The following is a 72,089-nucleotide window of genomic DNA, read 5'->3' as shown; positions in this document are numbered from 1 at the left end:
TGAAAATACCGTACAGAGGGGTTACAATTACATGGGCAAGGTAATGAGTACATTTCTTATCAAGCGCTATTGATTCCTCCTTTGTTTCCCCTTGCCATCCCTTCCTATCACTCCCCCTGCCCCGTGCCAACGCTGTAAAGTTAGTTTTTTGACATAACATCTTGTACATCTCATTGTTGAAATGGGTCCACCTGTATCCCTATTTAAACAATTTTTTCCTTCCCCTCCACAAATTATACCTACATCAAATACAGTGCAAACCAGGGGTTATACCGGGGGGGAGGGACATACAAAGCAGCACAGAAATATCTTATAAATATGTTAGAAACAATAGCAAGAAAGATAAAAAAAAAAAAAAAGAGTTCTTATCTTGATGTACTTTTTGCCTAACCTCAACTTATCTGACCATTTCTGCTTGTCTCAGATATATACTAGTTATTAAAAATAAGGGAAACCATGGGACCTATGTTTCTTTGTGCCTAGGTTATTTCACTTAATATAATTTTTTCAAGTCTTTTCATTTCCTGACAAATGGTGCAACAGGCAGTTATACTTAAAGGCTTATGTTCATCTTATCCATTACTGAAGGAAGAACAACTGAAAGAGCAACCCCTACGAGGAAGAACAACTTCTACTTACTTATCTTCATTCCTATGTAAGGCCAGTGTTGTACCCTATATGTATCCTCATGTTGTACATTACAACTCTATACTTGGTTATCCTGTATATCTAATATCTTCTACATTGTGACCTAAATGCCCCAGCAATTCCACTTTGCTTTACTTTTTAAAAAATTGTCCCTAAATATTTGAGGTGTGTGTGTGTGTGTGTGTGTGTGTGTGTGTGTGTGTGTGTGTGTGTGTGTGTGCGCGTGTGTGTGTGTGTGTGTGTGTGTTGTTTTACAAAGATAAAGAAGACAATATTTTTCTTGATATGAATACATCTTTTATGTTATTGTAAGTTGTGGCTAATGGGAGAAGTCTCTTGCTATTTTAAGTATGAAACAGAAAAATGTATTTGTGCATGCACCACAGTTGCTTTACTAGTCTATACTTGAACACTTAACTTCGATTTTTATCTTGGCTGTTGTTGTGAATAATGTGAATAATAATGAACTACAGATATATTTATCAGTTACCCATAGAGAAATAATCACATGATCAGTGGATCAGATGATATTTCAAGTTTGCATTTCTTAGAAAACTACATACTACTTTCTATAAGGAGAATACTAACCTGTATTTTGACCAAGAGTGTAGAAAATTTCCTTTTTTTCTACACTCTCACCAACATTATTACCTTCTTAGTTTTTTGAAAGGGCATGTTTTTACTATGTGTAGTACCCTAGACTGGCCTTAGACTCAAATCCCCTTACTCCAACCTCTCAAATGCTTGGAATTACAAGCCTTTACCATCACACCAGGTTCTTCTGATTTTTTAATTAGTATAATAATTATGAAGTAGTATCATATTAATTTTGAATTGCATTTCTCTAAGGACTTCTGTTCAGAAAGCATTAAGCCAGCATAGAAGTGGTATTAAACATAACTTTATAAAGCCATTGGCGATTTTCAGGCTATTGGAAAACATGTCTATTCAGAACTTTTGTCCATTCCTGTACATGTAAAAGATTGTAAAAGATTTGCCTTTTCTTTACCACAAATAAATAAATCAACAAGTCCCTCATCAGCGCTTCCAATGGAAGGTGTTGCCCCAAGGAATGATGAATTCCCCAACTATATGTCAGATATATGTTAATAAGGCCTTAAAACCTGTTAGACAAATATGACCTCACATTTAAATTTCACGTTATATGGATGATAATTTATTTGCAGGACCAAATATGACAGAATTAGAATTGGTGTTACAGTGCTTACTCTCTCTATTTAAAGATTTTGGATTAATAATAGCACCTGAAAAAAATACAAAAAGATACGCTGGTAAAATATTTAGAATATGTTTTTTCTAGACAAACAGTGACACCTCAAAAAATGTCTTTACGATATGATCAATTACATACGTTAAATGATTTTCAAAATCTATTAGGAGATATTAATTGGAAGCGAATGGCCTTAGGAATTCCTACTTATAAATTACATAATTTGTTTTCATTGTTACAAGGGGAGCCTGATTTACATAGGAAAAGAACTTTAAGGAAGCTGAAAGAGAATTATAATTTGTAAAACAGAAAATAAAAGTAATGTTTTTACATCGAGTAATACTGAGTCAACCCATAAATTTATATATTTTGGATACATAAAAATACCCAACAGGAATTATAGGACAAAATGAGCTACCATTAGAATGGATTTATACAAGGCATGGATTTACAAAAAATATTATGCCTTATGAACAACAGTTGGCAATTATTATTCAACAGGCCAGGCATTGGGTATTTACCCTATCAGGGTATGATTTATTTGAAATTATTTTTCCTGTGCCAAAAGACCAAGTAGAATATTTGTTAAACATTTCTGAAATGCTATAAATAGCATTAGTAAATTTTACTGGGCAATTTTGCTACCATTTTCTCAAAGGTAGATTGTGGGATTGCTTGCATAATCAACAATTTGTCATTAATGATATAATTACCAAGACCCCTATTCCCACTGTTCTTACCATTTTTACATATGGCTCCAAAACAAAAAGTGCTTACTGGACAACAAATAAATATTGGTTACAGACAACTACTTTAGCATCAGTTCAACAAAATGAACTTTTTGCTGTTATTAAGGTGTTGCAAGATTTTGCAGGAGATATTAATATTGTTACTGATTCTGCCTGTGCTGTAGGAGTTGTGACTAATGTAGTCACTGCTGTTACATATTCATCTAAACCCCAGCTAAATCAATTATTTAAACAATTACAAGCATTACTGCAATAACTTAATGCCAAAATGTTTGTAAATCAGATTAGGGCTCATTCTTGGTTACCTGGGTACCTTGTATATGGCAATAATCAGGTTGATAAATTAGTTAGTTTTGTTTCTGCTGAACAGGATCATGCTCATTTACATACAAATGCTGTCCATTTACATATGCATCATAAAATACCTTATTCTCAAGCTAAACAAAGTATAAAAAGGTGTCCTATCTGCAGACCACTGCATTTGAGAGTTGTACCTGCTAGAGTAAATCTTCGAGGATTATAACATAATGAGCTCTGGCAAATGGATATAACCCATATACAAACCTTTGGCTGTTTTTCCTTTGTACATGTTACAATAGATACTTGTTCCAAATTTGTTTGGGCTTCTGCCCTTACGGGAGAAACTGTTAACCATGTAATAGAACACTTATTGGAAGCTTTTGCCATTATGGGATTGCCTACCAAAATAAAGACTGATAATGCACCAGCCTATAAAAGTATCAAATTTTAAAGATTTTGTGAACTTTATGATTTGGTGCATATTACGGAAATAGAATATAACCCCCAAGGACAAGTCATTATTGAACATGTTCATGGCACACTAAAACAACAAATTAAAAAATTAAAAAGGAGGAAAAGGTTGGATGAAGGTATGGATATGTTGTGGTTTTCCATGCAAAATACTAAAATAATTTTTTTTATTTTTTAAATTTTATTTTATTTTATTTGAGAACATACTGTACAGAGGGGCTACAATTACATGGGCAGGATAATGCATACATTTCTTACCAAGCATTGCAGCCTCCTCCTTTGTTTACCCTTCACCTCCCTTCCCTGCCTCCCCACTCCCCACACCCAATTATATCCCCCTCCCCCCACCCAATTATACCCCCCTCCCCCCCCCACAACGACATTGTAAAGCTGGTTTTGACATGACATTTTGTACTTCTCATTGTTGCAACAGGTCCACCTGAATCTTTAAACGACTTGTTTGTCCCCATCTCCTCCACATGTTATACTGTCATCAAATATAGTAAAAGCGGGGGTTACACTGTGGGGGAGGGACATACAAAGCAACAAAGAAATAATCTTATAAATGCGTTAGAAACACATGCATGAAAGAAACGAAAACATTAAAATACATATTTAAGGGTTCATTTTCCTAACATCACATTATCTGACCTTTTCCGCTTGACGCATACCTATACTTTATATTGCAAATAAGGGTAACCATGGGACCTATGCTTCTTTGGGCCTCAAGCTCTTTTTGTTCTTAACTTTTTAAACTTAGCACAAGGAGATATTTTTAACTACAGCTGAGCGCCATTTTGAAGAAATATTTGAAAAACCTTATTTAAATATTCCTGTATGGATTAAGATTACATTGGACACAGAATGGCAACAAGGAACATTATTACATTAGGGGCGATGATATGGTTTTGTGTCTACACAGGATGGCAAACAATACTGGCTTCCTGCCAGATGGATACAGATGCAGCCAGTTAGGACAGCCCTGTATCCTGCAAGGAATCGGCCTCCAGTTGAGGAAGAAGCAATCCCCACTGCCCACCTGGGGACAGGTAAAAAAAGTTGACTGGGGAAGGACAAAAGATGTTACAACACACTTGTAAACCTGTCATGGCCAAGAACTTGTTCCTGGCCATGTGTGCCCTGTTTACTGTAAACTCTGTCCATGCTAATGCTAATGTAAGTTATTGGGCCTTTGTTCCTAACCCTCCTTCATTGGAACCTGTTGTTTGGGGAGACATGGATATAACTGTCTATACTGTTCCTGCTGTTTTTTCTCCTCCTTGGAATAATTTGACATTTTACAGTAAGGATGATGGTAGCTTTTTAAATTTTGCTTACTATACTCATTCCATGCCTGTTTGTCTGGGGCCTCTTCCATGTTTAGTTATAAATTGGCAACATTTGGTTTTACCTGGGAAGCTCACTTCCAATTCTAGAACACAGCTGCAGTGATTAACTACTTGGTCCATTAATAGTAGCTGGGAAAGTGTCAACTTGATGGCGAGTTATCCTTACCTATGTGCCCTGATTTTACTTATATTGATTTAAAATATCAGCCTTGAGTGTAGAGGAACACTTGGAAAAACGTTCAATAATTTTATTAATTGGGGACCTTTTGGACAGTTTATTAACCCATGTTCAGAATGGAATATTACTACATGTTATTTACCTAATGTTACTAGGATGTCGGATACCATTAATGGATCGCTTACTGGCTTCGATTGATGGCCTGGGGAGAAGGAGGATTTGCAGATGCTCGATGGACTTTCATGGATGCACCCACTGCTGTTCAGATTCATCTTTGGAAGGTAGCAGCGGAGCGGAAACCCATGAAGCTATCAAATGGATTGTTTACGGGGACAGCGAATTCTGCGTCCACTTATAATTTTATTTTGCACAAATGTTATGATGTAACTGCTTGTGTACCTCTGCCTTATGTATTTTTAGTAGGAAATTTTACATTTTCTCCTACTATTTCTTGTTTTAATTGTCGCCTGTATTCTTGTGTTAATTCCTCTCTTAATTTTAATGACAGTGATAGTATTATGATTTTACAACAAAGAACTCATATTTGGCTACCTGTTAAATTAGGAAGAGAATGGTCCCAAAATCCTTTGGATAATGTTGTTATTGAACTTTTTACCAAACTACTAAAACGTACAAAGCATATGATTGGAGCCATTGTAGCGGTGATTTTAAGCTTAATTGCTATTACCATTGTTGCTGTGGTGTCTGGAATTGCCCTACACACTTCCTTACAAACTAAACACTTTGTGGAAGAATGGCACCGGGAGTTACATGAATTGTGGGTCTCACAGGTAGAAATTGATGCTCGATTACAAACACCGATTAATATTCTTAAACAGACAGTGGGATGGTTAGGAAAAAGTTATTGGTTGTGGAAAAACAGTTATTGTTAAAATGTGATTGAAATTCTACTTCCTTTTGCATTACTAATGTAAAATATAATGAATCTATTCAAGATTGGAATGTAATACCGCAGTATTTATCTGGAAATTCTACTGCTGCTCCATTGATTGCTTAGTTACAATTTAATATACATGATATTTTTGGTAAACAATTTGCAAATGATGACGCTTCTACTATCACTGATGCATTTATTAAACATTTGGAAGGGTTGGATCCGAAAGGAATACTACAAACTATTTCACATACTACTAGTGGTATGGGAATCATGATTGTTATTATTTTGTTACACTTGTACTGTTATATTTCATTTTTATGAATCCAATGCAAGCTTCTATGATAACCCTGTGAAAAGCTTTACTTTTAAAACAAAAGAAAAAAGGAAATTGTGAAGAATCAGGGTCTATGTTGAAGAGGCAGAATGATGCAGGCTCCAGCCTCAGGATTATCTGAGGACTGTGTTTGAGTATTAGGAAAGCTCTTGGCATGCCGGGCTAGAGAGGGAAAATGTTCTCTCTCCCTATCTCAAAACACATGTCACAGACTCCTGGGAGCTGAGGAAGCAGCTCTTCTGCTTGCTTAAACATAGATGAACAGCTGGTCAAACATTTTCCTGAGATTGGAAAAGTGGTTTGAGCTTGCTCTAAAATAGTGCAGATAATAATATACCAAGATATTGTCTCATAAGGTTAAGTAAAAATGTATCTGTTGAAATTTTTTGTGTGAATGTCTTGTGACTAAATCTTGGCAAAGATCCTGCTTGCTTGTCTTTAAATACCCACTAATAATAAAGCACAGCATGCGGTGGCAATTGCTGTTTGCACTCTGCATCCCCTGTGTTTTGGTGATTTCGTGACCCTTACCCAGGGACCCCAACGCACTAGACGTTGACTCCCCATGACTGACCAAAGAAGAGAAAAAAAAATATATACACACATATATGATGCGATGAATTACATTTAAATATAAATGAATATTTATGGTACACATTTAAATATAATTAATTTATATTTCCCTTATATAAATATATTTACATATATAAGATTATATTATATTTATATGTTTATAAATAGATTTGTAATTAATATCCAAAGAGTACATCTGAAGATTTTGGGGAAAATGTATAGTTTCTAAAGGCTTGCTACTGACGCATCATACTTTCAAGCAATTTTTCCACTTATTACAATGTCTGGAGTACTAAGATTGGATGATTATGAAACAGAGTAGCTGTTTTATTCCTTATGATTTTGGATTAGAAACATCTACTTACTTGATATGAAACCTACAAAAATGTGATCTTGAAATCACACTCCACATACTGGACATATACATCAATTTAGCAACTTACAGGTCTGAAACCTTTATTTGAATCCTATATCTCACATAAATTCAGTTTCCTTAGAGTCAGCTACATATAAAAACATGCATGCATTTTCATGCTCACATACATCCCCACACTCACATGACACGCTAAATGTATCACTGTAATAGATAATAATATAGATACTGAAAAAGAACACCTTTTCAAATGTAATTACATTTTATTTTTTAGATATAATACATTATTGAAATAGTTATAAAAAATCAGCTGAGATGATGTTTCAAATACTAGAGTGCCTGCCTAAAGAGCATGTTTCTCAGTCCAAACCTCATTATTTCCATTCTTCCTTCTCCCATATAAAAAACATAAATAACTACAGAATTAAGCTACATGTTCCTTAATCATTAATTGAATAAAGAAATTGTAATATATATGCATATATACACAAGGTATATTATTTAGCCAGACATAATAATGAAATTATAGCATCTTAAAGAAAATAGATAAAACTGGAAACTTTCATATTGAAGCAATAAACCATACTGTGAAAAACAAATACTAGATTTCTCATATGCAGACTCTAGACCTAGAAAATAAAATGAATGACTAAGGTATAAAAGATGGAAATGATTAAATTTAGAAAAAAGTAAGAGAGGAGATAAAGAGAAATATTGTGGAGTATATATTTTCAAATAGTTTATGTTAGTATGATGGCATAATAAAAGTATAAAAATAGGATTATGAAATTAATAAAATGAATAAAATTTAGCAAGCTACATTATATGGACCTATGTGTATAACATAATAAAATACTTTTTGAAATTAATATTTGCTAATAAAAAGACAAAAATTCATTCCAGTTGTTATCAATTTGTATGTTAATTTCCGATTTTTGTTCAGTTTTTTCCCTGATAAAGTGAAAGGAGGAATTGGTTTTGCTCCTTTAGAAAGACAAGCTTGTCGATTTACCATTAAAATATTCTAGTTAGTTGCTGTCAATGTGAAATTGTTCAATCCAATTAATTATTATATTAGAATATTTTCAATACACTCTTCAAAATATTATCCCTATAAGTATATACTTTTTGCTATTGAATAGGTTTTCATTACTTAATCGCTACATACCATTTTCTGAATGTAGTTTGGTATATGCAACTAGGATATGTTATACCTGACATGGAAATCAATTAATCAAACAGTTTTTATCCAAAAAACCTATAATGAAATAAAGAGGTAAATCCAAATTATTTATATTCGAAGACAATACTTGGTTAGTCTTCTTCTCATATTCCTATTTCCCTTCTTGAGAATAATACACATTGTAAGGAAATGATAAGAATGTTTTGGGGAAATAGGTTGACTTTAAACCAATGAGTTACTCTATGCTGCATTTTTCTTTATTTTATATTCAGAAAAGCTAAAGTCTTATCTTATCATTTTCCTTAGGCTTTATACTCAGGTTAAATCTCTGATGAGTGACAAAGATATAAACATTTTTTAACAGTGATTAAATTTAGGCTGAGGAACCTATGTACAACTATACTCATGCAGATCTGCCTCATCAGTCATGAGACCGTGATATCAAAATGTTAACCTATGCTTACTGAAATAAAGCTTATGAGATTCTCTGTATTATAAACAGTGGTTACTAACATTTGTTTTGTAATCAACATCATTTCATGGGTTAGGAACTGAAGTGAGACATTATACTCAGAACAAAATTTAAGGAAGCACCCAAAATTAGTTACCAAGTTATACACTATTTAACACAATGTTTTAAAAATGCAAGCTAAAGGAAATAATTTATGGAAAAATTATTTAAAATAAATACAGAATTAGTATGATTGATTTTTCTTATATGCCCTTTTGCAATACGGCTTGCATGATAATTTTTCTGATTATATGTTTAGTTAGGTCTTGAAATGTAGTTGGAGAAGTTATGTTCTTTCATATCTTCATTTGTCAGATCAAAGAGGAAATGAATTCCATGCACGAGTCAAATCTGTAATAATGTTACAGTTGTATCCTGCTACTTTGCCAAAGTTTCAAATCAGCTCGAGTAACTTGGGTCTTTTTTGGATATAACCAATTAGGTGTGCAATTTTGTCAGTGCTAGAAAGATTTTGACCACCACTTATTAAAATAATATTTTTTCCAGAAATTACTTCTATTCTCTGTTTGCATTAGATTTTTTTATTTCATTTATATCATGTGTTTATGGTTTCCTTTAGGTAACCCACATTCAGTCTTCTACACTGTAATTTAGAGTAGTTTTAAATTATGTACACTCATGTACGCTCCTCAGATTCTATCATTTGCACATTTTGTTCTTGTTAAATCAGTAGATAGTTCTCAATATGGATACTATTGGACTTATTCATTGCATTTCTGAAGTTTTCAAGTATGTCATGCTGTTTGTGATTTGATACTGTAGCATTTTTTCTTTTAAATATGTGCAGATCTTACTTCACATACAGTTACTCTTGTTTTAAACAATTTGATCCATTCAAGGGATTTCCTATATTACGTTCATCTAGATGAATTTAATTACAAATTAACACAACCTTATTTCTGAGAGACAGTTATCCTTATATTCTACTCAAATTAACATGTATTTGAGGTTTTTGTACTTTAAAAAACTGGGTATAACATGTTTTTGTTCCTGGGGGAATTCCAATCTCTTGGTTGTTTTTCCAGCTGTGGTGACTTTAACATATGTGTGCATTTTATTTCAATTGTTTTGTGTCTAAATTTTGTCTCATATAAAACAAAGTACAAAAATAATCAGTGACTTAGAACTTTTCCACATAGAATTCTAAGAGACACACTTGAAGTTTTGTGACAACTGGGACCAGGGAGGTCTTGTTACTGGAAGATGAGGGAGAATAACAGATAATGTTTGACGTGATTTGAATTTTGCCTCCTCTTGCCTCATTATTTCCAGTGGTAATAATTTTGTCTGTATGAACTCAGAATTTTTGGTTTATTTGGGACACACTACATATTCTTATTGGATTGTAACTCTAAAATCTTCTTTCCTTCATTTAAAACCACAGATGTGAATTTATAATGCTAAAATAGCATCTACTAATTTATATGAAATTGTTCAAACTATTTTCTATTTTCACTTCACACGATATGCAATATAGAATGTAATAATAATAATGTGAAATAGTATGAAATAATTGACTTTGGAGAAAATCAATTACACTGGATTTTTGTGAGATACTTAGTAATAGTAAAAATTATATTTGTTTCTATTAAAAAATTCCCAGTTACATCTAAAAATAACTCATAGTTATAAACTAATGTTGAAAAAATAGATTTTTTATTGGAAAAAAGCCAGAAGTTTCAATAAGATTGCTTGTTTAAAATTGACTTGGATCTGAGATTTGGTGGCTCATGCCTGTAATCCTAGATACTCAGGAATCTGACATCTGAGGATAGTGGTTCAAAGCCAGCCTAGGCAGAAAAGTCTCCAATATTATTATTATTGTCTCCAATAAACCACCTAAAAACCAGAAACAGCACTGTGGCTTAAGTGGTACAGTGGTAGCCTTGAGCTGAAGAGCTGAGGTCAGTGACCGGCCCAGAGTTCAAGCCCCACAACTGACAAAAAAAAATTGACATGGACTTGGACTTTATTATTTCATGATTTTTTATGAGTGGTTGTTCAGTGAAAATGTAATTAGTGTTTATATTTTGTGTTGTGATGAGCCTACTATTGTGTTAATTTATTCAAAAAAACTCTCTGATTATATGACAGCATAAATTTGGTGGATAGTGATTAAAACCAGGTTGCCTTTCTGGAAAAAAAATATTTATCTCACCCCCACAAAAAGAAGTACAAAAGAAAATAAATGCCAGGAAACTTATTCTGTAAATCATAATGGACTAATAAGATGTTGCCATTTGATTTTAGTATGCCCCAGAAAGACCTATGTGTGAAAGAAAAATGGCTTTCCATTCCCTCCCAGACTGTGGAGAATACCTGAATAGTTCTTCTGGAGATTGAGTTCTTCAGAGTGAAACCCATGAAAACATAGTCTCTCATCTACTTTCTTCTTTTCTATTTTAATCATTCTAGGTCATAAACATTTCTCTTTGACATACTCCCCAGCTTGACATAGTCTTGTCACAGGCCACCAAAGCAATAAAACCAACTGAACATACACTGAAATCTTCAAACTTGTAAATCTGAGTAAGCCTTTCTGCTTAATACATGGACAATATCACTTATTATGGTAGGTTATAAAGCTAACACAGAAGTCTAGTCTTTCTAACAATGTAGAGTACATAAAAATGTGCCTCATTATAGAATATCTAACTCCATGTTGTATTATGTGTTTTTGTTTTTTGTTTCTTTTGATCCTAGGGCTTAAACTCAGGGTCTGGATGGTGCTTTTGTGGTCAAGGCCAATGATCGACATACAATTTGAACTGGACCTCCATTTGCCCCTATGGTTAATTGGAGATAAGAGTCAAAAGAACTTTCCTACTCTTGCTGGCTTCAAATTGTAATCTTCAGATCTCAATCTCTTAACTAGCTAAGATTAAATCCTTGAACCACCAGTGCCTACCCATGTTGCATATTGTGTGTAATTCCAATTCTCAGCATTGTACAGATGTTCCTACCACAATGTAAAAAAACTTAAAACATACTAAGGGTTTTTGTAAAGTATATTATGAAGAAAGAATTTTCATCTTTTAAAAAAATCTATGCTAACTATTGATATTTTACTGCACCTTTCCTGAAACCAGTTTGATATAATTTAATAATTGTCAGGTCAAGTTTCTCTATATTCAAATGGAGATTTACTATTTCATGCATGCAAATAAATGTATATGTATACGTATCTATCTTTATATCTTCGAATGTGGATCATCAGATTTGATACTTATATTTGTTTTGCTTTTCAGCAGTTGAACCTGGTTGGCTCATTCTGTGACAATATCTGTGCTCATTCTCATCATTCCTTATTTACCACCCCATCAGCCTTCTAAAATCAGCCTCATTTCCTGGAGAGGGTAACCAATCAGTCCACCCCACAGGGTTATAATAAAGCAAGCTTTAAGAAAGGAAGTTAACATGAAGTGACAACTACAGAATTTCTACAGAGACTTAGTAGGTTATCAAAATTATATCTGACATCTTTCCATTTCTGCCTTTCTACTCTTCTCATACTTAAGAAAGCATTGACTAACACTATAAATATATTGCATTTATAACTTAAGGATCAATTTTTTTCCAACCTGCAGCCTTTTTTCCATGATTTTTGACATAAACTTTTGGGAGAGTTTTTTGGATTGTTATGGAATTCCATCCAAAACAAAGCCATGTATATCAAGTAAGCCAATGTTTTCAACTCAGAGTATTAAACAAAAGAGGGAGAAATTTAAGGTTAGTCATGTATGTTAATCACAAATATAGGCAATATCAAGATATTTTCAAATAATATACTTTTACTGGATAAAGTGGCTCAAATCTGTAATCTTATCTACTTGGGAAACAGATTAGAGATTCCAGTTCCAGGCAAGCCTAGCACAAAAAGAAGTTTCAGAATCTCTAACCATTTGCTGGGTTCAATCTTTTTTACTTGTGTTAAGATTACCACAGTCCAGTCAGGCCCAGGCATAGTGATACTACCTCAAAATAAGCAATCCAATTACAATCTGCAGGTATGGCAGAAGTAGAAATGCTGTTTCACAAGTACAGTGTTTTGGGTTCAATCCCCCAGTACCGCTAGGAATTTAAGTGTGTGCCAGGGTAAGGATTTGGCATGACTAAGGTCAAGATTTCATACTGGTTTTACAAGCTCTAATAAAACCTTTACCTCTCTTGCTAATTGTTTTAAAAGTACAACCATAACTTCTGTGTCCAAACCAAATAATTTCTTATTAGAGATTTTCTTCTATCCATTAAGTAATTTGTTATGTGTTGAATACTGTCCCACTGACATCATACTAAAGATCGAAAACCCATTGCCTCAGAAAGTGACTGCATTTGGAAAGAGAATCTCAAAGGTAGCATTTAAGTCAAAGTGTCCTCCAAGAGAAGCAGAAGGCCTTGAATATGACAAGGAAAGAGGAATCAGAAGAAGCCAACTCTGACCTTGGAGTTCTAGTTCCACAAACTCAGAGGCAATGTATTTACAGTGTTAACGCTACCCAATCTATGGTAGTTTATTATTACAATTATTAGCAAACATGTGGAATCTATAAGACATGAAAAGTCATTGTTTCTTGGGGTCCATGACTCCTCTCTATAATCCTAGTGATTAAGAAGGATGAGACTTGGAGGATCATGGTTTTCAGGCTGGTAGTAAAGTTCATAAGGTTCTATTGCCAATTAACTACAAAAATTTCTGGGCTGGAGACATGGTTCAAATGGTAGAATGACTACTGTTAGCAAACAAACAGAGCATGAGGTATGTTGAAGCCTAAATGGGAAGAAAGAAAAAGTCCTTAGAAGAATAGTATGAGAAACAGAGTTATGAATAGGAAAGCAGAACCAAAAGAAATAAACTTATTGATACAGACAAAGCTTCCCAATGAAATATGGCACGAACTGTAATATTTAGGGTTTTCCTTCCTATACAGTTGAAATAAAGGTATTTTGACAATGAAACCAAAGTGTAATACTGTATGCAATAAATAATCACATTACTTTTATGTTTCCATAATTTAACTGCTTTTCCTACAAATTTATAGAATACTGTAGCTATGGAAAAAATCAATAAATATTGCATTTCCATATAAGATTACATATTCTTGCAAGTGTTGTCTAAAATTGATGTACACTGAAAAGATTGCCATTGATATCTTTCTGATGATTCCAAATGTTTATAATTTCAGCTGACCTTTCACAGAACTCATACCTCAAACATAACTTTTTAGTTTTTTCATGCAATCATATGAACACAAACATATGTCGCAAAATGTTAATTACTTTTATCTGCTGTTATTAATGTAGTATAACTATAGAATTAAATATATACCCTGAGCATAATAAGATTCTTCCTTCTAAACACAGACTTGCAGGCACACACACAGACACACACACACACACAGACACACACACACACACACACACAAACACACAAACACACATATATTTATCACTCTGATTAGGTTCCTTACATTGGATATCAGACAATGTTCTAATAATCAAACTTTCCTGCCCAGCCATAAAATACATTAATAATTCCACACATACAAAATCACCAGATCATTCAAAATAATGAGAATATTTAACAAACCACCCAGCTCCTGAGCCATCTACTTCCTGATTTCCTTCATTCATGATGATGCATTTTTCATATCATATTTAAAAAACTTTTTGAGTCTCTCTGATTAGCAGATAAAAATATGCTATCATATAATAGGAAATGTAGGTAAAATTACTTGTCCCTAGATAATCTTTAATATCTTATCAAAGACTTCTGTGTATTTCTTGCAGATTCTTTTTCTGGCATTTTGCTCTAATGTCTAATATTAAATTACAAAGTACATGCCATATTCCTTAATTCATTTTTCCTAAAGGTTATGCTATAGAGTTGAAACTGATTTGTTTGCTGATTGTAAATTAAATTTTCTCAAAAACTGGAATTATTGTTTATGTTACTCTTAAGCCATTTGAAATATCTAAAAGAACTGCAAATTCACTTTGGCAATGATTTGTGATTGGCAGTAATGGTTGTGGGGAGATGAAGGACATGAATTATCTAGAGTGCCTTAAAAATGGCACTGTTATTTAAAGGGCTGATCGTTTAGTAAGCTTTTAAAGTGTGGTCTTCATATTTCGTCTCCGAAGATAAAAGTATGCTTTTCATCACATTCTTGCCTACAAAGTAGTAGAATTATTTACTTTGCACATTTTATGCCCTGCTGCTACTGTAGTGAAACCAACAAACAACTGCACAGCTGTGTTAGCTGCAATATATTTTGAAATTTTCTTCCAGTAGCCCTAGTGATTTTAGCCCAGATTCATGGGATAGTCACATAATCGACAATTACAAAGCACCACAATATACAAAGACCATTTCAAAATGAGGTTCAATTTTTATGCTTGTTGTTTCCTTTCTTATTGATTGTCTTTTAAAGAGCTAGGGGCTGATTATTTCTCATTATTATTGATGTGACTTAAATAAATTTACCATATTTTTGAAATAAAATAAAGAGATATAAAAAACATTTAGTCACAAAATAAAAGCAAATATTTGAGTGATTCTTTCCATTCTAGACTTGTTCTCAGTTATCTTCAAATAACGTTGAGATGAGCAAAGCATATGTGTAAATTGACACGTACTAAGCACACAGGACACTGGAATCTTTGGGCTTCAATTTCTTTATCCACTTCACCTAGAAAAGAAAATTATCACTTGTTTCATGTGTTAAGTAATCTCGTTAAAACAAGTTGTATTAATTTTATCAATAGTTCTCATAACCTATGGAATTGATGCATTGCAATTGTATTTGATTTATTACTTCCACTAAATTAATATTACATTTATTTTACTTTTTTATACATGAAGTTATTTAATTCTTGAGGATAAAACTTTCCTGTTTTTAATTTTGGTTGCCAAAATGGAACTATTAGACATTTTGAAAATTTAACTTTAAATCTAAACCTTCAAATTTCACTAGGACTTGAATTGTGTTACACAATTAATGTTAAAATAAAAAGCATTACCTAAATAGAAAGCAAACTTATAAGTTATCACACTGCAATCCTAGAATTGACTTTATGATAATCAATAATTATATTTATATAACATGATTTACATAACTGAAACAAACTATGAGATTTGGAAACAGAAGACTCCTTTTTTGTTTTTTGTCTGTTGTTGTTGTTTATAGTTTGTGATGATTCTGTCTTCTTTACTTTATGTCTGGTATATTCATTTTACGTCTTCAAGAAGGTGGAAGGTGGGCACAGAGCTTTAGGGAAATCGGTGACAAATGGCAGCAATGGAGTTCATTGAACATTGATGAAAGTGAATGATCTAACACATGGGTGGGGACTGTAGCTTAGGACTGAGAACAAGTAAAGGAACTGAAGACATTCCATAAAAGGAAATGTACTCATTACCTGACTCATGTAATTATAATCACTCTTAAATCACCTTAATAATAAAAAACAGAGTAAATCTATTTAAAGGCAAACAAATCTTTGCTTCTTAGAATCCTAGTAGTTTGTTTTGTTCACTGGTTTGAGCGGTTGAGTCTATCTCTGGAAATAGCTACACTGACATTCATTGGGCAAATTTGTGAGCTACTATTAGATAAAAGTCAATTATGATTATTTGTATGTTTTTTGAGACTCTGACTCATGTATTTCTTTAATCTAATTTGTATTATTTCTGTCTACCGTTTTTGGTTTGGTTTGTTCCTGTTTTTCAAGGACCTAGTGGTGCATCATTAGTGTTGATTCAATATTGTTCTAGTTTGTTGAAGCACATACTCAAAGCTATAAATTTTCCTCTGAGTATTGCCTGTGTTGTTGTGTCCCAGAGGAGGCAGTGTTTTGTGTGTTCACTTTCACTTAATTCCATAAACGTTGGAACTTCCCTCCATATCCCATCAGTGACTCACTGATGATTTAACAATGTGTTATTTAGTCTCTGTGAGTTTCAGAATTTTTTGTGATGCCTTTTGATGTTGATATCTAATTTGGTCCCATTGTGGTCTGTCAGGATTCAAGGAGAATTTCATTTTTATTTTTGAATTTCACAAATTTTCCTTGTGATCTAAGATATGATCTATTTTGGAGAACATTCCATGGGTTGCTGAGAGGAATATATATTGTGATGCTGGTAGGTTAAACAATCTGTAGATATCTGTTACTTATAGCTTGTCAATGCAGTTATTTATCTCTAAAGTGTTTTTGCTAAGTTTTTACCTGGATGGCCTGTCCAGAAGTAAAATGATGTGTTCAATAAACCAACAATCTGTTTGGATGTATGCATGATTTTAGGGTAAGTGGTATTTATAGAAAAATTTAGGAGCTCTAGGATTCAGGGCATTGATATTTAGAATTCTTCTTTTGTTGTTGTTTTTTTGGGTCCGGTCATGGGTCCTGAACTCTGGGCATGGGCACTATCCCTCAGCTCTTCATCTCAAAGTGAGTGCTCTACCACTTGAGCCACAGCACCACTTCTGGTTTTTTTCTGCTTATGTGGTGCTGAGGAATCGAACCCAGGGCCTCATGCATGCAAGGCAAGTCCTCTACCACTGAGCCACATTCCCAGCCCAGAATTCATATATCCCCCTGATGGAGACACTTTTCTTTATCAGTATTTAAGGTCCCTCTTTGTCTCTTTTGACTTTCATACCACTTTTAATTTAAAGCTTATTTTAGCAGGGCGCTGGTGGCTCACGCCTGTAATCCTAGCTACTCAGGAGGGTGAGATCTGAGGATCGCGGTTCAAAGCCAGCCAGGGCAAGAGAGACCGTGAAACTCCTATCTCCAATAAACCACCAGAAAACCGGAAGTGGCGCTGTAGCTCAAGTGGTAGAGCGCTCACCTTGAGCTGAAGAGCTGAGGGACAGCACTCAGGCCCAGAGTTCAAGCCCACGACCGACAAAAAAAAAAAAAAGAAACAATAAAGCTTATTTTATCTAATACTAGTATAGCTACTCTGGCCTGTTTATGAGGTCCATTTTAAATTTGTAAAAATAATGTACAGAAGGGATACAATTACATAAGTCAGATAATGAATACATTTCTTTTTGAACAGTGTCACCTCTTCCCTCATCTTCTCCCAGTTTTTCCCTTTCAACCTCCCTGCCCCCAAGTTCAGTTTTAATATAGTGTCTATTGAGTAGCACTGCTGCATTTGTTCACCCTTTGTCCCACCATTTCTGTTCCCCCTTGCACTTTTCAAACTTACATATAAGACCAAAGGTACAAAAAAATAACCAGCTTCAGAAGACAGAAGGAAAAATCAAAAAAATAAAAGAACCCTCATTATCATTTCTTGAAGGTCATTTTGATGAACATTATTTTATATGATAATATTCATATAGCTATTGAGAATTTGTGATACTCTCCAAAGAACATCCTCCTTTGAGCTCACTGTATAAATGTTTAGAATCTTTTGTAATTTATGATGTCTAAGTGTAATGTTCTTTCTTTTACTATCCAACTGTGTTTACTTATAGAATTATAGGCACATTCTAATACAACAAATGAGGGAAATCAGATAACCTATATATATTTGAGTCTTTCTTTCTATAAGTTTTGTTTTCTAAAGTTTCTTTCTATAAGTTTGTTCCAAGTCTTTCCCTTTCCTTATGAATGGTGTAATATTATTTTTTCTGGATCAATGGAATTGCTTCATACTGAAGTTGTTTCTTCATAGCAAAAGAAAAGTTAGCAGGATATAAAGAGAACAGAATGGAAGAATATTTTTACTAGCTAAGCATCAGACCCGTAGTTAGAGATCAATAAGTTAAACCCAACAAAACTAAACCCTCAAACAAACAAGAACCCAATTAATATATGGGATAAAGATTTAAAGATAACTTCTTAGAAGTCGTAAGAATGACAAATATACACATCTCTCTCCATAAAAGAAATGCAAATCCAAACACAACTGAGATTCATCTCACCCCTGTTACAATGTCATGAAAAAACGAACAATCACAGATACTGATAGGGTTGTGGCCCAAAGGAAACTCTATTACACTGTTGGTGGGAATGTAATCTTGTTCAACCACTTTGGAAAACACTATGGAAGTTGCCAACAGAACCGAATAGAGAGCTACCTATGATCCAGCTATTCCACTTAAGAGCATTTATCCAATAGAGCAGAAACAAGGCCACACTGAAGCTATCAGAACAAACATGTTTATGTTACATTATTTTCTGTAGCCAACATATGGAATCAGCTCAGATGACTCTCATTTTAAAAAGAGATCAAGAATTACATATGTATATATGTATTATATATACATATAAGTTATATATATAATTTTATTGATCCCTAATCACAAGTATGTATGCATATATATACACATATATGCATACATATATACATACATAATGGAGTTCTGTTCATCCATAAGAAAGAATAATATAGCACCATTCTTAAGGAAAATGAAACACTTAGAAATAATCATATTCAGTGAAATAAAGCAGACCCAGAAAAACTTAGGCTGCATGATTTTCCTCATTTGTGGTAGGTACAAGGTGCCTATTAATGTAAAAGTAAACACACTGGATGGTATGCAAGGAGGTACAAATGAATTATCTGAAGTGTCAGAGTTCATGGAGAGTGAAAATACCCTATGTTTCTTAGAAGACTAATCAAAACCCAACAAAATAATTTCCGGTAAATGTGTACTGCAAGAGAGGACGGGGGGGGGGAGGGCAATTTGAGAGGGGTAGGAAATTGAAGGTGAAAAGAATAGAATACAGGCAAGAATCCATCGTTTACTTCCCAGAATTGAAATATACAAAGGAAGGCATAGTGTTAAATGAGAGTGAAGATGTTGAATTGATAACACAATTCCAGGTGCTTGTACACATAAACTGCTTTGTTAAATGGCAAGTAATTCGATAACATAATATTGAGATACATAAGGATTGTTGTTGATTGGGAGGGGTCGATGAGAATGTTTAAAGTGATGACATTGATCAAGATGCACTGTATCCATAAACTGTTTCAATGAATGGCAACTCCTTTGTACAAGTACTTAAAGATAATAAAAAATATTTGGAAAATTAATTATGATAAACTGTTTAGTGAATGGCAACTCCTTTGTACAACTACTTAAAGATAATAAAAATATTTGAAAAATTAATTATGATAGTTGATTAGAGTTGAACCTCAATTTAATTCCCATTTAAAAATATTTTTAACTTGGGGACTTGGAGAATAATTTTCAAATAATAAAATATTATGAATCCTTTTTTATCAGAATTTGTGATATTTAACTCAAACTACTGTGCTTTTTGTCAGCCATTGGGCTTTTATAAGTGAATTCTTCAAAGTATGTGGCATAAAACCATCAGAAATATATTACCTATATTCTAGAAGCTTGAACATTGATTATAAAAATGGTTGTTCAAAGCAATTCCTTGTCTTATGGGGTTCTACTTTCTGATTCATCTTAATCTATTTGCTGGACATCCACTGGCCGAGTAATTATATTGGGCTCCTTTTATCAGGATCATTATTGTGGTGTCATCTCTGAAAGGCTGATTCTAATGTTACCAGAAAGGGAAATAGAATTTCAACATGTGCAACTGAAAGTAATTACATCGTCCAATACACTTTGCAACTTTTGCTTTAACTCAGTGTAGTGTATCATTTGGATATTTTTTCATAGACGATAATAACTTAAGGACAAGCTTATATCATGTGACTTTGTGAATGATTCTTCTTACAATGGGAATAATTATAGTGATGGCAAGGTGAAGTATGATACTTTAGTGGCTCTTGAACCACATCATATGTAGCCATGTAAAGCCATGTACAGCCTTTCTAAGGTCCTTCTGATGTATTTGAACAATCTCCGATGAGTTAATTGCTTTCAGAAATATTCATTTGAGCCAACAAATACAGATCTCCTTTGATTGTAATTACTTTCTACTATTAGGCCTCCCACAGACACCAAAATCAGAAGATTCTAATTTCTCTGATAAAATACATAATAAAATTTTTATAATTAATATAACATGAAGAGTGTAATATTAGTAGCATTATAAGTACAGTATTCGCACTATATAATATATCAACATCCTTTGGTTACATCAATTTTTAGATTTTTTTCGGGGGGGTCCGGTCATGGAGTCTGAACTCTGGGCTTGGGCGCTGTCCCTCAGCTCTTCAGCTCAAGGCTAGCACTCTACCACTTGAGCCACAGCGCCACTTCCGGCTTTTTTCTTTTTGCTTATGTGGTGCTGAGGAATCGAACCCAGGGACTCAGGCATGCAAGGCAAGTGCTCTACCACTGAGCCACCTTCCCAGCCCCAATTTTTAGAATATTTATAACTAAGTGTAAATTGTTTGCAATGTATAGAAAATGAGAAAAATATTCGCATACATATTACTACAGATGCAAACAGATTCATCTGGTTATTTATGATGCTTCATTTGTTGGTTTCATTCATGCATGGAGAACATGCGAAGAAGTGAAAATTGCAAACTTAAATTTACTAAAGGGTTAATTACATGAAGTTTATGTTCGACTAATAACAGATTTTATAAATTAAATAGTTTTGTCCCTTCCTTTCTCTCTCCCTCCCTTTGTTCCTTCGTTCTTTCATTCCCCCCTTCTTTCCTTCCTTCCTTTTTTTCTTCCTTCCTTCCTTCCTTCCTTCCATCCTTCCTTCTTTGTTTCCACCCTCCTTCCCTCCATCCCTACCTCTCTCTCTTTCTCTCCTTTCTTTCTTTCTTTCTTTCTTTCTTTCTTTCTTTCTTTCTTTCTTTCTTTCTTTCTTTCTTTCTTTCTTTCTTTCTTTCTTTCTTTCTTCCTTCCTTCCTTCCTTCCTTTCTTCCTTCTTTTCTTTTATTCTTTCTTTCTTTTTTCTTTCTTTCTTTCTTCCAATCTTCCCTTCTTTCTTTTACTCAGAATATTTCTTATGGCTATGGAAAAAATACCAACTGTTGTATTCTAAGGTGTTGTGAGTAATTATATATATTAACTAGTTTAATATTAATTTTGATAACCTATGTTTATCTTAAGACAAATTATACTAAAACAACTTCACAAACATTGCAAGATATATGACAAATATTACTTTTCATGATATTGTTTATTTCTTCAAACTAAAATAAGAATTTTGGTATAATATTTTGTGTGTGTTTCTTGTGATTTGAACTCAAGACGATCCCTTAGGTTTTTTTTTTCCCCTCAAAGATATTGCTCTATCATTTGTGTCACAATTCCATTTTTGGCTTTGTGTATGTGTGTGTGTATGTGTGTGTGTGTGTGTGTGTGTGTGTGTGTGTGTGAGTTTGTGTGTTGTAATGCGTGTGTGATTTGTGTGTGATATATGTATGTGTGTTGTGATGTGTGTGGGCTTTGAACCCCAGCGTACTGAGTAGCGAGGATTACAAGCTTGAGACTCCCATATTCAGCACAGATTTAATATATCTAAGACTAAATTAAATTTCATATTATTTGAATTCTAGGGGCTCATATTAACAAATTAACATTTAGATATTTATATAGTTATTAACCTGAACCTGCATGCAATTTGAAAAATAGTTTTCATTTTTTTAAAAAAATATACACTCAAAAGTTGAAATGACAGAATCTTTGGACAAATTGAAATATTCTATTATTTAAAAGAAAAAAGGGATGGTTAATCAAATTTTTTCATGTCAGCTAAAAGCAATAGGCTCTGTACATTGAATTAAATATTATCTACTGTGGTCACATGATTTTCTCTTCCTTTAAACCTAAACTATATTTGACATAAAAATGTAGATTCATAAAATTTTTGAGTATATAAAAATCTCAGTTATTATTCATGTATTTCTGAGGTTTGAATAACAAGTAATTTCAGAGAAACATTGAATTTTGTGTATTTTATGTCAATAGTTATTTTTATAAATTGAATTAATCTCAATATGAGATAACTAAAGCAAAATATTCCAACACTTATCCAATTATTCCAATAGACTTGAATATAACTTATTTTTGAATGGCAGGAAATTCATAATATACCTGCTCTCTATAGAATAACTAAGAAATAAATGATCGTGATAATATTCACTTTTCCTTCAACTGGCAAGAAGGAACCTCACTATAGAGGACAAATACTTGATTGGAAATGCCATAAAATTATGAAAAATTCAAGTTATTATGAGTTAGATGAAATAGTCATTTTTGAAGGTCAAAAATGAAATCTCTTGAAGCTTCTTTATCTGTTAAATAAAAGGTATTTGCACTCAAAATATTTCATTCATCTCTCCAGCAATGGTAAAACCAAACGAACTCTATGCCAAATAGCTTCTCTGCTTAATTCAAGTAAATATTTAGGTGTCCCTAAATATTCTGTTGTAGTTATCACAATTGTATAGAAATATTATGGACCACTCTAGATATTAAATCTGAAATCATAAAGGATTGGGATTAATAATTAGCTTTCACTATGTTGCCATAAAGAGGTGAACCCTTTCAAGTGGGCATAGTCTTAGAGATTTGGTCACTGAGAAAGAGTGATCAAAAAGGATGCTAAGATCAATATCCTTTCTTCCTCTTCCTTCTTTTTCTTCTCTGTCTCCTTCTCTCTCTCCCTCTTCCCCTCCTCCACTTTCTCCCTTTCCTGACTTCAATTCTTCCTCTTCTTTACTTCCTGTCTTCCGTGAATACACATACTCAATCACATGTTCCTGACATGGGGTAATGTGCCACCACCAAACCAAAGCAATGATGATAAGAAACATAAACTGAAATTTTTAAAAGCAGAAGTCAAGATTAATCTTTCCTTCTTTTATGTTAATTTTATAAAGTATTTTGTTATATTATTAGGAGACTGACACAGCCTGCTTTCATTTATTATAAGGGATAAAATTTACTGGAAAAAAATCTGACCAACATCGCCCTAATGAAATGATTGATTAAATTAATATTATATTAGGACAAATCTACTTTAAAATATTAGATATACTTCAATAAGAGGCAAACAATTCACCACTATTGTTTGCTATGAAAAGACAGCAGAATTCACCCTGTTCCTCAAGGAAATTGACCTATTATTGGCAGTATTGTCAATTTAATAAATGATGTAAGAAGACTGAAGAACATTTCAACCCAAACTGCATGATATAAAATTTACTTTGTCCCCTGTAAACAACCTTTTAATTCTATGTCTTGTTCCCAAAATGGCTTGTATTTTATTCTAATCACATTTTTTAATTAACTTGAAGTGGTTTTATGGAAATTGCTGTTTGACAAAGCAGTTTATGAATAGTGTTTATTGAGGTTTTTTTTTTTATTTTTTTCTCTCCTGAGGTTTGAACTTTGGGTCGGGACGATGTCCCTGAGCTCCTCTGAATGAACGCTAGAACTCTACCACTTGAGGCACAGCAGCACTTTCAGATTTTTCTGAGATTTAATTGGAGATAGGAATCTCACAGACTTTCCTGGCTGGGGTGGCTTCAAACCTCAATCCTCAGCCTCCTGAGTATCTAGGACAGCAGGTGTGAGCTGCTAGTGCCTGGCTTAATACAATGCATCTTTTTTTATTTTTAGGCTAGCCCTGGGGTTTGAACTCAGGGCCTTGGCAATGTCCTTGTGCGTCTTTTCCTCATGCTAACACTCTACAACTTGTGTCATAGTGCCAATTCCATCTTTTTTTGTTGTTTAAGTAGTACTGAGGAATCAAACCCAGGGTTTCACACATGCAAGGCAAGCAGTCTACCATTAAGCTACATTCCATGGTCAGTACAATGCATCTTGATGATCATTATCCCTCATCCCTCTCAATTCTCTCTCATCCCTCTATTTACATAATTTTTTTAGAATATTCACTCACTCACAATATCTTGTATAGTCACTCAGAGAATATATCACAGATCATATTTTCTTGATAGTCTTATTCATCAACATAATAAACTTATACATTACAGAATTCTGTGCTTTTAAATTCTAAATTATCACTCAGATTCACTGACTACTATTCTAAAATTTTTCCTAAGGTTAATGCAAAAGTACTCTGTAATTCTTCGATAAAATACAATGATTCTTAGAATGTTAAAGAGTTGGTGTAAGAATATCACCCTCAGTTCTAGAACATTTTATATCACTACTCTCTCAAAGTACTGCAATATTTATCAGTAATCACTTCCTGTCATCATTTTAACCTACCTTCCCCTTGAGCAGGTATTATTTCATATTCTACATCTACAGATGTGCCAACATTAAAAAGCTCATGTAATTAGAAAATATAGTCTATTTTATCCATTTAACCCATGTAATATTACTGTTTCCAAAGTAAGTCCATGCAAATTTTTCTCATGGATAGAGCATATTGTTTTATATGCATGTGTATATTGGTATAACATGGGGGATTTCAATATTTTATTATATGGTATTGTAAAAGGTTTTGCTATGTATATTCTTGTACATGTGTCTCATTGGACATATGTTGAAACATATTTTGTATATAAAATTATGATTCAAAATCCTGGATCATAGAGGCAACTTTCTGTGTATTATCTTAAAGATCACCAGTATGTTTAACAAACTGACTATATCATTTTAAGTGTCAAGCACCAATGTATAAGGATTCCAATTTCTACATAGTGGTTGTGCAGAGCTATCTTATTGTTGTTTCTATTTCCCCTAATTTCTATATATATGCAATGTCTAGGTATGTTATGATCTTTCCATGTCTCCCTTTGTTGTTGTTATATTACTATAGAGATATGTATTTGGACTTTTTGATAACTTATTTAGGATGGCTAAAGTTTTTCATTGTCACTAATATGCTCTTAAAATATTTCTGATTCTTCTCTTTAAATAAGTGTATATGTATACACATTATGTGTACATATACATATATTCATACTTAATATGTGTATATATACAAATACCTATAGATATGTATACATATATATGAATATACAGATGTGTATGTACATGTATATAGATATATGTGTATTATTATTTTCATTTGTCTGTATCTTATCTGTATCTTTAATTTCACCACAGAAACTGTATTTATCCTTTATGTCATATTGAATACCAATGCCTTTGGAAGATATTTATTAATTGGTGTATATTAATTGTACAAAGAAATCTTATTGAAATATTTTACACACTCACATATTGATCAAGGGCCTGATTAACCTGTTTCTGTCTTTCTCCGTTCCCATTGTCCCTTACTTCTCAACTGTTTACTGTGAATTTCTTTGTGCTAACTCCACACACTATCAAAATGTATTAAAGTGATATTCACCCTCCGTCATTGAAAATTATACAATGCTGAATTTAAAAGCAAAATTAAAAAAATCTAAATAAAAATCTGAATAAATGGGGACATATCATTTTTGTGGATTGAAGAATACAATTGAACAAAGATATAAATTGCCTCCCTACTTTTTTGATCATTCATGGGGCTTGAAATCTGGGCCTAGGTGCTGTCCCTCAGCTCTTCAGCTCAAAGTGAGGGCTCTACCTATTGTGCAACTGTGCCACTTCTGGCTTTCTGGTGGTTAATTGGACATAAGAGTCTTTCGGACATTCTTGTTCCGCAATCCTCAGATCTCAACCTTGTATACAGCTAGGATTACAAGCATGAGTTAACAGCGCCCAGTTTCACAGTTTTATTTATAGGTTTATGACAATTTCTATAAACACCTGACCAGCACTCTTTGACTCATTGACAAAGGAAAATAAACTGGAACATATTTCTCTGTCGAATATTAAACCTGTTAGCGTAAAATGTTATGTTTGTAGAGGAAAGATTACACTGCTCAATGGGCCTGTAAGGCACCATATTAGAACCACATAATTATTATCAAGGAATATTTAATAAGGGGTAAAACTAAGTATTTGTGGAATGAAATTCTCTTTAATAAGTGGTGATAGGTTAGACAGTATTGGGGAGAATTAAAGAGTGAAAATTGACTTATTGAAATATTACCTTCAAGCAGGATTAAAACATGCATATAAAACAAAAGGAGTGATGTAAACGTAAAGCAAAGAATGATGTCTTGACAATTTTGGAGATGAAGCATTCTTAACTTACACATTAAAATTATAGGAAAGGAAAACTTGATATAGTCGAACTCAATAAAAGTGTAAAATAATTTGGTCTGTGAAAGCTCATGTACAATTAGTGAATAGAATTTGGGAGCAGGGGCTCATCAATTTTGTCCTAGCTACTTGGGACGCTGTGATTTGAGTATTGCTGTTTGAAGCCAGACAACAAAATAAAGTCCCTGAGAATCTTAACTCTGATTAATCAGCAAAAAACAGATGTGAGGTATGACTCAAAGGGTTAATTGTTAACAAAATGCAACAAATCTCAGGAACCCTGAGTTCAAACCCCAAGACCGTACATACATGTACAAAAGTAATGGTAGTAATTCTAATAGTGTTGAAGATGATGATGATGATGATGATAATGATGATGATGATGATGATGATGATGATGATGATGATGATGATGATGATGATGATGTTGATAATGATGATGAAGGGTACTCATAGTCAAGGATAAAATATTTGCAAATCTTATAACTGAAGAATGCCTCAAATCTAGACTGTGCATAGAACTCTCAAAACCTAATAAAAAGAACATCAATTCAAAACCAGCAAAATACAGCTTGTGTAAAAGAAACACAAGAAAAACATCATCAATCCTCAAATAAATGCACATTAAAATAAAACGACATCACAAAACATGTATGAGAATTACTTAACATAAAACAATAATGACCTTAATAATGATATTAAGAAACAGAGAAACTGAATGCTGGTAGAAATGTCCAATTGGAAAGCTAATTCTGAAAACATTTTGACAGGTTACTAGAATATGAAATATGCAACCACCCACACCATCGCACAGGAATTGAGCTCTTCAGGCTTTGTCTCATAGAAATAAAATGTAACATTCACCCAAAGGCCAAAACACTGGATTATAGCAGCATTATTTCCTCTAGTCAAAGAAATGGAAATCAACTCAGGCTTTCTTCAGGTAAATGGGAAACGAATTTTGTTACATTCTCTAATAACAGAACCCAAAGGCAACTCGAGTGAGTACAATACAATATTAAGGCATAAAATAACTGGGAATAATCTACCATAGATTTGAAGGTAATCTTAAAAGCTTATTTACTGCATGGTATAGAAGTCGGTTGCCAGGATGAAACAGGTTTGGGATGGGACAAAGAGAAGTAGTGGGTTTAATTATTAAAGGGAAGCATGAAACAGACTTATTTTTGGTAAAGTAATGTATCTGTAGATATGGGATATTCATATAATTGATAAAATATATTGGACTTAATATGTGCACAAAGTAATTAAAATAACTGAAGTATTTGTGAAATATTAATGTCCTAATTGTGATGTCATACTATATATAAATAAATTGGAAAAAGTATTCAACAGATTTATCTGTGTTATCATAACATCATAAAGATCCATATTAACCTCAGTAGACATTAATGATATCTAGAAAACAGAAGTCAACATTGAATGTTTACAATGAAAAATAGTCTAGGTTCAAGTTTCAGATGAATCATACCTTGCTAATCAGAAGACAGATTTAGAAGACTGATATCAGTGCCAGTTTTGGCAAAATTCATGAAAAATTACCAAAAAATAAGCTAGATATAGTGTAAATTCCCTGTTATCTCACACTTTTGGAAGCCATAGGTACATATCATCGCTCATGGAGATTTGGCCTGAAAAATAATCTAAAGTGGTTAGATCCTTAGAAACTTCAAGCACCAGTAGTGCCAAAGGAACAAAGAAAAGAAGAAAACAGAAAGGAAAGGATAGAAAAGGAAACTATTTCCTCTTCATACTTGCAGTTTCATGTCATTAGGTACAAGAATTGAGAGTATTTGTTTGAGGATTCAGGCCTCTCTAATGTGAAAGCATTTATTTCAAATAATTATTGTTTACTACTATTTATTAACTTATTATTCTTGGAGATTGAACCCATGGCTTTGTACATATTAGTCTAGTTCTACAACTGAGCAGTATTCCAGCTCTCTTGTACAGTTTTGGAAATTGTTTATGAATTCTTCAATAGTTAGCTATTCTACTTTTCATCTTATCTTTTCTCTCCCACCTTTTCCCCTTCATATTTTAGTTCATGTGTTGAAAACTTTCCTCAATTTTATCTTCTATATGTAGAATCTTGCTGCTGAGTTTACAGAGGAGTCGGTTGTCTTATGACACCTTTTAAAAATATATACATATATATGTAATTCACATGTATGATTGATTCTTAGAGTTCATTACAATAAGCAACATTTATCTCATCTATGCACATAGGTATTGAGCCATTGTGATCCTCTCCTAAGAATAGCTTCCCTTCTTCTTGCCATACGAATGCTTAGAGGGCTGTTAGTTAATCATGTCCAAGTGTAATTATTTGTCTTTTACTATCTATTGTATTAAATTGTAGATTTATGGACATGGTGCAATTATTACAAATTAGGAAAACCATGCAGCATATATTTAATTGGACCTGGCTTATTTCACTTAATATTATTTTTTCCAGTCTTTCCATTTCTTCAGGAATAGTGTAATGCCATTCTTTCAAATGGAAGCACAGAATTCTATCAATACAAGAGAATTGAAAACCTAGAAATGAATCCACTCCTACAGGCACATAATCTTTAATAAGGGAGCCAGAAACACAGGATGGATGAAAGACAGCCTCTTCAAAAAATTGTGCTGGTGGAATTGGCTTTACTCAGAAAACTGAAGTTAAATCCTTATATATCCCCCTGCACCAGAATTTATGCCAAATGGATCGCAGATCTCAATGTAAGTCCAGATACCTTGAGAATGTTACAGGAAGAGTTAGAGGAAACCCGAGGGCTACTTGGCACAGGTCACAACTTCCAAAGTAAGCCTGGATAAATGAGATTACATCAAACCAAATCAATCATTTGTCAGACTCAAAAGCCATGAAGAAAAAAGAGATAGTGTTGCACAGATTTATTAGGGAGCAAACCTACCGATGAGAGTCTCAGCCAATGCTAAACCCTTACTGCATTTTCTAACTAGGTTATTTATTATGGTTTTACATGAATACAAGTGTTTTCTGATGGGCATTAGTAAGAAAACAACTAATGCTAAAACACAGATAACATGTAGAATGAGTTGTAGCTGGAGAAAGGGCGAGATTAAGGCAGGGGGGTGTAGTTCAAAGACTTGGTTTGGTGCCAGCTAAGTAATGTAAAGCTGCACAAAGGAAGAGGTGTAAAGCAGGAGTTGTTATAAACAAAAGCAGTGGTCTTAAGCCTCAAAATAAGGACCCCAGTCTGTGTGAACAAAACAGTCTCTAACATGAGATTCTTTTTAAATTAACAAGAACGATTTTAGATTTTTACAGAATTGGGATGGTGCATAGTCACAGGCAATGTCTGGTATGTCAGGTAATCCAGTCCGCTCTTTCAAATGTTACCCAATAGCCAGGTTTCAATGAAATGACTACAATGAGATTGTACAAATGAGACAGTGACTTTTCCCTCTCATGAATCAAAATTCTGTCAAATGATTTCTGTCTTCCAGATGTTTGCATAACATTTCTCATGATCTTTTCTACTATTTTGTCTTCAGTATTGATGTTCATAATATTTTTTGTAGTTGTCTTGTGTGTGTATGACATTTCTAGGGCTTGAACTCAATGTTTATTGTATCCCTTGTATTTTTTTGTTCATGGCTGATGACAATCTATTCCTTGAGCCACATCTTCACCTTCTGCTTCTTGTCTATTTAGACTGACATTTAACCCAAATCTTCAGGTCTTAGCCTCCTGAGTTTCTAGGATTCTACACATGAGCCGCAAACACCAAGTTTTACTTTACCATTATTTTAATTATGTGTTAGAAGAAAGTGGAAGCATATTTGTGTTAAGTGTGCAATTTTCAAATATAAGTTTGAATCAACTTGATATAATGTAGCTGTTATCAATTTTAAGTTAAATCAATGAATATTCCACATTCCCAAAGAAATATAATTGGAAACAAAAGGCATAATTTTTTTCTTTTTTTTTTTTTTTTGTCGGTTGTGGGTCTTGAACTCTGGGCCTGGGCGCTGTCCCTCAGCTCTTCAGCTCAAGGCGAGCGCTCTACCACTTGAGCTACAGCGCCACTTCCGGTTTTCTGGTGATTTATTGGAGATAGGAGTCTCACGGTCTTTCTTGCCCGGGCTGGCTTTGAACCGCGATCCTCAGATCTCAGCCTCCTGAGTAGCTAGGATTACAGGCGTGAGCCACCAGCGCCCGGCCATAATTTTTTTTCTTAAAACAAGTAATGGAACCATGAATTCCTTTCACTTTACAAATCATGATTTATATAACTTTAATTAGCAGACTTCCATGACTATAAATAAATCTACTTATTGTATACCACAAGATGTAAAATTATAGTTAAGAGTAGATATTTCATCAGAGCCAGAAGATAAGGTTTTGAGCATTCTCACTAAAAAGAAATGTTATACAACATATACATGAAAGGGATTACCATTGAAGAACTTCATAAATATGTAAAAACTACTTGTGTAGCTAGGGCTAGCGGCTCATGCTTGTAATCTTAGCTACTAAGGAGGCTGAGAGCTGAGAATCATGGTTCAAAGCCAGCCTAGACAGGAAAGACCATGAGACTCTTATCTCCAATGAGCCACCAGAAAACTGGCAGTTGCTCAAGTCAGAAAGCACTAGTTTTGAGCTGAAGAGATGAGGGACAGTGTCCAGGCCCAGATTGCAAGCCCCAATGACCGAAAAAAAATTTAAACAGTTAAAAATAAACATATTTTGACATACATATTAAAATATATTCTAAAAAATTTAATTTCCTTTTTCAGGTTTTTAAAGTTTTCATCATAGAGGTCCTTCACTTCTTTGGTTAAGTTAATTCCTAGGAATTTTGTTTTTTGTGGGCTATTACAAATGGAGTTGCTTTCCTAATTTCAGCCACACTTTTCTCATTGTTGGCATAAAGAAAAGCCATTGATTTTTGAGGGTTAATTTTATACCCTGCTACTTTGCCAAAGTTTTGAATCAGCTTGAGTAATTTGGGAGTGTAGTCTATGGGATACTTTAAATGCAAGATCATGTCAACTGCAAAGAAGGAGAGTTTTATTTCTTCTTTCCCTATCTGGATCCCCTTTACGTCTGCAACATGTCTTATTGCTGTAGCTAGGCATTCTAATAGTAGGTTGAATAGAAGTGGAGAGTGTGGACATGCTCCTGGATTGGAAACATTAACATCGTGAAAATGGCAATATTTCCCAAGGCTATCTACAAATTCAATGCGATGCCTATCAAAATTTCAACCTCATTCTTAAATAGAAGAGGCAATCCAAAAATTCATATGGAACAATAAAAGACCAAGAATAGCATAAACACTCCTCAACGGAAAAAACACTGCTGGAGGAATATCAATACCAAATTTCAAACTCTACTATAAAGCCATAGTAAGCAAAACAGCTTGGTACTGGCACAAAAACAGACCTCAGGAACAATGGAATAGAATTGAAAACCCAGAAATGAATCTACAGACCTATAGCCATCTAATAGTTGATAAGGGAGCAAACAAAATAGAATGGAATAAAGACAGCCTCTTCAGTAAATGGTGCTGGCAAAATTGGTTAACTACTTGTAGAAAACTAAAGCTGGACCCTTATATATCACCCTGGACCAGAATCAACTCCAAATGGATCAAAGACCTCGGAGTAAAAGCAGACACTCTAAAAACATTACAGGATGGAATAGGAGAAACCCTAGGTCTCCTTGGCTCAGGCCGAAATTTTCTTAATAGAGACCCGGAAACACAACAAATCAAAGAAAGGTTGGACAAATGGGATTGCACGAAGTTGCAGAGCTTCTGCATGGCAAAGGAGCCCACACATTGGGAGAAGATCTTCACTAGCCATATAACGGACAAGGGTCTCATTTCTATAATATACTTGGAACTCAAATAATTAAATCCCCCAACAACAAATCCTCAAAGAAACAACTGCCCAATAAATAAGTGGGCTAATTACTTAAAGAGAAACTTCTCTGAGGAAGAAAGAAGGATGGCCAATAGACACATGAAGAAATGCTCAACATCCCTAGCCATAAAGAAATGCAAATCAAAACAACATTGAGATACCACCTCACTCCAGTTAGAATGGCAAAAATCAAGAACTCTAACAACAGATGCTGGAGGGGATGTGGACAGAAGGGAACCTTACTGCATTGTTGGTGGGAGTTTAAACTTGTCCAAACTCTTTGGAAAGTATTATGGAGGTTCCTCAAATGACTCCACATAGAGCTCCCCTATGACCCAGCAGTCCCACTTTTGGGCATTTACCAAATGTTTACAAACAAGACCACACTAAAGCTACCAGCACAACTATGTTTATTGCAGCATTATTTACCATAGCTAAGATATGAAACCAACCCAGATGCCCCTCAGTAGAAGAATGGATCAAGAAAATGTGGTGTATATACACAATGAAATTCTATGCCTCCATCAGAAAGAATGACATTGCCGATTTGTTAGGAAATGGAAAGACTTGGAAAAAATTATATTAAGTGAAGTAAGCCAAGCCCAAAGAAACATAGGTCCCATGATTTTCCTTATTTAAAATATCTAGTATATGCATGAGTCAAGCAAAAAAGGTCAGATAAGGTGATATTAGGAAAATGAACCCTAAGATATGTATTTTAAATGTTTTTTTCTTTCATGCATTTATTTCTAACGCAATTATAAGATTATTTCTTTGTTGCTTTGTATGTCCCTCCCCCACAGTATAACCACTGCTTTCACTGTATTTGATGCCGGTATAATTTGTGGAGGGGAAGGGGAAAAACAAGTCGTTTAAATAAGGATACATATGGACCTGTTGCAACAATGAGAAGTAAAAGTTTTCATGTAGAAAACGAACTTTACAACTTGGGGTGGGGAGGATTGGGTTGGGAGGGAGGGAGTATGCGAAGGGATGGGAAGGTTAAACAAAGGAGGAGGCTACAATGATAAGAAATGTATCTTGCCCATGTAATTGTAACCCCTCTACAATATTAAACTAAGTTAACAAAAAAAAGAGAAAAAATATTCTAAAAATTCAAATCTTCACTAGATATAATAGTTTATATAAATGTAGAGCAGTGTTTTCTGGTTTTAATTGTCATTGAATCAATTGTGTAAATCACACATTTCTCACTCAATTCATATTTGTATGTTTATACACTTATATGCCATAAGTATAATTAACTGATAAGCGATAGGCAGTGCTGTTTTATTAATCTCCCTAGGGTTTCTAACATTAACCCTTCTACCCTAAAATCGATATGCCTTCAAACTTTGTAAAAAGTTTCATCTCATTAGATCAGAAAATTATAAGCCATAATCATTGTTTGGAACAAGTGCAACATTTTACATGCATTTCACTTAGTTTAAGAACCAAAACATTCAAGTCATCTTAACCATACCAGTAATAGCAAAATGTCTTCTGAGCTTTTCCGTCTCTTAAGAGATGAAAATCTTTAATTATACATGTTTTTTTCTGTCCAACACCTTATATCTTAGGAAGATGTTTTTGTGTAACCCTGTGTTCCTGATTAGAAGACCGGAACAAAGCCAATAATGAAAATAGCCAAGGAAAATACTTGAAAACAATTAAAAAAGCAATCGCACACACTGCTGTTTTCACCGGTTTCAATGAGAATATGCGTTAAAGTTTCATGCTTTTTATTATCATTCAAAGAGCAATAATTAAACTTGAATTAGCAATGAAGAAAAGAAAACTTCGTTTGAAAACAGCTTGACTGAACAATCCAACATAAGCATAATGAATTTATATCGTTTTTCTATGTTGTTGCCAAAATAATAGAGAGCAACACCCAAAAGCAGGAAAGTAACTAAGCCAAAGCAATAATGTTTTGCTATAAAATAATTGTGAGTTTCTGACTCTTTCAAAGTCAGGCTTGCAAAGAGGAAAAGTGTATTTGATTTAGTGTGAATGATAAAAAGTATAAAATTCCTTTATTAATGTTTTACATATCTTGACTAGGATTTCTCATGTTGGAGAAGAGGAAAGGTATGTAAAAGTTCAGGATTGTTTGACTATTCCCCAAGATCATTCTTATTTATCAGCTATAGCAACACAAGTAGCTTTGGTTACTCTTAGAATCATGCTTGTTTACATTTAGAAGCTTTATCAGTTGCTGGGTTATAACTGCAAACCCTTGAGTATTAATAAAAAGTCCTTTCCTAAGTGAGGAAAGTTGCAGTGAAAAGAAACATAAAATATCAAAGACTTAGCATAGTGGAAACTATTTTCTAGCTATATCACAATCTGTAGGTGTAGATTTTGTTTCACATTGTTCCAGAGGACCCATTTTTGTTATCTTCTTTTTCAACATCAAGTGATCCTATAACATTCTATGACATCCTGGGAATCTATATCTTCACTGGATTCTCTAATTTCTGTTGGACAGTTAGGAAGAATAGGAAATTGAGTTTTTCTTTCTGTCATCATATTTTGTATTACTTTACACACTATAACTCAAAATGACATAAATTTTCTTTATAATATTAGGAGACAGATTTCATTTCCATATTCTTATGCTAGCCTTCTACATAAGTTTGGTAGTTAGTAATCCCAAAATGTGAAAATAAAGTTAGGGAGCTTCTTATTTAGATATTATTTAGAATTTCAAGACTTCATTAATGAAGGCCCTTAGTGTCGCGACCACCTCGACAAGCAAGGAAGACGCGACCTGGGATTCTTCTCAATGCGGTTTATTCAGGAACCTTGTAACAAGCTTCTCTCCCACTTCTCTCCTGCCCGCTTCTTCCTGGTCCTTCCTGCTTCTCCTTTCCATCCGCCCCCGTGCTCCGGTTATAAGCCTCCTGGATGGCCAATCCCGAAGCGCCACGTGGCATATACCGATAGGGCTGCAAACACGGAAGCAAACTAGGAGCCAAGTCATAGCCACATAAGGAGTTGTTTTTACAGAGAGCACTCGTCACCGGGAAGATGGAAGGCGGGAGCCAGTGCCATCTTACCAAGGAGCTACAATGTTGCTTTTGCGGCCGCGCCATCTTTGGTCACGGCTCCAGCAGCTCTCCACACCTTAGTAGTATTTACATCATACACGTGTACAAAGCCAGTGGCAACATTTTCTTATTCTCAGAAACTAGGACATGTGGTGTCCTTGTAGTTGCATTAGGAAAAGGCCGAAATTTAGTTAGTTTACAAAACCAAATCTCCTGCAAAAAAATTCTACAAATTAATTGGCTTGAATAATGCATATTTTCATTTTACACTTCTAAAGGACAGAAATCTAAAAGAAATCTGACTAGATTAAAATCAAGCCGTCTACAGAGCTAAAATATTTTTCAGATGGTTCTAGTGGAAAAGTCATTTACTTCCTGTTCTGCTTTCAACAAACTTCAGAATCTGGGTGGTTTTCCTTTATCTTCTAATGTAGCATCTTTACATCTTTCTGATGGTTCTTACCTAATAATGTCCCTTTGAACTACAGCTGGGACTTTTAAGTACCCATTTGACTATACTTTCCCCATCTGATAATTATTCAAATTTGTGTTCCTTGGGTAATGAAAGGTGATTGTTTTACAAAATTATATATAAAATGTAAATCTACATTTGAGGGATTAGATATATGGGGACTATGTATATTTTGGGAAGGTATTTTACTGCCTACCACAATGAGTGTGTAAGCATTCTTTCTACTATCACCTGTTATCCTTTCATTAATTTTGAACAACATATTTCTTCAATGAAATATAACTAGAAAAAATTTAGTTCCTGAAAGCATTTAATCCTGATTAAAACATTGTCATGTACAAGAAATCTTAAATGCTAAAGAGCAGCTCTTGAAACAGTTCTGGAACTATCACTTTTTATACACTTTCCTTTAAAATCTCTTTTCAAGAGCATTTGATTGTTATTAGTTTGGAATTATGGTTAATATTTATTTGACTGCTATTTTTAAAGAAGGCACCACCCAATACTGGTTCTTTACTTCTAACATTTTGGGTCTAATCTAGTTTTGAAAGAAACACAGTTATTTGAATTACATGAACTACTTGTTGAAGTTGAATCAGTGTGGAGAAGAAAAGAAGAAAAAAGATGTCTCTGTGTGTATGTCACATTAAAAATGTATCTAAAAGCTATGTATCTTAAAATCATCTATTTTTCATTATGTTTAGATTCTCATAAAATTTAGCCTCTCAACTCACACAATGTTAATGCAGTCTTATTTCATACCTCCTAAAAGCAAAGGACAAATTACTATTTATTTTAGAAATATTCTTTTTAATTTTTAAAATTTATTTATTTAAAAAACTATATTTTTAAAAAGTTAGCCAATGCAAATGGTGTATTAGTTATTTAGAGTCATGTTCAGACTCTATGACGGAAGCCAGAAAGGGAAAATAGTCATGTTTTTATTCTTCCTTTTGCCACTCTGATTTACTTCATCTATTTCTGAAAGAATGAAATTCTGGCTTTGAAGCCTTTTGCTTGATATCCACAATGTGACATTCTTCCTTTATTAATAGGAGAATTTGGAGAAAGGATGAGAATTCACACTAGAAAAAGGAGAAGAGCAAAAGAGAAGGTGAAATGTAGATATTTTGTTCTTCCTCATCTCAATCACAAGGTCTGGATAATGATTGTGGATATTAGAAACAGTAGTCTAAAGCGATTAAACACATTTATAAAAAAGCCTCACAAGTGATCACATAGATAATGCTTATTTATTAAAAAATGTAATAGCATCAAATAGGAAGTGTTATCTATTTGTTTAGTATTTATTTAGTATTTGTTAAATTTTGGTGTGCTGTAGTCAACTATCATAAAGGTATACAAGAATGGTGAGAAACTAATATCTTAATATCATATTCTAATATTAGCTTAATTCTTGCTGTGTTTGAGTTTTGCCTCAATTTCACATGCTATATTCTCCCAGTATATAAGTTGAAAAGATTCCCTCTGTATATATGCTATTTTTATAGCTAAGCGAAAAGAAGTTAGTTCTTAGAGACAAGGGGATAGAAATCTTCCCCTAGAAATAACCTTTGACCACTTCTGGTTCATTTTTGTAAGCTTAAGTATGTCACATGACCCATCTTGACATTGCAGAGTAGAGGTAAATCTCACATACAGGAATCTGATGCAGGACAGAATAATATGCCAAGGTATTCAACACTTGAGATAAAGAAGAAAAAGAAGAGAACTATAATACAATCAATCATACTTGCCATCACATGTCTTTGCAGGAAGGAAGGTATTATGTACCTTTGTTTCTAAACCTACTGATATCTTCAAATTATGTCTTTTATGCTTGGATATTACTAGAATTAGAGAACATTTTGATACTGAGACAGCATAAAATGTCAAAGAAATCTGGAGTAATCATTTTAATATTATATTTTTGTTTTGATAGGAACAATACTTTATACTTTCTTACCTAGTCTCTTTTGTTTCCAGAACTGGATTTTGTTAATATATGTGACTATCCACCAGAAGAAATATCTTCATTTATCTGCATCTTGTGCAGATAGCATAGTCAATTATATGTATTGCGAATTCATCAGTAGCACTTTTTCAAAATGCAAAAAATGTGGACATGGAGCCAATATACATATTTTCCCACCTTTAACTTCCAAATCCTCCTTCTTCCTTCCTTGGAATCACACTCAATCAATAAAAGGCTGAGATATTTGGCTCTTTTTTATTTTTATATTGTGAAAATACTGTACAGAGGGGTTACAATGACATGGGCAAGATAATGAGTATATTTCTTATCAAGCATTGTAGCCTCCTTCTTTGTTTCCCCTTCCCATCCCTTCCCATCCTCCCCCAGTCCCCCACCCAATCCTTTCCACCACCCCACACCAAAGTGGTAAAGTTCATTTTCTACATAACAACTTGTACATCTCATTATTGCAAAGGGCCCAGCTGTATCCCTAGTTAAACGATTTGATTTTGCCCTTCACCTTCAGAAATTATACCAACATAAAATACAGTGAAAACAAAGGTTATGCTGTGGGGGAGCGACATACAAAGCAACATAGAAATCAACTTATAAATATGTTAGAAACAATTGTGTGAAAGGAATAAAAAAACATTTAAATACTTATCTTGGGGTCCATTCCCCTAACATCAAGAAAATGTGGTATATATGCACAATGGAATTCTATGCCTCTATCAGAAAGAATGGCACTTGTTAGGAAATGGAAAGAATTGGAAAAAAATTATATTAAGTGAAGTAAGCCAGGCCCAAAGAAATATAGGTCCCATGGTTTCCCTTATTTGCAACAACTAGTATTTGTCTGAGTCAAGCAAAAAAGTTCAGATAAGTTGATGTTAGGGAAATGAACCCTAAGATATGTATTCAAATGTTTTTTTTAACTTTCATGCCATTGTTTCTGACACATTTATAAGATTATTTCTTTGTTGTTTTGTATGTCCCTCGTCCAGAGTATAACCCCTGCTTTCACTGTATTTGATGTCAGCATAATTTGTAGAGGGGAAGGGGAAAAACAAATCGTTTGGCTCTTGACCTTGAAAGTGAAGCAGAATGTTTTGGATGTCGGAGATGAATGTTAAATGTTTTTTTTTTCCTATAATAATGTTACATGAAACGGCCTTATGAGTCCTGCAGTTCTTAACACTGTACTTCTTTAGTGATGTGATAGGAATGTCAACCTTACTGGACTTAGCATTGGTTTCCACTTCCTTTTCTACCATCCAGTCTAAATTAAAATAATGGAATGAAAAAGTAATGCCATCTTAAGAAAGTCATTTAAGGCTATGAGAATGTGGCTTCATGGCAGAGATTGCTTATCATGCATGAAACCATGGGTTCAATTCCTCAGTACCACATAAACAGAAAAAGAAGTGGTGATGCACCTCAAGTTGTAGAGTGATAGACTTGAGCAAAAAAACTGAAAAGCTCCGGGACAGTTCCATGGTCCTGAGTTCAAGTCCCAGGACTGGCAAAAAAAAAGTCATTTAACTAGTAAATGACAAATAAAGAAAGTATACTTGAAATATATAATTGTTCTTCCCAACTATGTCTAACAATCGTCCTTAATTCATATACTTTACCTATATTAGAATACTGTGTTGAAAACAAAACAAAAAAAGGTTTGCTAATAGGTCACGGCAGTTAATGTTAGGAATATGCTTAGATATCAGGTGAGGATTAATCCTGGAAATTTAAAGATTCCAGGCTTCTGAATGGTCACTGCTAATAACAATGAGGATAGTCTAAGTGAGATTTGGAAAACTTTTTGTTCAGTTATGGCACCAAAACACAGGCTAATTAATAGTTTTGACAGAAGTGAAGAAATATCTCCAGATGGAAGAAATAAATGATAATAATAAATAATTATACCGGAAAATGTTCTAGGGAACCAGTTTTGGTTATTGAAGAACTAGTTATCAACTATGCTTATTCTTCATTGCCTTTAGCATTCTAATCTCTTAGGCTAGTTCTTAATCTCTGTGGGATAAGTTGTATCTATTTCTATGTTGTTTTTTCATACCGGATCTTCTTTGCTTTCTAAAAATCTGTCTTTCTCTATTTCTTTATTAACAATTATTGATACTAAGTCCACATTCGCAGACAGCAGAGGATGCTAATGTAAGAGTCCCATAACTCATGAGTCATTAATGTAACAACATGGAAAAGGAGGACATATTTATTGCTACCTCAATTTTTCTGAAAACCTGCAATGTCACATCATTTGATTCAAATTTCCATTCTTTGTCCACATAGTGTCATTAAGTGCACATAAATGCAAATATGAGCCGGGTGTTGGTGGTTCACGCCTGTAATCCTAGCTACTCAGGAGGTTGAGACAAGAGGATTGTAGATCAAACCAGCCTGGTCAGCAAAGTCCATGAGACTCTTATATTCAATTAACCACCAGAAACTCGGAAGTGGTGTTGTAGCTAAAGTGGTAAAACACTCAACTGGAGCTGAAGAGCTGAGGGACATTGCCCAGAATCAGAGTCCAAGCCTCACGACCAATAAACAAAAGTGCAAATATGACATTAAGTTTCCCCAAAAAGAACTACAAAGTCAATAGCAATCTTCCCAAGCAGAAAAAATAATTCCAAAATGATTCAGTGTACCTACTTTTGCTGTTATTTGTCATGGCTTCTTTGTTGGACATATTCTCTTCTTTTAAAAATTGTCAAATATTAGCTTTATAATAAACTTCATCTAATATTTCTCAAATGAGAAGTCCATATAGTTGATGTCACTTGGCTTTCTTACTATCACAGTTCAAAGCCAACCGTGGCAAAAGAAGTCTGTCAAATTCTTATCTCTAATTAAACACCAAATAAAAAAACAGAAGTGGAGTTTTTGTTGAAGCAATAGTGTACAGCTTTGGGGTCAGGTGGGTAGGAAAGACAATTGTTCAGGGACAGTGTCCAGCCTCTGAGTTCAAGCCCCAGAACCAGCACAAACTAAACAAACAAACAAAAAATAACTCCACATATTTCTTTGGGACCATCGTTTAACACTGTTTGAGAAGAGGCTCTTTTTGCTGATCATACACGCTGCATCCTGCTTTTTGGAATCTTTATTGCTATGGCAAAATCAGGACCAGATTAAAGGAATGGATAAAGGACTTCTGCAACAAGACAATCATGCCAGGAGTGAAATATCCATGCATAAGACATTTTAAAACCTCCATGTCTTTATTTCTTTGCAGTAGAACACTTTAAAACAAAGTTATTTCGTTTTTTTCTATGCTGGCCTGCGAATGGCATATTGTTTCTTTTTGTAATACTCTCAACTAGAAGTTTACAGAAAAGTTTTATATGAGTAAAGAACATACTCAAAAAAGTCAGGGACAGATTTTCCTTCCAGCCTTGGATTATTTTCTTGTTCAGTAAAAAGAACAGCACAAATTATCTTGAACTTTGTCATTTCTCTATGTTCAATTCCTGTCTTGGAATCATTTACCACTGCCCATAACAGTTCCTTCCATCTACTTCCAATAACAATCTATGGTGCTGCTCCCAGTAAAAATGAATATTTTCTGGCTTCATGGAAATAGCACAAGTACATCTTTGGACATGAGGTAACATGTGTTTCAGAAACAACTTAGAAATGAGAAAATATGGCATTTACATGGCTTATAAAAATTATCCATGTCCATATCGCCATAGAAGATGATGTTAACTGAAATGAATCCCAAGATAGGGACACAACTTTTTTTGCTTTCTTGCTATTTTTTAATGTATCTAACATGTACTATGTCTTTTTTTGTGTGTGGGGGGGGTGTTCCGGTGGTGGGTCCTCAACTCTGGGCCTGGGCGCTGTCCCTCAGCTTTCCAACTCAAGGCTAGCACTGTACCACTTGAGCCACAGCACCACTTTCGGCTTTTTTCTTTTTGGTTCTGTGGTTCTGATGAATCAAACCCAGGGCTTCATGCATGCAAGGCAAGCACTATACCACTGAACCACCTTCCCAGCCCTACTATGTCGTTTGTTTGCTTCTGTTCTATTTTCATCCTCCACGGTATTTTTTCACTGTATTTGAGTTTGGTGATCTGCTTCTTGCACATACATTTTCCTAATGTGGGGATGGAAAGGGAAATATAAAAATGCTGAAACAAGGATAAAGTATGATCCATTGTAACAATAAGATGAACAAGACACCATGTAGAGAACAAACTTTACAACTTGGGGAGGGGAGGAAGGAGCTGGGGAGGGGGAGAGAAAAGGGATGGCAGGGGACAAATAAAAGAGGAGCTAACAATGCTCATTAGATAATGTACTCATTAGCTTACTTATGTAACTAACCCACAATAAAAAACATGAAAGAAAACATTATCCTGGAGTACATTAAGTATAAATTTCCTAAATGCTCTGTAAATTAAGCCCAATTTTAATTGGGAAGAAGGTTCTCAGAAACATTTTTTTGTGAGTGTGGGTGTTGTTCATTCTTTCCCATGTGTACATAGGTTAACATTAGGAGAAACAATAGGAATAATAGGAGAAAGAGAAGTTCTGTGTTTAAGTATAATGGTTCAAAACACTATAGAAGACTCTGCAAATAAGACAACTTTGAAACAATAAGGCCAAGGCCAATATGTCGATCTATGAGTGTGATATAGAGAAAGCATTACTACTAAGTAGAACATGACGTATGAGGCTCTTTCATCTCTTTCATCATGGTAGCTAATTATGTAAATTAGTGAAAATTACAGTGGAAGTATAATTTCGGTTCCTAGCAAGTCAGATATAAGAGCATGGACATAACTGGAAAAAAAAGGCCATGTTGAGAGAGCAAGAATGATACTAGCAATGAACTGGTGGCTAAGATCACTTTTCTTTTTCTTTTTTTCTTTCTTTGCCTTTCTCTCTCTTTTTTATGGTAGTGGGGCTTAAACTCTGGACGTGGGAACTGTCCCTCTGCTATTCAGCTCAAGGCTAGTGCTCTACCACTTGAACCACAGTGCCATTTCAGGATTCTGGTAGTTAATTGGTGAAAAGAGTCTCTGGGACTTTCCTAGCTGGGCTGGCTTTGAACCCCATCCTCAGATCTCACTGCCACCAGGCTTAAGATCACATTTTTAACAGTGTACACATAGGATATGTAATGTGTATGTTCATCTATCTTTATATGTATTCTTGAGTTAAAAATTTGGGCTACAGCTCAGACTTTATACTCACAAAAATGTTTGTCGTTTAAAAGTTGATACTCCTGGAGAAATAAAACCTAAGAATGTAAAGGAGTCTGGGAAGTTCAGTGTATATCCAGCCTGAGAAGAACAGGCTTTGAGACACTACCTATAATTATCCAGGCAAAAGCTGGATTGGAAGAAGGGGTCAGGAGATGGAATACCAGTCATGAGCAAGATGGCTGAATAAGAGATTGACGCTTTTGCATACATACATACAAACATACATATACACATACACTCAGAGGCACTTATATGTGCACAAACAAATGCACAAATGAAACAACTCTCAGAATAAGTAGAAAAGTTAGAAAACAATAGAAAATATTTCCTGAGTAAGACTAGAATCAAGTGATAATTTTTAATATTAGAAAGTATTCAAGTGAATTTTCTTCAAAAATGTTTGAGACTATTACATAGGTAGGGACTAGAGATAGTAAGAGAGTCAAGTAATCATTATTAATGGGATCAGATCCATGGAGGAATGAATCAGAGACCCCTGCAGGTGCATCTAGAAATGTTCATATCCTGTGTCAAATGTTAGAACATCTTTCAAAACTGTACATAAACAGTCTGAGCAGTCAGTCTCATGGATAACATCATCAGAGAAGTTCAGAATTGCTAGTCTGTATCTAGATTAAATAAACCAACAAACCATGTTAGGACAATGTGATACAAGACAAAAATTCTAGCACTGAGACTAAGACAGGAGATTAGAGAGCGGAATTACATAGCGATACCTTCCCTGGACCAGGTAGCATAATTTTGTCTCAATAAAACAAACCAAACAACAAGAAAGGAATACACAGTTTGAAGTTTGGGCTAATTTTGTCACTATGTTTTGAGATGTCAACTTTCCTATTGACATGCAACTCATATATAATCCTCAGTTGTGTTTTAAATGCTCTTTTCATTACAGAACATTCCCAGATGTAAAACGGCTCATGATTCCCAAAGAAAAATTTGAAAAAGTAAGCATCATTCTGTTGGATTCTAAAGAAATAATGAAGGATTACGAAAGCTTAAGCCTGGAGAAATAGCAAAGTTCATCTAATGTAGGACTTAATAGACCTGGTTAAATTAGAATTTAGATTTAAAATAATGTTTTTGGTTTGTAATTTCATATTCTATAGGATATTACAAAATGCTTTTCAAGTAGATGATTTAATCTCGTCCCTGGCCTCTGTCTCCTGAAGGCTTCTGGGTATGGACAGGAAAGTTCATTTATATCTGTCCTCAGAGGCCTCCTCCCCTCCCAGCATGTAGGGGCATGCCCCAGCCATCACGCTGGGCCCGGAACTGGCTCCAGAGCCGGACCAACCCATCCCTCCTTCTCTCCTTGTGCCAGGACTCGTGTGGGAGTTAGAGTCCACCTGGCCTTCTGTTCCCATGGCCGCCACGGGACTCATGCTCTCCAGCCATTCCCACCCCCTGTCCCATGCCCCAGAGCCTGGATGCTAACCGCTCCCCCCTTTCCTATTTCTCCAGGCCCCAGTTCCTGCACATCCAGCAATCTAGGCCATAAGTGTGCCTGCCCCTAGGACAACAGCCTTCCAGCACTTCTGTGCTCAGCACCAGATGGGGCTTTTCACAACTCTCTCCATCCCCCCCCCCCCCCGCCGCCAGCTCTTCCCTGCTCCACCCACTGCTGAGTCAAAGTGTGCTCCTTGTACACCATGCATCCTCCATTGCTCCTTTCTCGGCTTGATTCTGCACTGTGCTCTCCCTCTCCACCTTCCCTGTGCAGGAAGGACTTCTCCATGGCTGGATAAGGCTTCTGGGACATGCCCCTGCCCCCTCCCCCACCTAGGGAGCCAAAGGCGTAATCCCACCCCTCCCTCCACTCCAGGGAGATAGTTCACTAGGATAGATGGACTCCCTGGTGGGGCAGGGGTAGGCCCAAGCACCTGGCTCACCTTTCCCCCTCTTCCTTCCTGGCCTGTTTCTGCTGTGGTCTCTGCAGGTGCACGCGGCCTCCCCCAACCCCTTTCCTCTGGAGATGCCTTTCCTCACCCCACCTGGGGAGGTCACCAGCTGATTCCCAACCCCCCCCCATGCTCATCCCCAGCTCCTTCTTGGCTCCCTCTTGGCTGCCCAGCCCTATGCAACCAAGTCTGATCTGTGTGGGAAATCCAGAAGCTGGGCTGCATTCCCGTGGGAGGCTCCCCCCTCCACTGCTCCCAGATGTGTCTTGAGTTCCCTCCCCCAGGCTCGCCCATTTCATCAGGAAATGACCTCTCAATGCCACAACTACACACAGAGCCAAGGCTCTCTGTTGGCTCCTGGGCCATGTCAGCCACAGTGGGTCTGAATTAGAGAGGCCTCAGGAGTCAGAAGGGACCCACAGGTTGAGGGCAGCCTTTCCTATCTCCTACATTCCCCCTGCCCAGGATATTATGCTGGGAGGAGGTAGGCCTCACCCACTGATGGTGCTGGTGCCCCGTGGCCCCACTGGTATGGTCGGATGTGCTGTAGCAAAGCCTGCTGGAGGCCTAGCCCCCCCCCCCCAGGCAGATGGCAGCAGCCCCGAGTTCCTCCTTCCACACTGCTGGGTTGGCCTGCTCCCCATTTGCTGCCCCTCCCTGCCATCCCGGGTTGGTTCTCATTGAGAAAGCCCAGAATTCCTGCCTGCCTCTTCCCCGCTTGACCAGCCCTTTCTCACTGACTGCTCCTGCCTCTCCTGCCCTGCCAGTCCCTCTCCTGCTTCTCCTAACCATAGGGGCCTAAGGGCCCAGCAGGCACAACACCAAGACTCCCTCCCCATCTGCTCACTCCTTGCTCCTACATTTCCCCCATCAGCCCCACCTCCTCCATTCCTGGCCTGACCCTGTCCTAAGTTTCATGCCCCTTCCACTTATCCTAACCCTCCTGGGCAGCCCGGCCCTCTCAGAATGGCAAATTCTCCATGGGCCATTAAGAGTCAGTTCCCAGTCCTGGAGCTTGCTCCAACCTCATCCCTTCGGGGCCTGCTCCTTCCAAAGCAGCCTTTCCTGGCGCAAAGTTCCCAGGTGCAGTCCCCCGTTCCCCCTTCTACTCCCAACCCACAAATCTCTACTGAGGGCCCCGCTTCCCAAGGGTGCAAAAGCACACTTGGCTGGCTCAGCTCCTCATTCCTCTGTCAAGGGCTCTGTACCAGTTCTCACTGGGTCTGGATAGGAAAGCCCACGGGATTCAGAGGCCATGCAGGACAGTAGTACCATGGATCACCCATGTCTTACCTTCCAGCTTCCCAGCCTGTTCCCAGCATGACTTCCTGTGGTGCAGGGCCATCTGCTGCTTTCCAGGAAATGACTTCTGGAGCTGTCCCACTCTCATGGGCTGACATGGGGAGGAGGAAGTGTTGCTGGGTCCTCAGCCTGGAGGTCTTACCTGGGGTACCAGGGCTGCAAAAGGTCTACTGGGAACAAAGCACTGGTTTGTGGGTCTTACATGGGATCGGAGCAGCAGCAGGAAAAATGGGGTGGGACCAGGCTCAGGAAACAGATGTCAGCAAGCCTGAAAGGGCAGGGCCCTGGCACGAGTCTGTCCTGCCTGTGATGCAGGTGGGAGCAGTAGGAAGTGGGTGGGCCCAGTCAGGCCCCTGCATCTGTTCTGCCCTGAATCCAGGGGATGGCGGGAGACCTAAATGGTGAGTCCTGCCCAAGGTGCGGGTACTGGTGGGCAAACCGATGGGATGGGGCCCTAGTTCGTGTGCTGCCCAAGGCACTCCTGCGAGAGAGTCCCATGGCAGAAACCGCCCCAAGCACCTCTGCTGGCAGGTGAGCTAGGAGTTGGAGCCCTGGGGCTGGTCTTGTCAAATGATGCTGGTGCCTGCAGGCAAGAATGGATAGGTGGAGCCCAAGTGCCATCAGGTGCCAGCCAAGGGGTGGAGCCCCATGCTGTCTCCTCCAAGGCAGGGGATTCCGGAGGCTGAACTAGGGGGTGGAGCCCAGGTGTAGTTGCCGGTCCCTCCTAAGACACCTTTGCTTGTGAGTGAATTGAGGGGCAGAGCCCTGGTGCAGGTCCTGCCCCAGGCAGGGGGTGCAGGCAGGCAATATTAGGAACAGAGCTCCAGTGCCAGTGGGCTACATAAGGGGCAGATCCCTAATGCGGGTCCCGCCCTAGGCAGCCGAAGGGGCAGATTCCAGGTGTGAACCTCCTCAAAAGCGCTGGTGCTGGTGCTGGCAGGCGAACTAAGGGGCGGAACCCTTGTGCAGGTCTCGCTTACTGGGCAGTGCAGGAGGCAGGAGTGTGAACGAATGGGCAGAGCCAAAGCGTGGATGTTGTCAAAAGGGCCGCTACTGGTGGGCAGTCTGAGGGGAGGAGCCCCAGTGCTGATGTCGCACAAGGCACCACCACCATCAAATGATTAAGGGGCAGAGCGCACCGGCCGTCTCTCCAGGTTGCCAGTACTGGGGGCTGAGCTAAGGGGCAGAGCCCCGATGAAGGTGACCCCCAAAGCACCTCTGCCTGCAGCCGAACAGAGGGGCAGAGCTCAGGTGTTAGTCCCACCCAAGGAGCTGGTACTGGCCATCGAACGGAGGGGTGGTGCAGGTCTTGCCCAAGGGTCAAGCCCCAGTGAGGTTCCTGACCTAATGCAGGGAGCAGGGGTGGTGGTGACCTAATGCGGGGAGTCGGGGGTTGGTCTTGTCAAAGGCCTGGGGACTGGTGGGCAAACCAAGGGATGGAGCCTCCCTGCAGTTCTGTCAGAAAATTAGAAAACAAGATAAACTTGAAAGGTTCATGGAACAGGGACTTTGAAGCCCCGACTGGATTCAAACCGAGATCCTCTCCATGTCAGCTTCCTGAGTAACAGTTTGGGTAGCAGGCCTGAGCAGGTTCAAATGTCTTTCCATACTACCAGTTCTTTGAACTCCACTCCACTCCTGGAACCCCCCAAATGTGCATGACACCAGGACCTGGGTCCTGGGACTATGCGCCTCTCTCCTCTCTCTACGTATATTCGCATCAATATATTTGCCATATGTGTATGTATTTATACATGCCCTTTTTCTGTACTGGACTTTTTTGACTTTGGTCATGCAGACTATAAATACACACGAGTATATATACACACACACATTCATGCATTTTGTCTCTGATGAATGATAGAAAAGTGAGGTTGCTCAACATTAGTAAGCTAGGACCCGACTTGGGTAGGGCTTTTCTCCCATAGAAACTCTGTAGGGGACTCAGGTTTCTCCTGAGATCTAAAGCTTTGAGACTCTAAATATTGACAGGGAGAGACTCCAAGATGAATGTGGACCTAGATCTTCTCTTGGTTCCATAATTAGGGAGTCAGATGGCATTTTGAGGAGGTTGCCTGCACCTGCACTAACCACTAATCCCAGTTCAGAGGAGAGAAGGCACCCAGATCTGGTTTGTATGAGCTCCCCCTTCCCCTCACCCCGCACATTGGCCCCTTTCAGTGGCCAGGTCAAGTGGGTGCATTCCTTTACATCGGTGGTAGGAGGTCAGGGGTGGGGATCTATGAGGAATGTGCCTTTCCCCTCCAGTGACCTGAGCCCTGTGGCCAGCTATGGGCTCCCGAACAGGACTGAGAAGGGCTAACACAAAGGGTCTTGCTCCTTGAGTCCTTCCTTCAGCCAACCAGACCTGTTTCCTTCCATGCTAGCAAGCCAACTGAATCACTTCTGGAAGAAACCCCTTAGCAGACAGTCTAGGATAGGGGCTTAGTTCCTTCTGGAAGAGAAAGACCAGCATATTGGAACACTCCAACTGGAAAGGCAAATGATAGAGAGATCCAGGCACCAGTTCTCGTTTGGAAGGAAGGAGGAGTTTACACACCAGAGATGTTGGAGGTCTTCTCTCCTTCTCTAAGAGTCCTTAGTGTTAGGATGGAATGGGATTGTATGAAGCCAAGCCTGACACATCTCTGAGAGGCTATGAATGACTGAAATCAGGAATGGCAATCTCTAATTTCTGGGCAGGGTGTGTGTGTGTCTCAGCACCTCATTCTGCACAGACCCCCATGGATAGTTCTTCACTGGCCTCTCAAACTCTTCCACATGGTGACGCCGTGCTTGCCTACTGCTCCTGTGCATGTATCAATCCCATAACAAGTAGCCTTAACTGGAGAAACATGAGGTATCATGAGACCAGGAGGTGGTTCATGGTTTCTGAGCCAAGAAAGGATTTTAAGCTGAGTAAACACAGCCAGGAAGTCTGGATATGAACACATATGTTCTCATGAGTTCATTTGCACGTGTGCACATGTGCTAGTACTTGGACTTGAACTGAGGGTCTGGATGCTGTCCCTGAGCTCTTTTGCTCAAGGCTGGCATTCTAACACTTGAGTGATACCTCCCTCCACCTTTGGCGGCATATAAATATGTATATATGTATATATATATATATATATATATATACATATACATAAATACATATATATATATATGCCAAAGGTGGAGGGAGGTATCACTCAAGTGTTAGAATATATATATGCCAATATATATACTTGGTGCTTCATTGAAGAAGAAATACTTGTGAACTTCATTCCCTGGCTGGATTTGAACAACGATGCTCAGATCTCAGCCTGCTCACTAGCTGGGTATTACAGACACGAATCATCGGTGCCAGGCCACATACATACGTTATAAGGGAGAAGCTGGTGGCCCACTGAAAAGATGCGGTTCAGGAACAGGAAGCTGAAATGGGATGTGCAGCCTAGTAGAGTGCATGGGAGAATGTTCTAGTCTAGACACCAGGCACAGATAGAGAACAGGCCCTCTTAGAACACTTGAGAGGAGCTTAGGGTTGGCTTAAATGATATTGACCATGCACTACACACCAGCAGTCTGGTGAATGCAAGAATACTGAAGAGGTAGGCCTTTGGAATGAAAGCCCTGATGTAGGAGACACAGGAGGGTGGGGCTCTAGAGTACCAGGCAAGGCTTCTGGGGGGACCAAAGGGAAAAAGTCCCAGCCACTAGGGCAGGAGGGACTTTTCTGCCAGGGGCCTAAAGGTGCTTGCTTTTGAATTTCCGCCCTGTGAGCCACATCCCCAATACATCTTCTCAGCCAACGTGTCTGCCAATCTGTGACTACTAATCATGGTTGTCACTCTGGTTGACTGTCATGTCTTTTTGACTGTTCAGGTAGATGAGCCTTAGGTGTTAGCTGCAGGTTCCTTAAGATTCCTAGCTGAGCTTGGTCTTACACGAACAAGGTTGGCACTGACTGGCAGTGTACCTGGCGGAAGCATAGCCCCACCCTAAGGAGATATAGAGAGGAGGTAGTGGCCTTCAAATGGTTTCTGGGGGATCTGCCTGGCTGTCTTCCCAGAGCCCACTGGGCCCACTGTCACCAAGAAAAGGTATCTTACTTCCCTCTCTCCTTGAATTTTCTGGGGCTCTCTGAGTCTTTCATGACATGCACCTCTGCCATCTCTTGCTCTGTTTGTCTCTCCACCTGATTGTTTCTGATTGGTCGGACAATGCTTTTTCTCTCACTGCTCTGGCTGTCTTTGTCTTTGTCTCCCTGTCTGAATGCCTATCCATCTATCAACGAATGTTTTTTGTCTGTTCTCCTCTAATTGTGTCCCATCCATCTTGCTCCTGGGCCTCTGTCCTGTCTAGTTCAGTATGTGTCATGGTGTATGTGTGTGTGTGTGTGTGTGTTTGTGTGTGTGTGTGTGTGTGTGTGTGTGTGTGTATGTGTGTGTGTGTGTGTGTGTGTATTTTTCCCTCGTCTTTATCTGTCCCCTCTCTGGGTGCTTGTCTGTCTCTTTCTGACCTCTGATGGGGCCCCACCTCCATGCCGACCTTGCCTTTAGCCCCCTATCAGGATCTACAATGAATCCTAAATTGCCAGAGACCCGCATTCCAGATATTCATTGGAGCCCAAGTCTGGCCTGTACAAATCATTGGCTGCCTCCTGGAGATTCTGGGTCAGCAAGGCCAGCTGGAATTAAGGTATCCCTGGGTCTTGGGGTGGGGCTTAGTCATGGGATGTCCTGTCCTTTCCTCAGCTGGATTTTTGGCTGTGCAGCCCTCCCAGCAGGCTGGCAGTGGAATGGGGGAAGGCAGGGGGATTGCCAGGGGCTCGGGTCAACTCGATCTTGATAGCTGACTGAAGGCCACCCAAGCAAGTAGGATCCGGGGCTACATGGGAGGTGAGGCTAAGGTGGCTTGGAAGTGTATCCATAGGTGTCTAGGAAATGTCAGCATACCTTATCACAGGCAAGTCTTTCTCCTGGCCCCAGCTGGGCCTCTCAGGTCCTTCTAGACATTTCCAGATGCCCAGAATACAGAGGCACAGACTTTAGATTCCAGGGCCATTGAACTGGGGAATGAGAGAGTGGTATGGACAATTCCTTAATTTTCTGGGGCATTAGCCTTGACCTGGTTATGCTCTCCTTGTGTATGCTCACTTCGTAACACAGTGCTGGCTACACACCAGCCACTTCTGGCAGTGCTATGGAAGTGAGATCTAGGGTGACTGAAGTCTGGATTTATGGCCTGATTGGGGGTGGGGTGGAGGCAAAGGGTGTATTAAAAAAAAATCTTAGAGCTGGAACTCAGGGTCGAGGCACTGTCCCTGAGCTTCCTTTGCTCAAAGCTAACACTCTACCACTTGAATCACAGCTCACCTTTCATCTTTTTAGTAGTTTAGTAGAGAGAAGAGTCTCACATACTTTCCTGCCTAAGCTGGCTTCAAGTTGCCATCCTAAGAGCGTAGTTTCTTGAGTAGCTAGGATTGCTTGTTTGACCACTTGGCACCTACTAAGGATGTGTGTGTGTGTGTGTGTGTGTGTGTGTGTGTATGTGTGTGTGTGTGTGTGTGTGTTTAGTGGGGCTTGAACTCAGAGAGTAGGTGGGTATCCTTTAGCTTGTTTGCACAAGGATGTTGCTGTACCACTTGAACTACAGTAGCTCTGCTTCCCACCTTTTTGATGATTTATTGGAGATAAGAGTCTGCCCAGGCTAGCTATGAATCTTGATTGATCCTCAGGTGTAAGCCTTGGATAGCTAGGATTGTAGGCATGAACCACTGGCACCCAGCTGCAAGGATGTCTTTTCATCCTCTCTTCTGTTCTAACAGCTGTCTACTTGCCCTGGCCTAGATCAAGTGTGGTTATGTTTCATCTGAAGCCTGGGGTAGGAGGGGTAGCTGTAGATGGGTGCTCAGCTTGGAGAAAGGTAGTTTGTTTTAGACAAGAAGGAAAGCTTGGCCAGATATTAATAGCTCATATTCTCATATTCCTAGCTCCTCAGGAGGCTGAGATGTGAGGATTGCCATTCAGAGGCAGCCCAGCTAGAAAAGTCTGTGAGACTCCATTTTGCAAATAATCACCTGGAAGCTGGAAGAAAAGCTGTGGCTCAAGTGGTAGAGTGCTAGCCTTGAACAAAAAACTATGGGACAGAGCTCAGGCCCTGAGTTTAAGCCCTAGTACCAAGATGTGTGCACACGCACACACACACACACACACACACACACACACACACACACACACACACACACACACACAGAGGAAGGTAGTAATTATGAGCTGAGCTAGAACTGTGGGCAGTCCTGAGGCATAGACATTGTAAACTCTCAAGGCAAATCAAGTAGTTTCTCCCTATCCTTCTTGGGCTGAGGGTTCTGGGCCATGGCAGTTAGTGCCATGGAACCTGCCCCTCCATCCATGCATGGGGCCACAGGACCAAGGGAAGGACACTATGGATGCTCCTTTGTAGTCGGCCCACGATTGCAGAACTTCATATACCCCCAAGCACTGGTGAGGAAAGCAAGGCTCTGAGCCCTGGGACTCCAGAGATAGCCACTGCTACAACAACAGCCAGCTGGCTTTAGATTCCTGAGCCTACAAGTCTATCATGAGCCCAACTCAACATCCGCTCAAGGTGTGCCTGATGATTCACACTGTTATGATACTCATGTGAGTGGGTGTTATCTGCTGTGCCATTTTGCAGCCCTTGCCCCTCCTGGCCCAGAACTATGATCTGAGACGTCAATTGCATGGTCTGATGCACACTGCACCCATGACAGGTGCCGTTCTGATGACCCGACCGATGACCTCCGTAACCCAGGGCTCGATCCTTCTGTGATGCTGTGGCCTGCTCTATAGGAAAAGGCCTCAGAAGAGGCTGCACTGAAGACTTGTAAGACACCAAGACATTGGGAGATCCTCAGGGGCCCACTGGAAAATACTCTGCCTAGAGTCACAGAGTGAGGTCCAAGAAGGCCAGGTGTTGGTCATGGGGCTTGAACGCTGGTCCTGGGTGCTGTCCCCCAGCTCTTCAGCTTACCATTTGAGTTACAGGGCCAATTCCGGTATTCAGGACATTCCTTTTAGATCATAGTCTCCCAGAATTCCTGCCTGGGGTTGGTTTTGAACCACGATCCTCATATCTCAGCTTCCTGAGGAACTAGGAGGAGAGGTGTGAGTCACTAGCACCTGGCTGATCTGACATTTCAGGAGTTCCTGAAAGTTTTATTTTATTTTTTAGGTGTCAATGCTGGGCTTGAACTCAGGGTCTGGCCTCTGGTCTCTTAACTTTTTCTGTCAAAGCTGGCACTCTACCATTTGAGCCACAGCTCCATTTCTGGCTTTTGGTAGTTCATCGGCAAGAAGAGTCTCACTAACTTTTCTCACCTGAGCTGACTTGACCCATGATCTCTGATCTCAGTCTTCTCAGTAGCTAGGATTTACAGGGGTTGAGCCACTTCTGGCATTGTGTTAGAAGCTTTTCTTAAGCAAGCATTCTTCCCTGTGTTTACTTTGAATCCTCCATGCAAAGGAGGCCTGAGGGTCAGGAGGTGTGAAAAATAAGCTTCCAGCCACAGGAAATGGCTGGGGTCCATGGTGAAAAACCAAGCTAATCTTCCCCCGGGCCCATTCTGGTACCCCAACATTTTCCCTACCTGTGTCTCAACAAACCTTGACCCAACCTTGAATGTTCTGCCAGAATGTCTGAAGCCACAGAACCTTCATTCCACCTACACCACTTGCTCCATACGAAACCTAAGGACCGTTGTCCATCCATGATGGACCTTCTGGCTGAGACTCTCTGTCCCATTCCACGCCTTAGAACTCTTGTGGAATTTTGCCATTGGTTATATCACCTCCTGGAGCAAGTCGTTCCTTCCCTTCTACCTCTTTTTTTAAAAATATTGAGTTGCTATAGACAGAACTTTGTGCAGGGTGACTGGCAAATGCTCTATCTTGGTGTGTTTTGTGTGTGTGTGTGTGTGTGTGTGTGTGTGTGTGTGTGTGTGCACGCATGCGCATGCACAGGTGTGAGCATGTGCGTGTGTGCGTGCCAGTCCTGATGTTTGAATTTATGGCCTGGACATTGTCCTATCCCTGAGCTTTTGTGCTCAAGGCTACACTCTTCTACTAGAACCATTGCTCTAATTCTCGGTTTTTGGCTTTTTAATTGGAGAAAAATGTCTCATATAGACTTTTCTGTTTGTAATTGGGATCCTCAGATATCAGCCTCCTGAGTAGCTAAGATTACAGGGGTGAGCCAGCAGCACCTGCCTTCTACCTTACCTCTTACCTATAACCTCGGCACTCCTCTGTGTCCCAGAAGAATATGTCTCACCAGACTCACTTTTTTTTTCTTTTTTCCAGTCTTGGGGCTTGAACTCAGGGTCTGGGTATGTTCCTGAGCTTCTTTTGCTCAAGGCTAGCACTCTCTCACTTAAGCCACAGTGCCACTTTTGGCTTTTTCTGTTTCTGTGGTAATGAGGAATGGAACTCAGGGCTTCGTGCTAGCTATGTAAGCATTCTACCACTAAGCCATATTCGCAGCCCAAGGTTCCCTTCTAACAGGAGTTATGAGGGTGGGATTTATTGACTTACCCCTTTTGGTATAGAAATCGCTGATTATTTCATGTCTATGCCAAGATTTGGGACTAGCCTTTGACTTGGCAATGAAGAATGATAGATGAGTGATAGCCACCAGGCCCCAGAGCTCTAGGCTCACATCCTACAGAGGGATAGAGACTATGGAGAGAGAACCTTGGACAACTCCTACAGCTTAGGGACTGTGGACTCTCTGGAGGCAGTGGCTGGCTGCAAAGTGTCCCAATGGGATGCCTCAGCCAGAACATTATGCACCCGTTGCACACACTAGCCCAGGCAAAGCCTTCAAGGCTTCAGTTATTAAATGGCAGAGGGTGCTTTGTTCAAGCTGCCAGCTCACACTTAGTACTCTATGAGGGCTTTTCCCAGTTTGCCCAGGTTGGGGCGGCTGGGCATGGGCAACCTGCTGAATGCCCATCATCCATACAGAGATCCATTCATGGAGTTATTGCAGCCTTTTTGGGGGAGGGCATGTACACTGTTGTACTATGATCCTAGCTGTTCTTGAGTTCCTTTTTCTCAAGGGTAGCGCTCTGCCCTCGAGTCACAGCCCCATTCATGTTTATTTTTCCGGTGATCTCTTAGAAAGAAGTGTCCTAGACTTTCCAGCCCCAGCTGAATTTAAATTGACATTTTCTACATCTCAGCATCCTGAGGAGCTAGGGTTATAGGCAGGAGCCACTGGCACCTTACTTTCTTCTTGTTGTTCTTTTTTCAATCATAACAGTCTGAAATTTTCAATGTGTCATTCCAATGGTTTGCATTCAAAGTAAACTACCCAGGCCTGGAGTTCGAATTCTAGGACTGCCACCCACAAATGGAGGTAGATCCTGACAAACTCATTCCTGTTCATGTGAATGCTAATGGAATGTTATAAAAGTAATAAATATGCCATTGATTCATGATTCTATTTTAGAATGCCACACAAAAAATTTTGGATTTATGTCTTCCATTCTAGCACCATGGTATGATTAAGGATACTGAATAATTTTTAATTAATATTTTTATAAGTATTCAACAGTGATATTCCATTAAATGGAGGCGTAATTTAATAACTAATAATAGGTAATAATATATATATATATATATATATATATATATAATTTAATTTCCTCACAGTGCCTCTCTTTGTGTATATATATATATATATATATATATATATATATATATCAATGTACGCATGTCTCTATCTATCTATATCTATCTATCTATCTATCTATCTATCTATCTATCTATCTATCTATCTATCTATCTATCTATCTATCTAAGTATCAGGCACTCCTGTGGCTTGATCACAGGTCCTCAGAACTTCCTGGCAGCTCAGTTTGCCAGAGGCTGGTCTGCTAAGACTGTGACCCCATTTATGAATTGGGCATTCTAGGCTGTGAGTTGAAATCCCAGAATGGCCAAAAATTTATTCATGCAGTAAGAAGACAATATTAGCACATTGTTTTCCTTTTCTGTGAAAGTCCATGGTCTCAGAATGATGTATAATCCATATTTACATATATCCTATGTGATATGATGTAATAAAAGAAATGTTATATTGTAATAATACTAAATAGGTAAGGGTAATAAATGTCATATTTCTACAAAATTTTGGTCAATCGATTTCATTAATTCATCCAAAAAATCATACACCACGATCAAACAGGATTCATTTCAGGGATGCATAGCTGGTTCAATATATGCAAATCAATTAATATAATTAGTCACATCAAAAGGAGCAAGGATACCACATGATTATCTCAATAGATGCAGAAAAAGCATTTGCCAAGATCTAACACCTCTTTATGATGAAGGTTCTGGAAAAATTAGGAATCCATGGATCATTCCTCAATACAATAAAGGCTGTATATAACAAACCTACAGCCAGCATTATACTTAATGGTGAAAAACTAAAGCCATTTCCTCTTAACTCAGGAACGAGACAAGGAGGTCCACTCTCTCCTCTTCTTTTGAATCTAGTATTAGAATACCTAGCTACAGGAATAAGACAAGATGTAAATATAATGGGGATCCAAAGTGGGAAAGAAGAAGTAAAACTCTCCCTCTTTGCAGATGACATGATCTTGTATTTAAAGAATCCCACAGACTCCACTCCCAGATTACTCAAGCTGATTCAAAACTTTGGCAAAGTAGCAGCGTATAAAATTAACCCTCAAAAATCATTGGCTTTTCTGTATGCCAACAATGAGAAAAGTGTGGCTGAAATTAGGAAAGCAACTCCATTCGCAATAGCCCCACAAAAAATAAAATACCTAGGAATTAACCAAAGAAGTGAAGGACCTCTATGATGAAAACTTTACAAGACTGAAAAAGGAAATCAAAACAGAATTTAGAAAGTGGCAAAAACTCTGATGCTCCTGGATTGGAAAGATCAACATCATGAAAATGGCAATACTTCCCAAGGTTATCTACAAATTCAATGCGATAGCCATCAATATTCCAAACTCATTCTTCAAGGAAATAGAAGAGGCAATCCAAAAATTTATATGGAACAATAAATGACCCCAAATAGCAAAAACGATACTCAACAGAAAGAACAGTGCTGGAGGAATAACAATACCAAATTTCAAACTCTACTACAAAGCCATAGTAATCAAAACAGCTTAGTACTGGCACAAGAACAGACCTCAGGACCAATGGAATAGAATTGAAAACCCAGAAATGAACTTACAGACTTATTGCCATCTAATCTTCGATGAGGGAGCTAAAAAAATAGAATGGAAAAAAAGACAGCCTCTTCAGTAAATAGTGCTCGCAAAATTGGTTAACTACTTGGAGAAAACTAAAGCTAGATCCTTATATAACACACTGAACCAGAATCAACTCCAAAAAAATCAAACACCTCTGAGTCAAAGCAGACACTCTGAAAACATTACAGGGTATAATAGGAAAAACCCTAGTTCTCCATGGGACAGACCAAAATTTTCTTAATAGAGACCCAGAAACGCAACAAATCAAAGAAAGGTTGGACAAATGGGATTGCATGGAATTGCAGAGCTTCTGCATGGCAAAGGACATAGCTAGTAAGATCAATCAAAAGTCCACGGAATGGGAGTAAATCTTCAGTAGCCATACAATGGGCAAGGGTCTCATATCTAAAATATACCTGGAACTCAAAAAATTAAATCCTCCAAAAACAAATCCTCAAAGGAACAACTGCCCAATAAATAAGTGGGCTAAAGACTTTAAGAGAAACTTCTCAGAAGAGGAAAGAAGGATGGCCAATAGACACATGAAGAAATGCTCAACCTCCCTAGCAATTAAAGAAATGCAAATCAAAACAACATTGAGATACCACCTCACCCCAGTTAGAAAGGCTATAATCCAGAACTATAATAACAACAGGTGCTGGAGGGGATGTGTACAGAAGGGAACCTCACTGCATTGTTAGTGGGAGTGTAAACTTGTTCAACCACTTTGGAAAGCAGTATGGAGTTTACTCAAAAGACTCCACATAGAGCCTCCCTATGACCCAGCAATCCCACTTTTAGGCATTTACCCAAATGTTCACAAACAAGACCACACTAAAGCTACCTGCACGACTATGTTTATTGCAGCATTATTTACCATAGCTAAGATATGGAACCAGCCCGGATGCCCCTTAGTAGATGAATGGATCAAGAAAATGTGTTATATATACACAATGGAATTCTATACCTCTATCAGAAAGAATGACATTGCCCCATTTGTTAGGAAATGGAAAGACTTGGAAAAATTATATTAAGTGAAGTAATCCATGCCCAAAGAAACATAGGTCCCATGGCTTCTCTTACTTGCAATAACTAGCATATGTCTGAGTCAAGCAGAAAAGGTCAGACAAGTTGATGGTAGGGAAATGAACCCTAAGATATGTATTCAAATGTTTTTTTTTTCTTTCATGTGATTGTTTCTAACACATTTATAAGATTATGTCTTTGTTGTTCCCCATGGTATAACCCCTGCTTTCACTATATTTGATGTCGGTGTATTTTGTGGAGGGGAAGGGAAAAATCAAATCATTTAAATAGGGATACAAGTGGACCCATTGCAACAATGAGATGTACAAGTCGTTATTTCAAAATACGATCTTTACAACTGTGGCGGGGGTGGGGGGCATTGGGGGATGATTGTGAAGGGGGGTGGGGGGCCGGGAGAGAATGGGAAAAGATAGGAGGGGGAAACAAAAAAGGAAGAGGCTACGATGCTTGATAAGAAATGTACCCATTATCTTGCCCATGTAATTGTAAACCCTCTGTACAGTATTTTCACAATTTAAATTAAAAGAAAAAAAGTAACAATTAAATTTTGGATTATATAAAATTATACACAACAGTTATACTACATTGACTAATTTTCAATTAATACTTTATTAGTTATTCAATCATGTTACTTAAAAAATGAAATAATAATTTGAATAGCAATAATCAGTAGTAAAATTTTATATGCAATTTCCTAGTATACAGATATCTCTCTCTTGTTTTATACATATGCATCTATTTATCTATCTACCAATCTACATATTTATGTGTTTATACACTTGTCAGTCATGGGGCTCATTTGTAGATTGCTTGCCTACAACGTACAAAGCCCTGGGCTCGATTCCTCACTACCTTGTGCACAGAAAAATCTAGAAGTCGTGCTGTTGCTTAAGTAGTTGAGCACTCGCTTTGAGCATAAAAGCTTCGGGACTGTGTCTAGACCCTTTCTCAAGACCCAGGATTGGCACCAAAAAAAAATAGAATGATCTGACTGTAACAATATAAGGATAGTATTGCAAATACCTCATCACAGAACAAGCAAGGAGTCTGGTGCTTGCAGCTGCCATCTTACCTGACTTAGCCAGAGATAAAAACCACTGCAACCCAGCTCCACGGAACCAGAAGCTGCTGGTTCACTCACCACTGTCATCCAAGCTACTCGGGGGCTGATCTGTGAAACTCTGAGCCGTGGTTCACAGTAGTAGAGATCTAGCCTTGAGCAAGAGATCTTAGAACAGTACCCCCAAATTTTCAGTGCATTCCGTGTGGCTCCTTGCAACAGAGAGTTATGATCTAGACGTCTGTAGCTGAGGTCTGTCACCCTGCCTACTCAAGAAACTGAGATGTGAGGATCTGGGTTCCAAACTATCCCAGACACATGAGACTATTATCTCCTATTCACCACTTAGAAACTTGAAATGGAAGCTGGGCACCAGTAACTAACGCCTCTCATCCTAACTACTCAGGAGCCTGAGAGCTGAGGATCATGGTCCAAAGCCAGCCTGGGCAGGAAATTCCTTGAGATGGACAATTCTCTCCAGTGACCCACCAAAAACCTGAAGGGGTGCTGTAGCTTAAGTGGTAGAGTGCTTGGTTTTAGCTGAAGAGCTCTAGGATAGATAGCACCCAGGCCTAGACTTCAACTCTTCCAACTTACAAGAAAAGAAAAGAAGGAAAGAAACCTAAAGAGGAGGGGTTAGACTGCTTTGCATGTATGAATCCCTGGATTTGAATCCTCACTACCACATCACTAGAAAAAAGCCTGAAGTGGCCCTGTGGCTCAAGTGGTAGAGTGCTATCTTTGTACAGGAGAAACTCAGGAACCATGCTCAGGTCCTGAGGTCAAGTTCCAGGACAAGTGTATGCGTGTGCGCACACACACACACACACACACACACACACACACACACACACACACAAACAAAGATACCGGAAGTGAAGCTGTGACACCAAATGGTGGTAAAGCACTGAGCTTCTCTTCTGAGCTCATAGTCAGCACCCTAACCCTGTGTTCAACTCCGAAACCTAGCCATCCAGGGCTCAACTAGGATAGGTCAAAGGTTTCAAAATCTGATGCACTTCACCAGCCCTAGATGACAGGAAACTTTGGGATTTTGCACAAACACTTAGATTAGCAAGCCTCTGGAGACCTAGGGAGGCACCATTGCCAATTAGGAATCTTTTCACTAGGTTCAGCTCCCTTATTATCTGCAAGAAGGACCCATGAATTAATTGTAGCAGGTTATTTCAATACTGGAACATAATCTAACAAAGACAGGATAAGTGCAGGGAACTTGGCCTGCCACAGGAGGTGGCACAAATGAAAGCTTCCTGGGGAGAAATATAGCTTAGAGTACAAAGAGGCCTTTTTCTCCTGGCCTTCAAATTCTGCCTACACTCATCCTCACTAATTGGCTCAGATGGAGTTGTTTGTTACACAGCTGTACAGGAATGAGGCCTTTTTGTCTGTCTGTCCAGACCATGAGGCAGATTTCCTCCAATAGCCTGGAGTGCACAGAAACCCTCAGGCAACACTGGGAACATTGAGGGAAGCCCCGGAACAGGCACTGTCTTGAAAGCACTCTCTGTGCTATGAAATCATTCTATTCAAAGCAAATTTCCTAGCTGGGTGCCTTTCAACATAGCCACTCTGGATCTTCACCAATAGAAATAAATGCATACATACATGGGGAGATATGGATGTACTGGCTTTTTCTTTTTTGGCAGGTCCAGGGCTTGTACTATGAGCCTAGGCACTCTCCCAGAGTTTCTTTTGTTCAAGGGTGGTGCTCTGCCCTTGAGTTTCAGTCCCACTCATGGGTTTTTATATTCCTGTGATCCCTTAGAAATAAAAGTGTCCTGAACTTTCCTGTCCCGACTGAATTCAAGCTGCCATTCTCTAACTCTCAGCCTCCTGAAGAGCTACGATTATAAGTATGAGCCTCTGAGACTTGGCTTTCTTTTATTCTTGTTGTTCTTTGTTTTATCATGACAATCTGAAATCTTCACAGTGTCATACTAATGGTTTGCATTTCGAAGTAAACTACCCAGGCCTGGAGTTCAAATTCCAGGACTGACACCTACAAATGGAGGGAGATCTTGAGAAAATAATTCCTATTCATGGGAGTGCTTAATGGAATGTTATAAAAGTAACAATTAAATCCACAGTTTTTCATGATTCTCTTAAAGAATGCCACACAAAAAGTATTGGATTATGTCTTTAATTCTAGCACCATGGTATGATTCTCCTAATTAAAGAATGCTGCTTACTTTTACATTAATGCTTTAATAAGTATTCAACCATGATACTTCATTAAATGGAGGCTTAATTTAATAACTAATAATTCACTATATATATTATTCAATATCCTCATATTGTCTCTCTCATATATATATAGGGGGAGCAAACTACACATCTATCTATCTATCTATCTATCTATCTATCTATCTATCTATCTATCTATCTATCTATCTATCTATCTATCTATCTATCTATCTGTCTGTCTGTCTATCTATATCTATATTTAAATCTATATCTAGGCCACTACTATGGCTTGATCACACGTCCTCAGAACTGGCTGGCAGCTCAATTTGCCAAAGTCTTTGTCTGCAACTGACACTTTAATGAATTGGGCATTGTGGGCAGTGAGTTCATATCCCAGAATGGCCAAAAGTTTATAGGTGGAGTAAGAAGCCACTTTTGACATATTTTTTTCCTTCTCTGTAAAAGTCCTGGGGCTCAGGATGATGTAAAATCCACGTGCAAATATATCCATGTGATACGATGTAATAAATGAAATAAATATTATATATGTAATAATAATAAAATAAAGAATAAATAAATAAGGGTAATAAATGTCATATGGGGTAAACCCATGTATGTAAAAAGATCTCATGCATGAATATTATTTTTTCCAGTGCCGTGGCTTGAATTCAGCCCGGGAAATTGGTCTGAATTTCTTGTTTTCAATGATGGTGAGTTTCCTCTCCCCCACAGTGCCACAGAGTTACTCAGACCCTGAGTTCAAATCCCAGGCTTGCCAGAAAAATGTTGCAAATTCCAACCCAGGTCCTTATTTTTCTTTGGCCAGGCCCGGGGCTTGAACTCAGCTTGTATCAACTCTAGGCTGGGGTGCAACCTCTGGACCCACAGCCCATCCTGAGATCCCAGGACCCAAGTTTAAATCTCGGGACTGGCAAAAAGAAAAAAAAAAGGTGAAGGGCTGGGAAGGTGGCTCAATAGTAGAGTGCTTTCCTTGCATGCATAAGGCCCTTTGTTTGATTCCTCAGCACCACATAAGCAGAAACAAGCTGGAAGTGGTGCTATGGCTCAAATGGTAGAACGATAGCCTTGAACTGAAGATTTGAGGTACAGCGCCCAGACCCAGACTTGTGGCCCCACAACAGACAAAAAAAAAAAGATGGGGAAAAAAGGAGAAGTATAAAACTGGGAAGTTCTGGAAGGCAGTTTTACATTTTTTTTCCTTTGCATTGTGACCATCCTGTGTCTAAATGACAGGACCCGAAAACTGTACATGGCCTTGCATTGTTGAAGTTTGGTGGGCTATCAGGAAAGCCACAGCCTGAACCAGCAACCTAGGTCCAGGGTTCGTATCCCGGGACTGCTACCTACAAATGGCAGGAGATCGTAAGAAACATATTCCGATAGACATCCATATGAATGGAATGTTGTAAAAGTAACAATTGCATTAGTATTTAGTGTATGATTATATTAAAATTATACACAATAATCATAGTACATTGACTAATTTTCAATAAATACTTTATTATGTATTTAACCATGATACTTAAATAAAGGAAGAAATAATTTGTTTTGGTTTAGTTTTCTCCATCATGAACATTCAACTTAGAGCCTAAGCACTGACTTTCCTCTTGGGCTCATAGCTAGCGCTCTACCTCGTAGCTAAGGACCCCTTTGGAGCAAAGTGTGTCTTTAGCTGAGGTCTGTCCTCCTGCCTTTTCAGGAAGCTGATGATCTGGGTTCCAAACTATCCCAGACACAAAAGGTCCCATGAGAATATTATCTCCTATTCACCACTTAAAAACTTGAAGTGGAAGCTGGGCACTGGTGACTCATGCCTGTCATCCTAGCTACTCAGGATCCTGAGAGCTGAGGATCATAGTCCAAAGCCAGCCTGGGCAGGAGATTCCTTGAGATGCTTATCTCCAGTGAACCAACAGAAAGCCTGAAGGGGCTCTGTAGCTCAAGTGGTAGAGTGCTAGAATTGAGCACCCAGTCCCAGAGTTCAACTCCTCCAACTACAAGAAGAGAAAGAAAGAAACCTGAAGTGGAGTGCTGGAAATGTGTCTTAGGCGTAGAGTGCTTTGCATGTATGAAGCCCTGGGTTTGAATCCTCAGTACTACATCCCTAGAAAAAAAAAGCCTGAAGTGGTTTTGTGGCTCAAGTGGTAATGCACTATCCTTGTATAGGAGAAACTCAGGTACAGAGCTGAGGTACTGAGTTCAAGCTCCAGGACTGGTGTTTGCACACACACACACAGACACACACAGACACACACACATACACACACATACACACAGAGAGACATACACACACGCACACACACACACACACACACACACACACACACACACACACACACACACACACACACACAGATACCATAAGTGAAGCTGTGACACTAAATGGTAAAGAAAAGAGCTTCTGCTCTGAGCTCTTGGTCAGCACCCTGACCCTGTGTTAAACCCCATAATATAAACACCCAGAGCCCAACTAGGAGAGGGCAAAGGTTTCAAAACCTGATGAGTTTCACCAGCACTAGATGACAGGAAGCATTGTGATTTTGCACAAGTGCTTAGATTTAGCAAGCATCCGGAAAACTAGGGAGGCACCTTTGCCAATTAGGAATCTTTTCATTAGGTTCAGCTCACTTGTTTTCTGCCAGAAGGACCCTTGAATTCATTGTAGCCGTTTTTTTCAACACTGGAACATAGTCTAACAAAGACAGGGTGAGTGCAGGAAAATTGGACTGCCCCAAGAGGCAGCACAAATGAAGGCTTCCTGTCAAAACAGAGCACTGGGAGGAGAGATAGCTTGGGGTATAAAGAGGCCTTTTCCTCCTGGCCTTCAGAGTCTGCCCACATCCTCACTCTTTGCTCATACTCAATAATTGCTATGGATGAATTGTTTGTTACACAGATGTTCAAGAGTGAGACCTTTTGTCTGCCTGTTCCAACATTGAGACAGACTTCCTCCAGCAGTCTGGGGTGCACAGAAGCCCTCAGGGTACACTGGGAACAGTGAGGGGAGCCCTGGAACATGCACTGTCTTGAAAGCATTCTCTGTGCTATGAAATCATTCCATTCATACCTTCCTTCATAGCAACTCTAGATGTTCACTGCTAGAAATACATGCATACATACACAGACACATGGAGTTACTGGCTCTATTCTTGTAGCAGGTCCTGAGGCTTGAACTGTGACCCTAGGCACTATCCCTGAGTTTCTTTTTCTCAAGGAAACACCGTATTGTTTCTTAACCCATGATTACTCTAGGCTGGTTTGCCGCATTTACACCCACAGATGATCCAGTCAACCCAGGACCCCAATTCAATTCTCAGCACTGGCAAAAATACATCAAACCAACAAAAATGGAGGAGGAAAAATCCAGCAATTTTTACACAACCGTTTTACCTCTGTTTCCTTTGCACAGTGACCACCATGGGTCTCAATGTCTTGGCTTGAAAATTGTTTGTGACCTTGCATGGCCAAAGGCTCACGGATTGTTGGTGAAGCCTGAGCCCAACCCAGATACCTAGGCCGTGAGTTCGATCCTCGTACTGCCACCTACACACAGCTGAAGATCCTAGGAAACTCGTTCCTATCTATAGGAACATTAATAGTATGTTTGACATGTACAAATTGAATTACTATTTAGCTAGACTTTCTAGTATAATATTGTACGCATAAATCTATGTTATTGAATAATTTAATTAATAACTTATTAAGTCTTCTACTGTGATTAATTAATGGAGGCATAATTTTAGACCAAATAATTGGTAGTAATAGAATATATAATTGGTAGTAATAGAATATATAAAAATAAGATATAGACATCACTTTATATAGAGTTATACACTAGAATCTACATAAATGTCTGTCTCTGTATACATTTATTTATAGATCTATATTCATATGTAAATAAACACACACTGCAATCTACATATTTATATTTTTATATATTGGCCACTCCTAGGGTTTGATCTCAGGTCCTCAAATTTGCCGGACAACTTCATTTACATCAGACTGGTGTGCTAACATTGAGCCATTCATGAAGTTGGCCTTCTAGGGCCGGAGTTCAAATCACAGAACTGCCAAAAACTTAATCCTGGTGGAAGAAGTCAATTGTCCCACTAGTTTTCCTTATGGGTGTCAAAATTCCTGGGTCTCAGGAATGATGTATAATACATAGGCAAATTTATGTCCTATGTAATAGGATGTAAAAAATGTTATATGTGTAATCATACTCACTAAAATACACAAGAAATACATAAAAATAAAATAAAATGAATAACTACACTAACTGCAATATAAGTAAACATGTGTATGCAAATATAAATCATGTATTTAAAATGTATATGAATATTATTTTTTGAGTGCTAAGACTTGAATTCAGGCCCTGGGAACAGGCCTGACTTTCTTGTCTTCCAGCACTGTGAGCTTCCCCTTCCCCGACAATGCTGCAGATTTACTCAGACTCTGAATTCAAATCCCAGGCCTGGCAGAAAAAATGGCGTGAATTCCAAGCCAAGGAGCCTCATAATTTTTAAATATTTTTAATGAATTTATTTATATATTTTTTGTTTGTCAAGCACAGGGCTTGAACTCAGGTTGTGGCAACTCTGCCTCATCTTTGATCACTCTAGGCTGGGGTGCAACCACTGGACCCACAACCGAACCTGGGTTCCTGGGCCCCAAAGATTTACAGGAAAAATATAAATAAAATGACACAGATAAAAATCTGGCAACTTGCAGATGGCTGTCTGTTTTACATTTGTTTTTTTGCAAGGTGACCATCTTAGGTCTGAATGACATTGCTGAAAATTTTGTAACCTGACATTGCTGAAGGCTGGTGGGCTACCAGGCAAGCCATAGGTCAACACTGCAACATAGGCCCTGTGGTCGAGACCCGGTCCCGACCCCTACCAATGGTGGAAGATCCTAAGAGCCTCATTCCTATTCATAGGAATACTGATGGAAGATTATGAATGTCAAAATTAAATTAATTGTTCCTGAATGATACTACTATAAAATTAGTGATTTTAGGAGGCCAATGGATTTTAATGAATATTTTGACACATTAAAGAATACTATTAATTACATGGACACAATAGTTTTGTGATAGTGGTTAATTAAATTAATAATTCATTAAGGATGAACACAATAATATTAATTACATGGGGGCATAATAAATACCCAAGAATTGTTAAAAATGTAGTCTATTTAACTGAAGAATGTATAAACATCGCTGGCACTCTACACAGATCTATATTTATTTGTGTACTACCATCCGCATGTCAATCTTTCTTATTTTGTCAACACATGGGGCTAGATCTCAGGTGCTGGGAACTGCTTGTCAGCTCCATATGGCCCAGGCTGGCCGTGCTGACACTTACCCATTCATGAATTGGGCCTTGTAGGCTTTGAGTTCAGATTCCAGCACTCACAAAAATTGAATCTTGGAGTAAGAAGCACTGGTGACACATGTTTTCCTTTTCTGTGAGCGTCTGGGTGTCCAGTGTGAAGTTTCTTACATAGGCAAATCTATATCCCTTGTAATAAATGTAATAAATGTTCTATGAATAATACCAGTCAATAAAATAAATGGTAAATAAATGAATAAAACAACAAATAAAATGCATAACTACACTAAGCGCAATATGGGGTCAACATACGGGGCTCAGTCTCATGGCCTGAGAACTGCCTGGCAGCTGAATTGGCTACAGGCTGCCGTGCTGACAGTCACACATTCATGAACTGAGCCTTCTAGGCCCTGAGTTTAGATCCCAGCCCTGCCAAAAATGCAATCTTGGTGTAAGAAGCCGAGAGTGATACATATTTTCCTTTTCTATGAAATTGCTCGGTGCCAGGTAGGATGTATAATTCATATGCAAATCTATATGCTATGTAATAGGATATCATAAAGGTAAAAATGTCATAGGTGGAAGAATTGTCAGTATAATAAATGACAAACAGATTGAATTAGTAGTGAATCATTCTGAGATAATATTAGACAAAATAATTATAGGATGTGGATTATGTTTAATTACTATATTATTAAGCATTAACAGAATGAAAAGTAAATGGAGACAAAGTTAAATATCTAATAATTGGTAGTAACACATGATGCATAAATTAATTATAAATAGACGTCTAATTCTATAAAATATGTAATCCTATGTATGGATGTATGTACATATATGATAAACAATAACAGTATATTGAGTAATAATTAATGTTTTATTAATTGCTCAACTGGGATCCATCATTAAATGGAGAAATCATTTAATACCTAATAATTGGTAATACTATTAGCTATAATTTAATAATATGCATACCACTGTCTCTATTTTTTTTTTGGTCCAGTCGTGGGCCTGAAGTCTGGGCCTGGGCGCTATCCCTCAGCCTTTCAGCTCAAGACTAGCACTCTACCACTTGAGCCACAGCACCACTTCCAGCTTTTTTTCTGCTTATGTGGTGCTAAGGAATCAAACTCAGGGCCTCATGCTTGCAAGGCAAGTACTCTATCACTGAGTCACCTTCCCAGACCACATATCTCTTTTTGTATATATATTTATATACAGCAATCTCTATTTATACCTCATGCACTCCTGGGACTGGGTGGTTGAGTGCTCGCCTAGTAAGCAGGAAGCTCTGGCTTCCATTCCTCAGTACCACATACAAAGAAAAACTGGAAGTTCTGCTTTCTTTCAATCAATTGTGTACTAGCCTGGAGCACAAATGCTTGGGGAGAGTGTCTAAGCCCTTACTAAAGGCCCAGGACTGCCGCCAAAAAAGGTAGACTGTTCTAACTGCAACTATAGAAGGTCAAGACTTCAAATACCTCATCACAGAGCAAGGTAGGAGTCTGGTGCTGACAGCTTCCACCTAACCTGACTTATCCAGATGTAAATCGCTGCAACCCAGCTCCACCGAACCAGACGCTGCTGGCTTACTTCAGTCATTCTAGCTGCTCATGGGCTTTAAAACCCAGCCCTGGCAGGAAGTCTGTGAGACTCTTCAAAACGTGGTTCCAAGTGGTAGGGCTGTAGCCTTGAGCAAATGTTATTAGAACAGTATACCTATATTTGAGTTCAAGCCCCATGGGTAACCTCCCCCCCTAAAAAAAACACCCCACTAAACCATTAGATGTGAACTTGTGTGGTTTGTGAAATGTTCCTCAAAGAATGGTGATACTAAAGAAAGCACGCTGATTTTAATGACAGCTTGTGGAATAGAGGTATGTGCTGAGTCCTTCATAGGGTGCTCTGTGCTGAGTAATGCACAGGGTGCTATGTGCTGAGTCCTTCACAGGTTACAGTGTGCTGAGTCCTGCTTTGGGTTCTGGGTGCTGAGTCTTTCACATGATGCTGTGTGCTGAGTCCTTCAAACAGTGTCATGTGCTGTGTCCTTCACAGGGTGCATTCTTTCATCTGGTTCTTGTAAGAGCTCCACAACTGAGATGCTTACGCAGATAAGAATATTGAGGCTCAGATATATCCCCATAGAAGGGACAAAATTAAGTATTACTGAAGACTAGTGAGTTGTCTCCTGCAGACCATTGTTTTGCTTTGTTTTTTCTCAGTCATGAACCTTGATCTCAGGACCTAGATTCTGACCCTTACCTCTTGGGCTCAAGGCTAACACTCCACACGTGGAGCCAAGGATCCCTTTGCAGCAGAGTGCCATGGCCTAGGGGTCGATAGCTGAGGTCTGTCATCTTGCCTTCTCAGCAAGCTGAGATCTGAGGATCTGGGTTCTAAACTATCCCAGACACAAAAAGTGCCATGAGACTATTATCTCCAATTCACCACTAAGAAACATTAAGTGGAAGCTTGGTGCTTGTGGCTCATGACTATCATCCTAGGTTCTCAGGAGGATGAGAACTAAGGATCATGGTTCAAAGCTGGAAAAGCTGTTGCTGCTATTGATGCATAACATCTTGCTATTATTGGTCTTTTTATATAAATATATATAAATATCTATATACATATATATATAATTTGAATTTTTGGAAACTTTACCTGTGCTGTCAACTTTGGAAAAAGTATTCCAGTTTACCGTGTTGAGTTGGCATTGTACAGAAATTAATAGCCATATTGGTCTAGAAATGTTAAACTTAATTTTTTTTCCATTTGTACAGGGGTAAATGCACTGTATTAAATATGTAAGGTCTTATCTACATGGGTTTGATTACAGAAACTAATAAAGTATTCTCTTAATAAGGAGGAAAAAAGAACTAAGGATCATGGTTCAAAGCTAGCCTGGGCAGGAATGTCCTTGAGACACTTAGCTCCAATGGACCACCAGAAAACCTGAAGTAGAGCTGTGACTCAACTAATAGAGCACAAGACTTGAGCTGAAGAGCTCAGGGACAGCACCCAAGCCCAGACTTCAACTCCTACAACGGACAACATAAAAAAAAAAAAAAAAACAGAAATAATCTAACAAACCTGAAATACAAGGCTGGGAATGTGCCGTAGGGGTAGAGTGCTTTGTATATATGAAACCCTGGGCTTGATTATTCAGGACCACATCACTAGAAAAAGTATGAAGTGGTTCTGTGGCTCAAGTGAGAGAAGGCTATCCTTGTACAAGAGAAATTAGGTACAGTGCTGAGTTCAAGCTCCACGACTGTATGTGTGCACACATGGACATACACACACAGACACACAGACACACAGACACACATACACATAGACCAGAAGTGAAGCTCTGACACAAAATGGTAAATCACTGGACTTCTCCACTGAACTTATGGTCAGCACCCAGGCCCTGAGTTTAACCCCCAAACCTACCCACCCAAGGCCCAATTAGGAAAGGTCAAAGTTTCAGAACCTGATGATCTTCACCAGCTCTAGATGACAGGAAGACATGTGCTTGGATTTCTCAAGCTTCTAGAAAACCAAGGAGAGGTATCATAGGCCTATCATCACCGGCAATGTAATATTTCATTATATATTTCATTATATATTATATTGAGCACTGTATCTGAGCACCGGAATATAGTCTCACAAGGGCAGAATAAGTGCAGGGAACTTGGACTGCCACGGGAGGTGGCACAAATGAAGGCTTCCTGCAAAAACATAACACTGGGAAGAGAGATAGCTTGTAGTGCAAAGAGGCCTTTTTCTCCCGGCCTTCAGAGTCCCCCCACACTCATCCTAACTAATTGGCCTAGATGGAGTTGTTATTACAAAGCTGTACAGGACTGAGGCCTTTTGTCTGCCTGTACAAACAATGAGAGAGACTTCTTCCAGCAGGCCTGGGATGCAGAGAAACCCTCAGGCTACCCTGGGAACAGTGAAGGGAGCCCTGGAACATACATTGTCATAAAAGTAGTCTCTGTGTTATGAAATCATTGTATTGAAAAAAAATCCTTGCTTGGTGCCATTCACCATATCTACTCTGGAGATTTGCCTGTAGGAATACACCCATACATACAAAAAGACATGGAGGTATAGGCTCTATTGGGGGTGGGCAGGTCCAGGGGTTGAACATTGAGCCTAGACGTTGCACCTGAATTCCTTTTGCTCAAGGGTAGTGCATTAACCTTGAGTCACAGCCTTACTTCTGGGTTTTTCTGGGATCTCTTAGAAATAAAAATGTCATGTCCTTTCCTATGCTGGCTGGTTTCAAACTAAGATTCTCTACATCTCAGCCTCTTAAGAAGCTGGGATTACACTGACACCTGTCTTACTTTTCTTCTTCATTTTTTTAATCTGCACAATCTGACTTCTTAACAGGATC

The sequence above is a fragment of the Dipodomys merriami genome, unplaced genomic scaffold, assembly GCF_024711535.1.
Source record: "Dipodomys merriami isolate MVZ:Mamm:240054 unplaced genomic scaffold, mDipMer1.0.p SCAF_364, whole genome shotgun sequence".
Lineage (NCBI taxonomy): Eukaryota > Metazoa > Chordata > Mammalia > Rodentia > Heteromyidae > Dipodomys > Dipodomys merriami.
This window is presented reverse-complemented; position numbering follows the sequence as displayed.